Consider the following 72089-nt stretch of genomic DNA (forward strand, 5'->3'; position numbering starts at 1 on the left):
ATGAATGAAGATAATTAAAATTAAACACAGTAAAATATTATTAATAATAATAATAAAAAATAATGATGATAAAAGGTTACAATGAAATGTGCAACAATATATTATTTATTTATTTATTTATTTAAATTTTTGAATGCAATTGCTTATGCATAGAGTCTGAAATCACAGGCGTTGTTGATGATTACTTGGCTGCATGATATGATTCAACTGATAGAAATTAAATGTTAATAAATGGATGTCACATTTTATTATGTGAATGTTTCATAATACCTCCGCTATTGCAGATTAGGCTTTCAGACTAATGACTCACAGTAAACGTTGATCTGTGTAGAAGTGCTTGACATGTCATTGTGCATGAATTTTAGCAGGAGTTATTTAAATAAATAAATAAATAATAAAAATAATAATTCAGCTGCCATTCCTCATTATCAAATAGCATACTGTATATGTCAGTTCTTTTAATATTTACAATAATCAAATTAATTAAAAAAAAAAAAAAACGCTGTGTATTTAAAAAGACACTGCAGTCAAGCATTATAATCCAGATCTAACCAGCATAATGTTATAACCAGTAAAAGGTATAATATTATTATAAATCTGTTGGGTTGCATCTATATGGATTGAGCTGTATCTATATATGGTCTGTCAAAAACCATATTCAAATGAGAAGGCCAGTTAATATTTTACCAAGATTGTCACAGTTTACATATGGAATTATGGAATTGGATTTATTGGTGATGAAAACCTAATATTTGTATATTACTGCATATCATATGTACTTATAAAGCACATATTAATGCCTTTATTCTGCATTAATAACATAACTACTACAACAATTAATTTACTTACTATCAATACACAGCAAATTAGAAGTTTCACCGTATTTACCAAAAAATGAATTGACTTTTCTTTCTGTTTTTGGATAAGCTAAAACTATAAAGGCATGTGTTGTTTTGTCATTAATAACCACAGCTCCATGCCAAAAGTGTTCATTAAATAAAAAGTAGCTATAAGCTGTAAATCTTGTAAGTTACTGTAATCTTGTTTAAGTTACATCTCATATATGCCTCATGCATTTTAGTGTACAAACTGAAAGTACTTTGAAAGCATACAGTGTTTTTACATGAAGGATGTTAAACACTTGAGTAAAATAAAAATCGAGCTGCGAAACACAAACACACACACACACACACACACTTTTGGATGGAAGCATTAGTTGAAGGGTTTTTTGAAGGGGCAAGTTGGTCTTGAAGCCCACAGAACAAGAGCTGAGTGGAAATTAAACATTGAATTTTTCCTCTCTAAAAGCAGGTTCCCACGTTGCCTCGACTGTTAAGCATAAGCGTGATGATTGAGTGTTACAATTGTAGTGTTATTGTTAGTGGTTTCTTCTTGAATTTCTGGATGCGTGATACTTTCACGGTCCGATATCAAAACATTTCATTATAAATGAATTACATCCATGAAAAAGAATGAAGGAAAGAAAGAACATTGGTTCATACAAAAGTTGCAATGAAACCTTGTGTACATTAATTTTTGCAGATGGGGAAGAATAAATGACCTTTTGGAGACATATTCACTCAGTGGAAAACACAAACAAAACCTTTGAGGGGAAATAAGCCAATGCATGGCGACTTTCCAGAGTCAGATGTTAGATATTCCTACTTGATTCCAACTATGAAGGTGTTCCAGCTACCGACTGCTTAAAGATGACATATAAAGCACCAAATGGCAACTGTACTTATTTATTTGCAGGTGTTCAAATGCCATCAATGATGTCTCCTAGCAACTACACTAGATAAACGATGGTATGCAATACTAGCATTTCTTCTACAGGTGTATGATTATTAGAGGTTGCTATATTTTACAAATGGGTCTCTGCTGAAGTGATCTAAAGAGGTTTAATTATCATCTAATGTGCAAGAGAATGTAGATTCTCTTTGATGCTTTTTTAACTGCTTAAAATGGAATGTCTATCATTTACTCTATCATTTACATTTTCTAACCCATGTCATCCTCTTTGGCTTTTTTAAAAAATAAGTAAATTTCAGCTTTTAAACGTTGAGAATTACGTCAATGCAACATTAAAGGAATAAGCTCAGCCAACAATGAATATAATACATTTAAAAGGTCCCAAATTGTCAAATTTAATGGGAATTAAATAAAACTTTAGACTGTAAAAGCAAAAAGACAATAATGTATTGAACCTTTTCTGATAAGAAGTGTATGCTGCAAACCCAGGCATTTTGACCATCATTTCTATGTTCAGTCTGCTTGTTTATTGCATTTTCACAGCTGTCATATTTTTTTGTCTGGCAGTGGCATCAGGAATGCGATCAAATTTCCTAATTTGAGGCTGCAGTATGTTAATTCTGGCACCCAACATCTGGGAACAAGATGATATTTTTAGAGTTGATGTAGCTGAATCTGTGCTGGGTTGAATGGTACCTCCAGTCTTCCCTTTGTTGGCCCTAGATGGGTCTAGCTACCTTGTATTGGCCTGGTCATGTGTCACTTAGCAACCAACAGGCCAATAAGAGACTGAAACACAATGAATATTAAATAAACCAAAAAAACGATCTGTTTTTGGCAGAATTCACTTAGTGGGCTGTAAAAATATATTGAGATGCAAACTTTTTGATATTTATACAGCAAGTCAAATATTCTTGCTGGAGGAAGCATTAGTTCTGATTATGACCTGTATTTATTTTGTAGAGCAATAATTAAAGTAAAAAATATAAATTAATAAATTAAAAAAAACATCTTAATTATGGATTTGTTCATACACAAAGTACAAGTTCTCTACTTCTCAAGATGTAAATTGATGGACTGGAGTGATGTGAATTATTTTTAGTTTATTGTGATGTTTTTATCAGCTCTTTAGACTCTCATTCTGACTGCACTCATTCACTGCCAGAAGATCCATTGTGACTTAAATCTGTTCTGATGAAAAACAAACTTTTAGACACTAGATCTCAGATAGCTTGAGGTGAACAAATTTCCAGCAAATATACATTTGTCTTCATCACAAGCTTTGTTAGATAATTGCATTGCACAACAAACTTTTACAGAACACAAATTGAAAGTATTTACTGCTACTGATGAAATATGGATCTTTATATATAGGTCTCTGGCAGACACATCCATTTCTTTTCCTTAACATACTGTGAGAGATTCTTGACAGATTTTTAACTCATGCAGAGATTTTATAAGTAGCTTTTATCAACTCCTCTCAGTTAACTGGGATAGGCCTATGTGTATTACTTCCAGCACTCTGGATGTGGAAAGCTTTCTGAAGTATTCAGGGCTTTTCTACAGCAATGACTTGATTGAGATGTCAACTAAAGCTTCTAATGAAACATACCGTATTGAATGAATATTTAATAAATGTGGCAGAACTGGATTAGTAGACCACTGAGGAATATCATAGATCACCGTTATCATAAATCACTGTGACACTAGAAAGAATAAATACAAATATGAAAATCCAATTCCTCAAGCGATCAATAAATGAAGCTTTCCTTTTGGCATCACTTTAGTTCTGGGTTTCTAACAGATGCAATATAAATGAACTCATAATGTTTATTGTTGTTTATTTTGCATATATAGAAACACAAGAATCAGTAAATATCTTGCAGCGTGGTGGCACTCAAAATTAGTTTACCCTAAAAGCAAAACTTGCAAGATAAATATTGAGGAATGAATTTGAGCTCAGACATCATTATGGGAAAATAATCCCTTCACATTATAATGAAGTAACGAGGAACTGTGAAATGTTAAATGAATGTTACAAGAGTTGATGGCCTCATTTACTGACAATTGTTTTTGTTTTTTTCATCAGTGACCTCATATTAATAATACACTGGTTTAAGCAGATGGAAAAGGCTTTTTCTCTGGGAAGGCAGCTCACTTTTCTGGATCTGCGAGTGTTATAAGGGCGAATAATTGTCACCAATCGAGCAACAAGGCTACACGTCTCTGGGTGGTGCAATCTCCTGCATAGGTGTTCCCAGGAGCTCCATCTGCGGCTGTGTCTCACTGACTGAAATGCATGACACTGTTCTTGAGATACTTCTGTCCTAGTACCAGCCTCTTTGACAAAAGAGTGGAAACTTTGTCCAGTAGACTGAGGCGATCAAGCACATCTTCCCTCTGGGGAAACATGCTGCCTCCACTCAAGCTACGATGGCAGGACCCTGCCCATTCAGGCACCCGCTAAACCTGGTGGTAGGCGTAGGAAGCAAGCCAATTCCTTTGAGGAAGAATCTTTCTGGCTCAGAGACAGGGGCAACCTTTGGCACCCGCATAGCAAACCCCACTGGAAACGAGCATGTCTGGTCCTTGGAGGCGGGATCTACGGAGGAGGTACCACCTAGGTGACTTACGCATAAGGGGGTAGTAGACACCTTGCTTAGTGAAAGCATTGTCTAAAAAGACGTACTTAGGCTTTGAAGTGAGAACCTGTTCGTCCCGAGTTGATGTTCTTCTCTCATATGAAGACCTCTGGAGATGCCCAATCATGCTGTCCTTCCTGCAGCAAGAGTTTGGACTAAGCTATGTCCCAAGGCTCTCACTACTCCTTTTATAGATTAGGTGTTGTTAGACCTGCAAGCGCTGACCCTGGAGAGGGGCAGACCCAGCCTAGCTTTGCTCGGTCCTGTCTGGGCCTTAAGATGCTATATTGACCGGACTAAGCTCCAGGACCTCCAGCCAGCTCTTTGTCTCTCTCTTAATTTTACAGTATGTAACCGAACAGAGATGTCGCGATGGGTCATCAGTTTGGCTCCTCAGTGAATACCTGAATTTCCACCACCAGCTGCTCATTTATACTCGCGCTGTGATCAGTTGCAGCTGCATGTAATCAGCACAGGCCAATCACGCATTGACTCGTTTTTATACATTGAAGTAGTTTGGTCTCTGGCGTATGATGTCTCTCGTTCCTTCTTCAGGGAATGAGGATGCATATATATCAAGATGTTTAGATGGGATGCAAAATGTAAACCTGTAAACTGCAATAGACTAATCTGAGAAGGGATATCCAAAGGAACAAAAGGACTTCAAAAAGAGAGTAAACAACACCACCCCTGTTGCTTTACTGACACCCTCCTCACCTCTGCTCATCTATGCTTCCTCCTTCTGCCTGGCAAAAGACTTGGCTTAAAGTTCATTAGGAATAAGGCATTATATGTCACGTGTCTTTCCTGTGACCTCATTGTTCTTCACTTTCATGTCTGGTCTCATTTGAAGGTCTTGGTGTGATTGGTAAATTGGTCTCAATTTCACAGTAATCACTTATATTATAGAAAAGATTAAGAACTTGGTAGAACTGTATTCTGTTTGAAGGAGAGTGCACCCTCCTTTTGAGTCTCTGAACATGTTTCAGCCAGGTGCTGACCCTGGAGACACGGGAACCTAAACACCAAAAGTTTTACAACTAAATTTGGGATCTCTTTGCTCTGGTCTAAACATATAAGGAAAATGACAAAAAGACTGGACTAGCCCAGATGTGTTGTGAGTCTGTTCTCAGCCAAACAGGTCTCTAGGACCGAAACCAAAACATAGTTTGCTAAACATATTCATAGTTTTTTCACTTAAATAAACAATTAGAAGAGAAAGCTGTAACACTGGCCATGTTACAGAAATGACAATTTGATTAGTATATAATTTCATTTTAAAGTTTTTTGCAGTGAAAGGTTCTACACCTCAACATAAATAAATGAATTGTTCTTCTAACACTAGCCTTTTCTTTGGGTTCACATGATTTAAAAATATATCACACACTTCATATGCAACAATTTAATGCAAATGCTTACAAATATAATCAATTTTTGATTTTTTTACTTTTTAATTTAAGAAAATAAAAAGGACAAAAAAAATATAATTTTATTATAATATCATTAAAAAAATAGGTTTGTAGTGAGAAACAGTCAGGCTCAAACAGCATTTAATATGAGTGGTCAGTAAAGAGTCACACCTGTGCATTATCTAAATCAGAACGGAGCACTGGATCCATTATGATTCAAATAAAAGAATCATAAAATCCATAAATCATCTCATTGTTTTCTTCCAAATGTCATAGAATGTCCTTAACTAAAGACATTGCACCCAAAAAAATGGACAGACAAGTCTAGCAGACTTTCAGTCTCCTTCCAGGAAAAAGACAATAAATACCCATCTTTTAAATATTTAATCTGCTAAAAGCTGGGATTTAGAGAGAGGAGTAAAAGGCTCAGATCTCCAAATTAAAAGGCTTCTAGAGGTTGTTTATATGCCGCCCATGAGAGACCAACCCATTTCACAGGGAGCAGAGTTCACTGAGGGCCCAACAGGCAGTGCTCCGGCCCACGGTGGCGTCTCCACTTACTGGAGTGGGATTACAACAAGGTCGGAGTCTGCCCTGTGATTGGATTGAGTGTCAGTGAGAGATCCCAGTGCATTACTAATGGATCTGAACAGGGCAGCCAGAGAGGTTCTCCCTTGCTCCTGTGGACAGATGGTGGCAAATTGTCTCACCGAGCTGAAAGAGCAGAACACAGAGAAAGAAATAGAAGGAGAGTGAAGAGGACAGTGGAGAGAAAGTGAGTGTCCAAAGATATAATATAATTAGGGCTGTCTCTTACATTTTAAGTTATTGTGTGTGACAAGCAGATAATGATCATTTCAATATTTCCTCATTTCTCTCTCTCTCTCTTTTCTATAAAATGATATTACTGCTGTCTGAGAAACCAAACTGAAATATTGTAACATTAAAGATTCAAAATGGCATGAAGTATGTTGTGGATAATGTTCGAAGGCACCTGGAGGGACCTTGTACAAGCCTCCCATTGAAGAGAGAGAACTGGTGATCTATGGTGGTGGGTAGTGCATGGCATGGGCTAGCTACAGACAGATACACCAAGAGACCAAGTGTCACTTTTTGTGGGCGAAGTAACTGTTTTTCATTTATTTTTAAAATGTGAAACATTGATTCCCACTTTTTAATACGCTGGAAAACATACTGTATTAGGTTGGTAAAAGTGTTTAAACAATTTAGTTTTTCTATATGGACCCTAAATAACAATTTAATAAAAAAAGAGACACTAATTTTATTGGAATTGATATTTTTATTAAATTTTTTTGGACAGCAAAATTAACAATATGGTTATCACGAAAAAGAAATTAGAAAGGTGAAAGAATTGAATAATGTTGTAAGTGATTTAAATTTGCATATTTTAAATTAATTGAGAATATAGAGTTGTTGAAATTAGAAGTAGGTGTATTAATAAATGTATTTGTGAAGTCACTCGTGTGGTGATTGTGAGTGTTTCTGTTTTTATTATAAATGAAAGAATTTGAAAGTCAAAAACTCACTCACTCTCTTATTAAAAATAATTATTAATATGAATCTCACAAATTCATACAACCAGAATAGCATATTAGACTGAGAAAGTACTTTGATTTGATTCAATTTCTGGAAATAGTTTCTGGTTATCAAATTTTGTGTTGATTGTTGTTTAGCTATTGTGTAAAACAAACTGAATTCTGTTTGGCCGATTCTGACCCTGTTTTTGTAAAAAAAAAAAAAAAAAAAAAAGAACAGACCAGAATGAATCGTTTTAATGTCAGTTTAGCATTGTTTTGTTCCTGCTCTCCAGGCAAAGTCCACGCTAAATTATCTGTTGCCCAATATTACTTTCCAATATAGCAGTGACATCTGTGGGAGCGTCACATTATGGGTTTGACCGTCCTGAGTTCATGTGGAGCATAGCTTGGGCTTTTCCGCAGCCAGTGACATGAGCGTAAAGCTCTAGGGACTTCTATGATAAACAGAGCAGGCTGTCAATCAAACGCAATCATTGATGCAAACAATTACCACTGGGACTCTGCTCTGCACCATTATCAGAAAAAAATAAGGATCAAAATTAGTTCTCCTGCCTCATATCACTCACTAAACTCTGATTCGCTGTTATATTTTTGCTACACTTGTCTTGAACTGGCAGAACAGCTGTTAACGTAAGTGATGCCCTTTTACTCTGATGGAACTTTAGCTAGAGACAGATGAAACTTACTGAATAGACTCTTGTCCAATCTGTTTCTCACTTTTTATAGTCTGATCAATTTTTTTGTATATTTAGTCAAAGTTTCTTTTATTATTTCATTGCCATTATCTGTGCTCAGTTGGATCACTCCACGAGGATTTGTGCTCAACAGCAAACATTGCTTTAATTAAAAGGATAAAGACAGCGTCTTCTTTTTATGAGCAATCCAAACTAAATACACAAATACACAATAAGCACACTAATTATCCACCGTAGTTTGTATTTGAGTACAAAGCGTAAAATATGTAAACCTGAGTAATAATTTTATCAGCTGGAATCTAATGAGAATGATTGTCATGTGATTGTATTTAAAATTCTGACATCAGCAATGGCATTTGCTTCTGACTATCTGTTCAAAATATTTATTTTTCTAAAGCAATTTGTATGAAATAATGCACTGATCAGGCACAAATTAAATGAATAACAATGGCATCTGTCAATGAATGGAATATACAACAAGTGAACAGTCAGAATGTTGAATGTTGTGTGTTAGGAACAGGAAAAGAGTGATTTTGAGAAAGGGCTAAGCGGTGGGAGCAATTAATTATGACTGATTTGCAACATCCTGTCTGCTCTAAGAGCAGACTTTTAGGGTACTAACAGGCAATTGTTTGGGGTTTTGCAGCTAAACTCAGCAGGACATCAGTTCTCCAGGGGCAGTTGGACACCTGTGGACTGTGGATCAGATTTGTTGGTCCCGCGCTTCATAGATCAGGGTGTCAGTCACTCTATCTGGAGGGCCAACGTCACTGCAAGTTTAGCATCACCCGGCCCTCAGTTGCCTGGAATTTTCTTGTGATTTTCTACTACGTTTGACCACACTTATTAGCTGATTTATGTGCTTAGACACCCTTATGTACGCAACCTCACCTTGGAGAAAGGGTCTGTTCCTAATGTCTTGCTGTCAGATAACTCACAGGACACATTCAGGAGTCTTTTGAAGTCCATGCTTCCCAGTGTATTGGGCCAGTTTTGGAGCACAATCGGGGACCTACACAGTGTTTTGCATGTGGTTTTTAATTCCGTAGTGATCATATGGATTAAAGTATGCAAATATTCCCTTCTGAATGTAGTGGCTGACGTATAGAGTGTCTGGGTCTAAAATAATAAATACACCAAACAGCTCTCTCTCAAAAGGCATAAAAATGCTAACTGTACATTTAACACCGAACATGCTAGAAAGTTTCATGTTATCAAAGAGGAAACAAAATCTCTGCTGCTCTTACATTCAAAACATCAAAGTCTCCAACGAAAGCTGATGTTGGCAGAACTCTCACAGCGTAAGTGAGAATACATCACATTAATATTCATATTAAGGGACTCTTGAATAGGGCACTTCTTGCTGAGGCATTTCCTTCAATGAAGTATAAAGGGCTGTTTTCCTAGGATTCAACATTTTGCTTTGCTCCTCACCTTTTACACAATGAGGATAAGATGATGCAATGCTCCTTTTCAGCTCTTATTGAAAAAAATAGCATTGTGTGCTTCAGAAATCTTCTTAGTGAATCTGTTTGAACCTGCATCTTTTTGCGGATTTTACGTCATACACAATTCGTCTGTTCTAAATGCGTTGTCTTCAAAGCCTTCAGCATGTCCTGAAGAAAGGAGAAAGAAAATAAAGCAAATACAAAACAATGGAAAAATGAATTTATGATCCACACAATGATCTTGAATAAGCCCAAACTCTAAAATCAAAACACTTTGGCCTTGTTCCCGCCAGTATACATGTACTAGCGAAAGAGCATCTCTAAGATCCATATTGTGTCCAGTTCCATTTGAGTCACTTCCATCCTCATGTACAGTATTTACAATTGTAAGAAGACAATGATAAGATTGGATGCAAACTATTTGTCCTTAGTACATTTTATCCTGCAGCTTTACATCTGTTTCAACTAAGCCAATATAGATTTATGTTAAATGACTTAAATAGCCATTTCAGTCCTTTGTCACTATAGGCCTAATCTGAATAGAGCAATCAGGTGCTTACGGCTTGATGTGGCCCCACTGGAAGCGATCAAGCTGAATAGCAATTAATACTGGACCTTCCTCTCTTAGAAATTGATCTATCAAGGCATAATGTTGAGGTTATATATAATCCAGTGTTAGGTAAACTTCTCAAAGTATGCATGCTGCTCATCATTTAAAACAGTTCAACTATAGTAAAGCTACCATACATAAAGTAATTATGGACACTACACCTACATCAGAGATTTAACTGTGCTCTTTAGAAGAAGGGCTTGCATCAGTAACCTAAAAAAACTTTTATTTACACAGAGGCTACATATAAGTTGAATTATTATTATTGAAAAAAAAACAATGCATTTATCAGACTTAACTAGATACACATGCATAAAAGCGTGAGAATACGCGGCAGTTCATCATGTATCTTACCAGTCAGTATTTAAGGGTTTAAAAGTTTAAAATACAGATTTTGATCAAATTAGAACTTCGGCGATCTGTATTTGCATCTTCTGCTGGTCTGTTTGTGCATACATTTTACTAAATGTATTTAGTTATGTATTTATTTTTGACATAAAAATCTTCCTGGTGCCTCCTAGACAGCGATTATTCTCAGTTAAAATTCTTTTTAATCTTGACAAACCAGCCAACACTTAATGTTACAGAATTGTAAAAACAAACAAAAAAACATTTTAAATTTACTACGTACTTTTTTGTAAGTTTTAAATTGTAACACTGCATATAATTCATGCATGAAATGCTGGCTGTAAAGAACATGTCAGAAAGTAGTACTGCATCATACATTTGGGTAGAGGGGGATTTATAGTCCTTTGTAGTGATAGTTAGAACAGATGTTTTCCTCCATTAGTTCAGCTGGAAGTCACTATTATTATTTTTCAAAGCAAATACAGCAGAGCCTATTCCAGCTGTACCTGGAGTTCCCAAACAACAGCCTAAATCCCAAAAGAGAGCCGTGCCAAGTGCAAAACCAACACACTTTTGCACGTTTACTTAACTTCGCTTCATCGGCTGGGGATACAACGGCAAAATATCTGTACTCTGAGGGGCGGGAGGACCCCGAGTGGATTTGTTAAAGGAGGCGTCATTTTATGACATCGGCCAGTGTGTTTCCGGCCATAACTTATTTATGTTTACAAAGAAAAGTCATGTGAAGCCCTAAAAACAGCCTATATATTAGTACTGCTTCTTAGATATCGTTCGCATTAAATGTTATCGGTGGCTTTTGAAGAAAATTGAAGCTCCCAAAATGGTTGAGTGAATCGATAGAGTGTGCCGTTCAAACCAGACATACACCTTGTTCCTTTTATAACCAGTTTTGACTGCATAATGACTCACAGGACTACAGATCTCCTCAATTTTGCAGCAGAAGCTGACAGCGTCTGCAGCTGCAGCCTTGAGAAGAATTTATATTAATGCATATCAGTTAGCTGATCTTTTTTAAAAAGGTGAGGAGGACTATCACCTATGCCAGTGTATGCAAGACTGGCTCCCAGAAACACATAAGACTACTGTGGCATGAAGCTGTGAAACTATTTAAATCTTGACAACAGTGATGGGTGATTATTTAACCTACTTTGGATTAGATACATACTGGAAAGAAAATAAAAATATACATAGGTATATGTAAATAAATATGTACATTGTGTGTGTGTGTGTGTATGTGTGTGTAATGTAAATATATATGTATGTATATTTTATATATATATATATATATATATATATATATATATATATATATATATATATATATATATATATATATATAAATTATTCTATACCATTTTATATATGGGTCAGTGCTGCCAATTTCTCTGTTTTCCCTTGGGGTGGGCTAGATTAACAATAATATGTAGCCCATAAAGTGCAAATTTTTTGCAGGAGACCCCACCAATTTAGTGGATTTGTGTAAACCCTGGCAACCCTGCCTAGGTCACTAACCCTTGTGTTTGATTACAGTAAGTACATGAGTCCTTCTCATCACATCCAGAATGCATATTTAAATGGCAGTACAAATGCAATGCAGTCACATACCGTTCTGACTACCTGAATGTGGTTTGACTGATCAGATCACAAAACGTTTTGGAGATAGGAACACAAACATCCAGCCAGAAGAATGTCATTCAGAGGGACGACAGAAGAGAGAGAGCAATAAAATGACAGATTGAGGATAAGGCTAGCAGAATAGTTAGAAGCAGTGTAGGGAGGAGCCTGAACATCAGTGCCGAGCTGAGCAACTTCTCCTCGCTGGAATCCTTGAAAACCTGAGCTCTAATCAAGGCTTAGACTGGCGAGAGGAATGGATGGAGAGACATCCCAGGTGTAGAGCTGCTGGAAATGTCATTTAGAAAGGGATGAGGAAGAGACACTGGCAGAGGTTACAGGAGCACCAGCACTACTTCATTTTAGGGCTTCAAAGAGAGAAAATGAGAAATAAAGCAGGGCCCAGAAGAATGAGTAAGAGATACATAGAAATGCAATCATGTAAAACAAAGATTAGAATAATCATGTGGCTTATTCATTTAATAGCATGTGATGCAAACAGTATTCTGGTCTCATAAAAATATGTGCCTCTGAGCACAGGGTTTTTACGTACCTTACATGACATATTTGCTGCAGTTTCAAAGTGGAAATGTCACTATTGAGTTCATCACGTATGAACTCAATGCGACGCATTTCTATTATGCTAATACACGTATGTGTGCAGTGATTCAGAATTGAAATATCCGAGACTGTTGCTAAGAAGTTAATGCCCTATCATGTGGGAAATATGTCTACACAAATCAAACCTAAACCTAAAGAAAAAGAGCATTAGTTGATGCAGCAGTACCGTTTCAACTTCCTTTTTTACCAGATTTTTGTTAAACCATAGATTACGGAGTATCCAACGGGGCTCTTTGTCACGTCTCACTCCTGTGAGCTACCGAACAAACCTACATCTATTAAAACTCATAGATATGAAGCTGGATATGTGTGATGCTAACGTTCAAAAGCATCTTTTTCAAATCTCCCAGCATAATGGCAGCGTTCTGAAGTCTTAGCTTGATATTCTTAGGTAATTGCCTTGAAATGTATGCTTTATTAATTGAAAATTAATTAAACAATTTTATGAAAAGGAATAAAAGATTTGAGCTTTACTGCCTTTACTATGCATTACTCTTGACGGCATTGATATATATTTATTAAGTATATATATTTCATGTCTCAGTAAAAGTACACCCAGTTATGTTATGCCATGAGACAGATAGATTCTAATCTGCATATTGCTCTATATATACAAAATAAGTTTAGCTAAATAGAAAAAATGACATTGATCTGTCTGAGATTGAATCTGTCAAAATATAAATAACTAACTGAGATTTATTATGCAGTTTGGTTCTATAAGCAAAAAGTAGTATACAAGTTTGACAGTTTGTAGAAGTCAAATGACCTTTGGGAGATATTTTTAAAACTTCTTGGCTACAGTAAAATAATCTCGTTTAAACACTGAAATATTTTAAATTAGACTATCATGTATAAATTTACCATAAGGAAATGTGTGTATGTATATACATGTATACTAATACTAAAAAACTTAATTTGTATAATATGTCAACTAACTTTCCGTGTTAGTGATTAGTAGATTGGTAGGGTTAGAATAAATTGACATGTTCTTAAGAAAATTATAGTCTATATGATAAGAGTTTGCAGATAATAATCAGACAGTCTTATACTACTCTAATGAAAGTTAGTTGATATGTGAGCGCAAGTTCCATATATTGGCTTATCAACAGAGGCACCATCAAAATAAAATTATTTACCATAATTTAAAATAATAGATTTAAATATTTGAGTTGGCATCACTGCTATATCCTTGAGTGTTCACAGAGGCTAAAGCAGCAGTCTGGTTACATAAACAAGCAGGTAGTGATGAGAATGATGAAGTATATAATATTTGTACCTAAAACAATAAGAGGGTTTGCATGGATGTGGCTGTTTTTGTCCAGTGAAATCTCAGCGCAGATAGCAATGCTGAAGCCCATGCAGCCACTATCTACACTTCATTAGAGCTTCATTTACTATTTCTGTTTGACCATCATCCATGGCCTAAAATCATTTTATAAACTGAAACATGATGATGTTTGCTGGGCAATACAATTGACATGAAATTTGGCAATTCTCAAACACTGACCTAGAAGAGAAGCTCACCTAAATAAAGATGTCAGTACAAATGGCTGTATTAATTCACCGACTAAATAATCAAATAAACTAACACAAACGATGATTAAAAAATTCCTCTCAGAATTTGACAAAGTGTCATTTCATTTACGGACAGAAATTGAAGTGCGCTAACATGATTTTAGAACTCATTTTGAAGTCCACAAATTTGTTGATATAAGCCAGCTCCTTGCCGGTTTTCTTGTGTCTTCCTGGAGGACTGACTTTATGGGAAGCAAATCGTCATATAATGCATTGACTGGACAAGATAAATGTTTGTACTTTAGTGTAGATTTGTAAACAAAACCACGCTAGCGATGGGTGAGGGCAGGTAATTTATTCATTTCGGTCGTAAGGCTAAAGTAGAAAAGTGGTGCAAGCAGATGCAATGAATAGGGTGCACCAATAAGACAAATTTTATACGTGTCTGCAGGGCATTACCTCAATTTATGATTTGAGTAAAAATGATTGCAGTGACCACACAATTAAGATATTGCGTGCATGATACAGAGCACCCACTTTTGAAATTAATAGATGCAGCTGCTGACATACATAATTAAACTAAACCAAACTAATTAAACTATGTGAATTTACATTGCTTCCATAGAATTATTTTATTTCATACTATGAAACCAATGAGATCAAAAAACTTATATGATTACCAGCGTAAAATAAAGGGAAATATCTTCTTTTTGTATTTCCAACCAGAGGAAGAAAATCACATATGTCTGAGTAAATTATGGCAAAGGTGTTGAATGTACAATGCAAAATACATATCCAATTATTATTATTTTGTAGGTTATTTAATTATATTATAGATGGATAAAATATTCTGATGAAGTCTTTCATACTTTTCCACACTTTGACAGCGTTATTTATTTGACAGTCAATGAAGTCAAAAAGCCTCACAGTTTTTATCCAAAATATCTTAGTTCAATGCTGCTCCCAATATGAATAAAGCTTTATAGGTTTGGAACTACATGAGGTTAAGTGATCAATTACAAAATTTTAATTTTGGATTAGATAACCTTTAACTACTGTACAGTATATGTGCTTATCACAATTATATCACAGTGTGAGAAAAAACGAAGCGGGAAATGAGAACTCTTCTCAGAAAGCATTACAAAAAAGATAATTTTAGATGTTTAATTACTATTTGGAACATTGGGAATGCACTAAACTGAAAACCTAAAATTCGACCCAAATCGTAGCTCAAAGCTCATTTTATGATATGGAGTCACATTTTAATAAATACCCAGAGAAGAGCATTGGAAGAACATGTCACATTTCATTCCTGTTTCCTTTCCTCTCCTCTCCTCTCTCCACCAGACCGCTCGCCTCTTTCACATGGTCTTCAGGAGCATCCCGTCACCACGTGCTAGTGAACCCAGCTCTCATCTGCCCCGGCTGTATGCTTTCTGATTGCCTCTCTATCTTGTGGCCAGTCAGGCCGGTCTTGAAGTCCACGCGACCTCTGCTTCTTTTCTCCCCTGGCCTCTGGCTATACAATAAACTCGTCAATGTGCCATTCTATCAGAATCTTTTCCCTTCCCAACAATCCCTACTTGGCCCCACATCAGCTGAGACCTTTGATCTTAAACCTTGTTTCGACTCAGCTCCGGCTCACGGGCCTCACCTCTGCTCGAACTCTGATAGAATGGTTTCTACGCATTTAATAATGCAATTCCCAAGCGCCTGTTGTGCTGAATTTTGCACAATGCTGTTTTAGCTTAATGAATTAATTAGCAGCATCATTAGCTCTACCAAAACTCAATGGTCTGGATGCGTGTCTGACTTAGAAAATCCACAAGCAAAGATGTAATCTGGCGCCCCTATGCTATAATTACTGTTAGTGTTGTTCCTCCCCGGCAATTGAGGAAATAAATTGAGAGACAACAACGCTATCGGTGATACACAGTGTAGATATAGCATAAACATTCTTAGCGTGCCTTCCCATGGAAATGAAACATTGTGTATACATATACCCACAAAAAGTGTACATTTGCATTCTGCAAATAAAACAGCTTTCAAATTGACAAATTGTGCTATGAATCATGTTCCCCTCTTGTTTTACTCAGAAGTAAAAACACAGAAGTAATATATGTGCACTACTGTTCAGCAATTTTCAGTTGCAGCAATAAATGCAGCTGTTTTGAACTTTCTATTAATCAAAATCTGTTGATAATGTTGATAATAATAATACATATTTCTTGAGCAGCAAATCAGCTTATTAAAAATGATTTCTGAAGGATCATGTGATACAAAGACTATTAAATTCAGCATTGCGTCATGGAATGATATATTATATTTTAAAATGTATTCTAATAGAGGAATACTTTTATTTTAAAATTAGTAATATTTCTAAGATATCTCTCATATAATATTAATAATAATAAATAAAAGTTGAGTCAGCATAAGAAACTTTTTTTTCAAAAACATACATATATTGAATATTTGCACTCAAAATCCACACTCGCTAGTTAGTTGAACACTAAAAATCAATGCAGAAACCAACATTTTCCCCAAGAATAAATCATTTTGTTTTCAAATGACATCACATATCCCCTGCGAAAGAGCTAGATGTAGCCAGGTTTTCCTGTAGGCACACCAGTACTGAGGAACAGCAGGCCCAGCGATCAAATGACACGAATGTCGACCGCGTGGGTAGCAAGCATGAAGAAACATTCATTACCATCCAAGGACCCCAGAGAAAGAGCAGTCCTAACTAATCGCAAACCTGGGCCAGGCATGAAGAGCAGTGACCACTTCACACTTCAGTATATCTAAATACCTTTTTTTCACATGAGCAGCGTGGCCAGGCGATTCCGCATAACGCCCGCTGTAGAGCCATGAAGGACATCTTTTGGATACTCACGACCCAAATGTAGACATTTTTAAAAATGCTGTCTGTAGTTATTTAGCACAGTGGAACATGGACCGTGTTCAACATGGAATAGAGTACTGACTTCGAGTTGTATCAGCTGAATTCAACATTCTAGTATCATTAACATCAGCTTGCATGCTCGTGTACAGCCAGGCATGCAGGCTGATCTTCAGAGTATACTAGATATTCTCTACAATAAAAGTTTATTAGCTAACCTGAAACAGACACTGAGGGCGTGCGAAGGAAACAAACAGAAGAGCAACTAGAAATGATCTATTTGAGTAAATTGAAACAGTATATATGCAAATGACTCCATTTTCTGAAGACATAAAAGATGATTGAGTTATCCATGACGAATGGGGATGCTCCAACGTGTGCTATCACGGGCCACTGTCAAAATGTTAATCAGGCTTATTACCAACTTTATTCCCATTCCTCTGTTTTCAAATTCACTTAATTACACTCTGATTAGGCGGATAAATGGAAAAAGAGATTGTTAGATTTAGGAGGAGATCAGATTTGTGGAACTGCAAGATGGTCTCAGAACACTGGGAAATGTATTTAACGATGAATCATTAAAATGAATGAATGATATTTTGCCATTATTATCGTTATTATTTTTGAGGGGATAAGTGGAGAATCATAAGCATAGTTGCCAGATTATTTTGATGTTTGCAGTTCTTAATCTTAAAAATAATGTTGTAATGATGAGTGAATGGATGGGTGGGTGTATAGTTGACAATGAAGGCCTCAGGAAACATATAAAAATGTCTGGATTCACCTGATTGGAGTGCATTAATTAAATGCCTCCGAGATTACCCTACTATCCATATTTTATGTTATTTAAAAATATTGAGTAAATAACCCTATTCTTTGAATTTTTTGTTGATTTCTGAAAAAAAGCTGTACCTTCCAGATTAGACAATACCTCTTAATTAAATTTCCCTAACCACCAGTATGTAACATATTTTTAGTCACATTTAAAGCAGACAAGATGTTCCATACCAGCGATGCCAATAAAATCCTCATACTACTGTATATTAAGTCTTATTTTAATGTATCAAATACTGTACCATAAGCGCTGCATATAGCTTATTCTTGTTTTAAGTTCTTGTTTCATCTCATTAAATTTCATTGGATTTCTTTGAAATCAAGACTTATGTAATTTTACATCCTTCTGGTGTCGGACATAACTGAAAACATGCCTCAGCAAAACTCCTCAAAGCGTCCTCCAACATCAAGAATTTCCGATTAGCGTTCCTGAAAGCGTGTCAAATGAAGCATAAGTTCTCAAACTCTCCATCTGTCTAGTTGGAAATGCAGTCTTGGCATGTGCTTTTAGCAATTCGAAACCAGTTTTGACCGCATAATCTTACTCAGATGTCTTACCATTACTGGTTCCAGACCATACTTTACAATGACATACTTGTTTTGTTACAATGTTTTTTTACCCCAGCACATAAAGAAACTAACCATAGAAACGGCCAAAGCTGTTTATATTTAAATTAAGTGTATAACTCATACATATGCATTATGATTTTATTATTTACTTGTGCATCTTGATTTGTCCTGCATGTAAAGGTGAAAACATCATCTAGTTGTAATTTACATTTTAAAATGCATCTGTTTGTTTATTTTGGTGCTAAGTCATTGGCACCTTCAGTGTTTAGCATATCTACACACTTTGCTTCCCCAGATGTAGGCTGCTTTGACGGAGGTCACAAAGCAAATTAAAGTCATTTTCTCTCTCTCTCTCTCCATCTTCTATTTGCTTAGCTTTGGTGTTTGATATAGCATCAGACAGACAATAAAAACTCCAAATAAAATAATCTAAAAACAACTTGCCTTTCTGCAGTATTTCAGAAATAGTCCCCGAGAATTCAGCATACGAACAGCTAACTGTGTGATGCGGTGCACAGCACTTTTCAAAATGCTAAAAGCTTGGGCATCTCTGACCAGCGCCGGGATCTCTGTAGTATTAATTAAGCAAACACACATAAATGCACTCTCACGCTCACACATTTGGTTGCTAATGATTTTGCTAGGGTGGCATTTTCAAAACTGATAAACAGGAAGGTATTTGCTTATGCATAGAGGATGCTAATGTGAGTAAAGAGCGAACAAAAAATCTCCTGTATGGCAGGGGGAACCTAAAACATTTAACATTTACTTATAGGATATTTAGTAAATCAATGGTAAAAGACATTTACATTTTAAATAAATAGACTTTTACAGGTTAAATTATTTCCAGATTAGGTATTAGCAGAGTGATTTGTATTTTATTGCTTGAACAAATTTGTCCCAAATTTTTTTTTTATAAAATACTAATAATTATAAATAACAAAACCAATTGATCTTTTATAGGTAAGTGATTAAATTGATTCACCAGATCAAATGCATGTAAACTCTGAAACACTCAAAAACAGTATTCTAGCAAACAGAACAACCGTAACTCAAAGTATATGGGTCTTTGAGTCATTTGTTCAACCCGATAAGTTAAAAAAAAAAAGCTGACTGAATCATTCATTGGAGTCATTCTCTCAACACCAAGTTCTTGAATCATGAATCATTTTCTTCAAAAAATGTAATCATCCAGGAACAAACACCTGCGAGGATTTTCCATTTGGAACAATTGGGAACTGTTTCACTTAATGCCTAAATGTAAGTTTCGTTTTGTTTACTGAACCACGGGGCATCTATAGCTTATTTATTTTAAGAAACACTGAGTGCACATTAGACATAAAATACACACTTTAAAAATTAGTTCAAATTGTTCCAATCAAACCATTGCCGTGACTGGTAGCCCGCTATTCTCTTTCTGCTGAAACTTTACTGATTGAGTGACTGACCGAGAACCATTTTATTCATTTAATTCCTGTCATAGCAAAGCAACTTGCCAAGAAAGTGCATATAATCTATGTTCTTGTGATTGCCTCAGCAGGTGGATAATGAATATGTTTGCATCTTTTTTTTTTTTTTCTACAACAGAAACTCATTTCTCACCACTAGTATTTTTTTCGCTACAACCTGAGGCTATAGCAAACGGCCTTTCTTATCAGGAAGGTAATGTGTACTATTTTATTTTTTTATGAGTATTGTAATGTTTTGGGTGACATCTGAAACTAGTTGCAGTTGTTTCAAATCTGTCTGACAAGAAATGAGTGAAGATGGAATCTTTCAGGCTGGCTTGTATATTGTGGTTGTTTGTGAAGCCTGTGGTCCCATAACAATAAAAGATTGCAATGATATAGCAGAAAGAGGTGTAGTAATTTATATTTGATCACGGCACAGGAGTGGCCTCTCTGAAGGCAAGATTTATTGTTTACCTAGGTCAATAGCCTATTCACATCAAGAACAGTGAGTCTGGGCAAGCTGTTACTCCGAAATAGTCCTGGTCATCATAATTAAAAGAAGGCTTTACAAATCCTGGGAATAGCATTTGAAAGTTCTATTGAACATTACATTTGGGCTATTCACAGTGGCTGCCACTGGGTTAATACTTAATAAAGTAGGACGGAGCGGTACTGCCTGTGCGATTTTGGCAACTTTTTAAACCATCAGGAAGCATTACGTCTTAGATTTTTTGGCCCTCGCGTTGGAAACAATGGCCTTTTGATGCCTCCGGCAGACAGTCTGCTTGGATTCACTTATTAAATTGTACAGATGAAAAATCGGATAATGAGGCTTTTTTAGTTCCGGCTTTTATAATTTCGCCCGTCTGGCAACTAGACGCTGGCGTTCAAGCCTGGGTCGTTTCAGTCGAGCTATGTGTTGCCATTCTCAGTCAGCCGCTGGTGGCAGTGACCGTCTATGACAAAGACAACAAAACCTCTAATGTCATTGAGCCTTTGGCGTACTGTTACCGAAAATTGCTTTGAAATGAGTTGTTAATGGGTCCGGATGCAAGCGTAATACACATTGCCAGTTGGGAGGCGGAATTGAGGATGAAATGTCTCATTTTAAAGTGCAGGATTCAGCTATCGCTGTCTCACACTTCAACTGGTTGCTGATGTACAAATGACAGCAGGAATAAGCAAGAACATGCTTTTCCCATAGGTGCGAAGCAAATTGCAAACTGGAAATCTGAGTTGCGCGTGATCTCAGAGTATCTCTAGAAGTCATGCTGAAGCTTTTTCGTGCATACTGACCTGTTTACCCCTGGTATTAACATCTATGTTGATCACAGAGGTCAGTGCTGAAAATGTTTTGGATTTAATTCTTTTGGAAAGTCAGGAATGTAGTATGTGGCCACATCGCATTTTGTAGTCTCGGTGGCATACGAATGGCGTTATTGACCCTAATCTTTTTTTTTCTGCATAGAGGGCAGTACATATCACGCAGTATATATTATAAACAATCTGAACTGCATGATTAATCAAACTAAAAGACTATTGTGATTTTACAGTTTTAGAAGTGCTGTCAAATAATTTATTGTGATTTTAAAAATAAAAATACATTATATGTGTGTGTACTGTAAATATGTGCATGTAAACATACACATGCATGTACATTACAAAATTTTTAAATATAATATGCAAATGCATGTAAATATTTGTAAAATATATACTGTATGGGATTATATATATATATATATATATATATATATATATATATATATACTACATACATATATATATATATATATATATATATATATATATATATATATATATATATATATATATATATATAATGTACACACATATATTTTACGGCAAGTAATGTTTGTATTTTAACAACTTAGCGATAATAGTTACTCTTCTTATTTATTTATGTTTTTATACAAAATAATTTGGCCTATTATTTAATAAGCATTATACTATTATATGTTACTAGAGATTATTAACATTTGTGGATGAAACTTTTAAATCAAAATTGTTCTTAAACCTAAGAGCAAAATGTGTTCTTAGTCTGACTTTTTTGATCCGCTGCAAATGTTGGCTACTATATTATAGCCATATCCAGTATTTACACATCACAAGGTTGGCCACTGACTCTACGGCCCTACAAACAAACCACGCAAACCTGGATGAAAAATAGGAATAGCTTAAGCTGCTTCACTGTAAGCTTCGCCAAACAGTCCCGGAGTCCTTAGCAACTTTATTTCGTGCCGGCTTAACCGCCATTTGCGTGATGGGGACTTTTATTTTATTGCTGTGCGGGACCTTTTACGATCGTCTCTTGGATTAGGTTTTGGAATGAAACTGAAGAAAAATGTTGAAGTTTTGCCATGAGTAGACTAGACAGTATTAAACAGGGTTAAAAGAATCCGTGCGTTCTGAAGAACAGCCACCTCAGATTCAGGCTACACCTTACTGCAAACGCATGCAAAATCAATGTAGTATACTTTCAAAACGCATTTCTACTATAAATCTTATCTAGTTTAGTGATTTTACGGTCAGCTTTTCCTGAAGGAAAAAAAAACCTATACTAATCACTGGCCTGCGGCTGCTGGATATGCGCTGCTCTAGTAAACAGACTGATGATTAAACCAGAACTGTGATCGTATGCGTTTAATCACTGTCAGTACTAATCCTGCTCCAGATTTATTCGTTTACGATTGGATGCATATGATTTTATTATTGAAATTACATGTCCACAGACAAATAAGCAGTCAAAATATTGTTTCCCCCTCTGGTGCAAATATCAACTTGCTAAGACAATACGAAAAGTAACATATATGAAATACTCTGATGCCCAACAGCTCTCCATCATTTCAAGAGCTCAGATTTCACCTAGTTTACATTTTATTATCCAACTTACAATATTATCCGTTACCTTTACTTGTTGTCGCCTCCGTCAGCACTATTTCAGATTTAGAATCTCTTCAGTAAATTCTGCTTTGGTGCAGAAACATAAACATACATAATCTATCATCACACTATATAAACTGTTAAAGGTAACTATACAACCAGTAATTTCGAGTAGAAAATATATGTTTCTCTCTGATTTGCTGGGTAGATTTGTGTGGAGACTCAGCTGATGGTGGGCGCTGCCAAATTTCTGACTGATGCAGCTGAAAGCAGAGCTGGCAAACAGGCAGACATCTGATGTCTGCTTTATAATTTACTTCACACATGGTAACGAAGACGTTTAAGTGGCCATGACGATGCAATGGGAGCCATTTTGTGAGGTGGGGTGGGGTGGGATTTGTTAAATAATGGTTGTAAACCAGTATAAATGTCATGGTGCAGTAGAAATGATCTGTAGTGTAACATACATCAGGGTTATTCATTTTTAAGGCCAGGGACACACCGCATATTTAGAAAAGATTGCCTGAATATTATAAATTTCAAATAGCCTTTACAGAAAATGATGGCAAACAACTAGTAGGCAAGCTCAGAAATTCGAGTAAGATTTTACAGATGTTGCATTTGTTTGGTTATATTCACATTCTATTACACAAGTAATTATTTTCTATCAGACACATTTTTAAATTTGATGGCAAAGCTTAATCATTCTCATGTGCGGATTTGCTGCTCAAGAAACCTTTTCTTATCAGTGTTGAAAACAGCTGCTTCATGCATATTTTGTAAAGTAGAATATAGCATAGCATTTTTTCATTGCTAGATTTTGTAACATTACAAATATAACTTTAAGTAAAAATATTACTTATTTCAAAGTACATAGGCAAATCATTAATTAATGCATTAATTTGCTGAGTTTGTTTATTCCCTAAAGAAATGAATGCAAGTATGCAAGTAGGGAAAAGTTTCTTCGCACAAGGTTAAAGAAAGCAAAAGTGTAGTCTACCACTTCTAGAGACTCCACCTTCAGGTATTTTATATTATTCTTGTGCTTTGTATTGTAAATCAAATGTACAAGCGTATATCTTTAATTTAATTTATATCTTTAATTTATTCCCAAAGATGCAAAATTTTGGACAAGCATCTAGCCCGTTTTGGCGAAGAAACATCTGGAAACAAAGTTCATCAAACTAAATGTTGAGAAAGCTCCATTCCTCACAGAGGCGAGGATTGGAATTCCTTCCCACACTAGCTCTGGTGGAAGGGGCTGGGAAGACTAAGAGATTGTATTTGTAGGCTTCAGCGATCTGGGCAACACAGATGAGTTCCCTACTGAAATGCTGGAGTGGAGACTGGGCTGCTCGGATATCATCAACTACAGGTGAGTTTGGAGAGAAATAGTATTAGTTAAATAACTATTTGGTCAACTGAGAAAGAGACTAGAAAGCACCAATAACCAAAATAATATAAAGCAGCCATACATAAGCTATTAGGATTGGGCCGCATCCTGCTGTGATAAGTTTGGATAAGTTCCAGAAATCATTGTGTATGCTGATTTAGTGATCAAACTGGCACTAAATATCTCTTTAAAACTAGGAAGAATTTTCATATATAATGGAATACCTCTTTTTCTGTCAGGTTTCAGAGAGGATACTGCTGTTAGAGAACATAGTCATGTAATTACAGGCATTTGTAAATGACCAAAACAACATCATTTTTTCTTATTGTGTAAAGTTATCCTACTCAATTGTGTACTAGTTTTTTTAATGCACATTTTTTGCATTCTATGCATATCTTGCCCTTACCATCCAGCGTTTTAATATGCAATGTTCAAAATGCACATAAAAATGGGTAGATTGAAACACCTACTGTTAAAACTATGATTATTAATGAATAGAAATTTCAAAAGAATATTGTTTTTAAAGATTTCTTTACTGTAACATCTATTTCAATATTTGTATACTTGCTGAATAAAACTATTAATTTCTTTGTTTTTACTATTTTTAACTACTTTGCATTTCTCTACACTACTTCTAGTAGGAATCTTTTGGAACCGCCAACTATTGGATGAAGTCAGGGTCAAAGGATTCACCAAAGGTGGAGAAAAAGAAAAAAAGACCATCAGAGAGGCAAAGGTTATGACTCTGAGACCTCTGAATCTGATGAGATTAAGAGGACAAACATCCAAGCTCAAGTCTTTCTCAGGGCTTCCTACATAACAGTCCCCTCGTCTTGCACTTACCACTTCATTAGTCACTTTTTTTCTCTTTTTGCAGTGTCTATTTAATTTCTTCTATCACCTTTTTGTTGTATATTTGCCCATTCTAAGATGACTGAATACCACCTGATAAGTATTTATACACTTCCATTTCATATCTCTTAATTTTAATTTACAAGTAAATGACTTTTCTATGAGCATAATTCTGGTGAAGAGTTCTTTCTTTATGATTTATTATCTAAAGAAGATTGTGTTTTTGTAAGATAAGAGGAATTCAGAAGCATTTAAACAATGGTGCAAACCACGAACTCATTCTTTGCCTCTGATGGACTGATGCTCAGCTCAGTGAGCATCCGAACAAGTGCCAAGGAAACCAAGCCTTCTGTATTCCACCAAAATTACCTCTTTCTCCCATTGATGTGAAGGATGTGCTTTTCTGGCACTATAGCAGTACATGACTTATTAAAAAATATATATGCCTTTTTGTTCATGTCAATAGATATTTATCTCCTGAACATATTAGTGGCAAAAATTACATCACCTGGGTGACTGATGTTTTGTAGAAGACAAAGATCACAGTAATTTACATTTTACATTCATGCAGTTGACTATGTAGAGTAATAATTTAATTCTAAATACACATTTCCATGTGATCAGTTTTTTCTTTTCATAGAAAATGCCACTGTTTGAGCTACAGTACAGGTGGATGATATTCAAATGTTTATTAAACAACAAATACAGCACAAATAGTAGGCCACAAAAAACACTATGACTCAATGGCTTTTTTTCTGCTCAAGGGGTTTCAGGAGACGTTTCACCACAGCTCCCTTTGCTATTCAGATCGTGTTAGCCATGTCCTCCTCAGCAGGCAATCCATAGGGAAGCTTAGAGGTTCAATCACTGCAGATAAATTTAATTTAATTCAATTGGTCACTTAATCATGTCAAAATGTATAAGTCTTAACTTACCTAACTAGATGCTTAACGATTTTCAGTAGATTGTTCACTGATAGGATGTTCTTGTGAATCTGAGGTTCATGTGCCTGATGATGAAAGTGATATATTAAATAATATTTCTAAAGATATTAAAATTGAAAAAGGAATATCCTCCCACCTTCATAAGCCTAAGCTCTTACAACCTTCTTTTCCCAATAGGGTCGTCTCATTGTGCTTTAACCCTTGTCATATATGCGGTTATGCTTAGGTGTTCTGGATCACCCACCATACTTGTCATGTTCTTTTGCCCGTTCCTCAAATGCCTGAAGGACGAAAATATTATGCGATATTACGTTCAATAAACTGGTTGGCTAAAACAAGTACATTTGAACCGTCACATACCTGTGGAGAGAGATGCGGCTCTTAGTGAATTTAGTACACGATATATGGCTTGTGTCAGATTCTACAGTTAGGATTTAAAAAGATTGTGTTAAAACACTTTTCTGACATGGTTATTAAATAAACTATCACAATAAAATTGAAATAATCTTGCATTTCTCACACCGGAGGCCGACGTTAAAAAGAGCTCGATAAAGCCCCCTGCCATGATTACACACTGTCTGGAGTTGACTTGGATGCTGCTTAGGAGGTTATTGGCTAACTTAAGCTAGCTGGCTAGCTAAATTAATGATGCCCAATGCAGCACTAAATAAGTGGACTATATAGAACCACAGGATTAAGGCATTTAATGTATTTACTCATATACCCGTATTGTGCGAAACGTTGGCAAAGGATAAACATTTTATAACAATAACTACACTACATGCATGGATGTCAAATATGTCGACTGAAACAGGAAAAAACGGCTCTTTGTTAAAAAAAAAAAAAAAGTAATTCAAAATAAAGGTCCGGAGCCTTAGAGCGGTTCTTTTCAAACAACCGTTTAAAAAATTATTTACGTTCCTGCTACATCGATATTATAACTTTAATAAATCTACAAGAACAAACTGTTTTATTAAACTTGTATTAAATACTATTTAATAATATTTATTAAGTACTATTTAATAATTGATGTGTTACTGCATGATTCTGCTTTTAAAATGTTCATTCAAAAGTGATTTTGAACTCAAATTGTTACATTAAAAAAATAAATACATTTCTAATTAATCTCTTAGTGTTTCCCCCTTGTCTAAAACAAACAAACAAAAATGTTCAAAAAGAGAAGATTCTCAGTTGGTTCAGTCATGTTTGTTCAACAGGTCACTAAAGATCCGAATCGAATGAACAATTCATTTGTGACTCTCTTCCGTAGCGAGTAGAGGCGCGCGTAGCGTTGCGACACTTGAAGTTCCTTTCAAATTCCTTGCTGTCTTCGTTGAGTTGCGACTTCGTTTGCACAGAGGATGGGAAAGCGTGTAGCTGTGAGGTGTTGGCAGGATGCGGTGTGTTTGATGGAAGTAAATCCACGAGGCTTCTGCCGTTCTGGATTCATTTGAGCCGTCAATAAAGCTACTGTAAGTTTACATGTTAACCTTTAACAATCTCCACTGCTTAGGTCATCAGCAGAGGTCATAACAGAGCATAACGTAATGCAAATGCATCTAACAGTTGATTACAGAGCACATGACTAGTTGATTCTATTTGTATCAGATCCACTTATTTAACACGGACATCGCACAACCATATGAATAGATTGCAACACACTGTAACTTCCTCTGATAAAATATTTCCTACCTGCCTTGTGAAGTAACGTAATTTAACACTTTCTCACAGGTGAAGATATTTGCTCCCAACTTGCTGATCAGATGCGTTGTAGATCACCTGAAGGCTCTCAGCAGAGGAAGAAATGTAACGTGGAGCGCCAGACTTGCGGGGTGACATCCAGGACCTCTCTGAGCTCGACGTAAAGGTTGGATGCCATCATCTTCCCTGGTTAGCGTGCTGCTTCGAAAGAATGTTAATTTGCTCTTCTGTTCAGTATTTTGATTAGTAACGTTTTAACAATGCTTTGTAGGTGGCTTTGGAGCAGTGGAGATCTGTGTGGCTGGGCTGTCCCAGAGTAAAGACTGCTCGGTCAATGAGCAGGTTAAAACCGTGCTGGGTACTCACGCTGAGAAAAGCCCATCGACATGCTGCATCTCACCTGTGCACAGCTGCTAAGGTTTCCCCGGCTGTAAGTGACTGTTGGCCATGACAAGGATGAAAGGTAAATCATATGACTTTTAGGAAACATAAAGTTGCGTACAGATCAAACTCATTTGCAAACTTGTGCTTAGATTTGGCTGGCATTTCATACTCGAAATGTGCGGTGTCAGAAAGAAATTATTACTTTCCTTGAGACTAGCGTTAAGCTGATTGAAAGTAATGACACAGAGCTACAAATATAAAGTTTTTTTGTTTCTTTTTATTTTATAGTTTTCATTTCTATGAAAAGTTTTAATTATTTAATAATTTTTTTGTATTATAAATAATTTAGTTTCAGTTTTAATGTTATTTTTAGTAAATCAGGTTAAATTAAATGAAATAAAATAACACAAAAAATAATAATTAGATTTATAATTTTTTTTATGGTTTTAGTTTTAGTTAACTAATCCTGTTTTGAACTTTATATCAAACAATCCTTTAATGTTCTTAGCGTTTACAAAATGTAGTAGCATAGCCATTTCCTAAATGCATAATAATGAATAATTTGTACATAAACTATTATTATTGTAGGCTGTAGATATCTGATGCTGCAGATCATTGGAATGATCTCTTTTCGCCCAGAATCTGAGCGCAAAACTGATTTTAACCAGAGAAGAAATGAGAACTCTGTTTATACAAAGTCTTGTGTTATTTTTATGTTTCTGTATTATTCACAAAGAATGACATTAATAGGCATACTGTCTGAATCACTGGCTTCAGAGTATCCAGATGTTCCAGACACTCACGGAGAAATATTTCTCAGCTTAGCTGCAAAGCACATCTACAAGCATGTAGATAGGCTCATGTCGATAGAGAAAAATAAGATTATCACCTACCTGTGCTTTCATGTGCAAAAGCACCACTTCATAAGGAAATATTTGATGGGGTGGAGAGATGATACAGGAGGTGCTGGAAACTTGCTGAATTCCTGTCTTTTCTAATGTTTTGTATATAACACTTCCAGCGTCTGAATAAACAATTAGCTTTTGTCTCTTGGAGCTGTTACAAACAAAATGATGGAGTCATTCTTATTTCAGAAATTTTAACATGGCTTTTTATTCAGAAGTACTTTTTATTCAGTAAGTGCATTACATTGATCTGAACTCAGCATATTAGAATGATTTCTGAAGAGATCATGTAACTCTGATGGCTTGATATTATTTACCTTAAATAATTTTTATATTTGTTTACATTTAAAGAAAATATATAAGTTGCAATAATGTGTGTCAGCGTCAATGTTATGGTAATATAAATGACTTGGATAAACAATAAATGTAAGTAAATATTTTCAACATGGATCAGAAAAAAACAGAAACAGCAGAATGCATAGTGGTGTTAAAAAATGTTTTGAAGAAAGTGATATAGAAACTTTCATTCCAGAAATGCGAAAACTCTCCCTCCACTTTCCAGTTTGACAAAGTGAGAAAAGGAACTTGCATAATTTCCCGGAAAAAGCTACATGTGATGAAGAACATTATTACTTAATGCTGTGTATTTGAACAAAAAATCAACATTGCAGAAATACTCCAAATTAGTCGGAATACCTCAAAATGCTTGCTCAAATATATAGATATGGTCAAAAATTAATAACTGATAATCACCAAATTGTGATTTAATAACAGTAAGTTTGTATTATAAAATGCAGAATGCAGAGGAATTTAAGCCACCACAACACCACAGAGGTTTCAGTGTGACAACATGATGCTTCCTATTAAGCAAACGATGCTACATTACACGATGTGGTCAGGCGGAAGCTGAGTAGCGGCGCTCATATCTGTGCATCGTGTGCTTATTAAAGTGCATGTATGACCAAAGCGGTGAGACCAGTCTTGACTGGCGTCGAGATGGTCTACAGTGCCATCATGCCCTCCACAACCTCAGGGTGGAGGCACAGTCAAAGCATTGGCCTGAACTATCAGCAGATGCTCGCTGTTCGTGGTTTCCTCAGTGACCGTAAAAAGTGTTGCAGCGTGCAGTGAATTTTCCCCTGGAGTTGTCTCCACTGCAATTTCACAGTACATTTTTCAAAGCTTGAGTGATTATCTTACTGCGCGGATTTTCCAGCTGCGCCAGAAGCATCTCCTTTAGGGCACTCCTGTTCATCTGGCTTTTGCTGAAGGAGTCGGCCAGTGACCTCTCCATCTAGCAGCTAGCGGTGCAGCAGTTGAACTGGAATGAATGTCTGGCCTGGTGCTCGCTGACAGGAAGAGGGCAGTCTACATATCTGGATGAGGCACTCTGAGGAGTGATCTTCTTGGTTGATTAAGATCCGCATTGGTATTTGTCCAAAACTTTAGCCCTTGCTTCTATTGCTGCTTCGGCCACCCAGTGCATCCCGAGATGGGCGAGGAAGGCGCTTCTGTGCAATGTTCTATCTTCAACACCCAGCTGTAATGAGAAGTAGGGGTGACCTCAGCCAGTGGGCGAGACATAATCGGGATAGAATGCCCGAGCCAGATTCAGGTCCAGAATTTGCATATTACCCTCCAGGCCGAGGAAAGCAAGTTGGGAAGCCTCCAGACCCCAGGGCAGCATTGCCCATGTAGAGAGTTTAGTTTGATGCGCCCAGCGTTTGCCATGGGTGCTCCGGCGAATGAGCACGCTATGGCTAGAGCCGCTATGCTCTGGGCAGCTGGGAGACCCAAAGTTTTGCCGTAGCAGCAGCGCGCCGCAAAATCCCAACAGCTGCAGGCGGGTGGAGATCTGAGAGTGTCACGTGAATTAAAAATAAATAGATTTTTAGTTATTAAGCAGTAATGGTGAGGAAAGACATATTTGCCTTCAAAATCAATTTCCAGTAGAGCTGTTAACAAACAATTTGCTCTGCTTGCACTTTTATGCGTACAGCTATAAAATATTTAGTGAAATATTTTATGCACATTCCAACAGTTAGAAATGTACTGCTGTTCAAATATTTGGAGTTAATACAATTTTAAATAGATGCATGAAAATGTATCAAAAAGAAAATAAACACTATAAAACAAACATCACATTTTATACCATCACTTTTTAACATTGATGCATATGACACTGATGGCTGGGGTAATGCTGAAATCGAGCAGAGATGAATTCACAGATGTAATTAATTACTTTGATCTTCAAACATACATCAGAAATCTTGGTAACAGTTTTAGAATAGAGTAACATTTGTTAAGCGTAACTAAAACATTTCAATAAACTCAATAAATTCTTAATTTGCTGTATTAATAGTTAACAAGATCATTTGTTAATGAAATATTAGTCAGGATTAAGATGTAGAATAAATAGCTAATATTCTAGTAATATGAGTAATAATCAATTAATAGATGTAAAATAAATTATTTACCAAGTTTCACTTTCATCCCCAGTTACTAAGATTGAAAATGCATACTTGTCGCTTTGAAATCAAATCACGATTATCTTTCAAATTAAGATACATCTTTTGTGGTTTTATTTTTAAATAGTGCATCATATAGTACGCAATTGTATACAAATACTGTTACCTTTTAGAGATATTTGTGCCTCTTTAGAAACCTCAGAAGTCTCCCCTGAACCTCAATGCCTACACTGAAAAGCCAACAACAGCTCAGGCCAGAGGAGTTTACTAGCAGACAGTTTAATGATGCGAGGACCGCAGGTAACTCAGAGGGTGATGGCTGGATGCCAGGTGTCATCAAAGTCATAGAGTGCACCTATTATATCAGACACATCCCATTATCAGTGCGTGCTTTAAAAGTTAGTGTTTTATCACGGTTATATTATTCTGGAGTATCTGAGCGTGACTGGCCAAGCAGCCTGCCCAACTCCATTAACCGAGGCAGCATAGTGAGGTGGAAGATAATCCTGGTCTGGCCCAGACCTTGCTGTTTTCTAGTGCTTGCTGCCTCTAATTTAAAAATGATCAAAGTGCATAAAACATGAGAAGGCAAAAAGGACAAAGGAAAAATATTCCTCTCGTAAACACTATCCTTGCCAGCTGCACTGAGCACTGTATTTGAAGACTGGGGTGTTTGTTCCCAGCAATCCCACTCTGATGTGTCAGTATCATTCGCCTCCTCCTTATCACTTCATCTATCCAGATGAGATGTGCTCAGACAGGACACTGCTGCTCAAAACTCTCAGTAACTCCTAGAAAATAACAATTGCCATTTTAATTTATACTATATCTTGCACAGTACATCAATGGCGTAAATATTTGAATAATTCGAATTTTTAAATGTAGCAAAAGAAGAAATACGTGTAAAATAGCTGCAAAAAAAGAAGCAAATCTGCAAAGAAATAAATGACTGGAAGTCTCTTTTCATCATTATGTGAGGTCTGAATCCTACTGTGAGTTCCAGTGTGGTGATATTTCCCCTTATATACTTCCTTATATATTCCTCACGAGCGAAATGGGTCGCCAACCATCAAATTCGAAGTTAGTAATGATGCTTGATGCATTTGTTTCACAATTTGAAACAGCCTCATATATTTAATTGCGGTTCACATTTGCACAATTAGTTCATTTTGAACCGTACTAATATTTAGATTTTTGCGATTTGTTCGACAAAATACAATTTGTAAATAAAACATTTATGCAGAAAGTGAAACCGCCAAATCAATAATAACAATTTGCATTATACATATTGAATTATTATTCAGACATTATCGCATTTACACATTAACATTTAGATCATGCCCACACATTTTTGAAAAGAGTGGTAGCACTGCTGTATTTTACCCCGATATGTGTGCTTTCCTGGTACATACAGGAGTACATATATTGTACCTACAGGCAAATGAGTGAAGTAACACTAGAGTACTTACCTGAGTATTAATAGAAATTAGTTTGTACATACAGACAACTCATTTTACAGATAGTGCCCATACATGGTAGCTAATTAGATACTTTACTGTACATACTAATGTATATATATATATATATATATATATATATATATATATATATATATATATATATATATATATATATATATATATATATATATATATATATATATATATATATATATATGTATAATATATATATATATATATATATATATGTATATATGTATATATATATATATATATATATATATATATATATATATATATATATATATATCTTAAATATACAGCACTTAAAGACAAGTAGATACATTTGTTTTATTATAATCATTTTATATTAACAGAGTGCTTTCATGAAATGAGAAAATGAAAATAAGTCCATCATCGAATCATGAAATCTAGATGAGTCGTCATATTTCATGAACTTGTATGGCCACTTAAAGTGTATCTCAGCATTTGTTTAATCTAGAATTTCTTTTGCACAATTTTTGGAACCGTCTTCTGTCTGTTTACTAGTTCCTCATAATATCCACATGGTATGACCTTTGTAAAAGTGACAGAAAGATAAACTGTAATATTGTTTTAGTAATATTGCGCGGCCTGGTGTGCCTCAGGGCTGGAAAACACTGGGTTTGATATTCTTTAGAGTCACGGAATAATTAATCAGAGAGTAAGATTTACTCTCATTTTTATGATATAACTATACAGTGGTAAGTCTTGAAGTTCCTGTTTGCCTCCTGTGAACATGTTCGCAATTCCACCCTTCTTGTGCTACAGATGCCTTTAGCTCCAGCCCAAGTCAGTTTAGTCTGACAGCTTCTTCTAGCCCTGTTCTGTTGTTAGTCCCTGTCCTGACTCTCAGTCCAGGCGTTTTGCTTATTATCAAGCTAGGTATATTTACTGATGAGGAGAATGTTGCATTCCTTGGATTGTTTTACTTTCCATAAATGCTTAAGCATTATTCAATAAATCATGTGTTGTTGCTGTATTAAAGTGTCAAAGTTTGTTTTGAACTTTTGCATTTTAAATTAGTAAATATTACTATGTATATACTATGTAATAGTGTATATATATATATATATATATATATATATATATATATATATATTAATATTATAATAATATGATTATTATGATTAAATACAAAAAATTCAAATAAAGTCAAATTAAATTGTAATATATATATATATATATATATATATATATATATATATATATATATATATATATATTATTTGCAGCTTTACTATTTTGTTAAATTAAAACACAATGCATTTGCATGATGCGATTTTAAGGACTTGATGATAGCCTAACATACAGTATATTATATTGCTGACATATTGAAACAATGTTTCAGTGCATGAATTTGACTTATTACAGGTTAGATTTATCGTTTGATAAACCATGGAAACACAGTGGCCAGTTCACAACTGCAGAACTTGATATATGTAGGTATCGCCATATATCATTTTATGCATGTGAGTGAATAGAAAACATCCTGCGACATTTTAAATCTGAAAGTGCACTGTGTAAAGTGTATCTCTCAAAGAAAGTAGAAAATTAATCATTGCTGAAAAAGTCCCAAGCCCGTTTGTTGACTTAAAATGGAAACATTAGCATGTTGCCGCCCACTTAGGCTGAATAAAAATGCCAAATTTATTCTTTGTGGAGTAGGTACAAGGTTTTAAAGTTCTAAACTGATTTAAGTAAGTCGACCAATCACTGGAGGTTTGGGGAAAAATGTAAAAATCTCGTTGAGCAGATGATTTGAGGTAAAATGTAAAAATAAATGCATATTATAAGAAAATTAAAGTGTTTTTTTACTTTGTAAGCATGACAACTTTATTCGAACTCCCAAGGCAAAATATTAACCTTTTATAACCCATAATAGGGGCACATTATGTGATTATTCAGATGATTGAATGTCTTTCTGAAAAAAGAAGTATGAACAAACACTAACCTAAGCTTTTTTTGTCTGTTTGTCAATCTCAACTCTGCTTGTAGAAGACTAGCTAACATTTGTCAATGTTATACCACAAGATGCGCTATTCTCCTTTGTCATATGGAGCGCGTGGCAGAAAATGTCAATACTGTAATTTATAAGCAATGTTGCCCTCGGCGCGTGGGAAAATGTCTTTACTTTTTAACCCCATTATCTACATTTTAAGTGCAAGTGCATTCTCAAATATCACGAGTTTCAAAGAAACGCCAAATTCAGATAAGAGTCAGAGCACAGCGTTTAAAGGCACTGACAGCAGGAGGCACCGGCACAGTTAGTCCCATTTTGCCAATAAAGCATTAGCATCAACCGTCTTCTCTCCTCCACAACCTATTTAAACAAACATCTGCCCTTATCTCGAGTCTTTGAAGCCCGTTGCTCAAAAGTCGCGAATAACCAGCGCATCAGCTGAACAGACGCGATGGCTTTGGCCCAGACCCAGTGTGGACTATCAGACGGCGCGGGTTCCGCCTCTCCGTTTTTCTGATATTTATTGAACTAAATGTGGGAGGACGGGTGCGTATGACGCGACGCACGACTTTAATAGCCGTGCCGGATTCTCTCCTGTGGAACATGTTTGAAGTAAGAAGACGCCGACAGGCTGGCACCTTGCGGGACGGCAAAGGGCGCTATTTCTGGACAAGGACAGTTTTTTCTTTTCCCGCTACATTTTAGACTACCTGCAGGATCTAAATCTGGTTTTGCCTGACTTATTTTCCGGAGAAGAGCAGATTACAGCGGGAAGCTGAGTTTGCACCAGCTGCAGGACCTGTCTAGGCTCCTGAGTCCCAAAAGGCAGGTAAGAGACAACCCATCACCGACGAGATCTGCCCGAGTGGCTCGGAGAGCCGAGCGCGCCTCCGCTGGTAGGACCGACGCCTCGCGCGTGTCCGTCGCCAGCACCGCTCCTCTCCTTCCCTCGAATCCAAAAGTCAGGCTACATCGCAGTCGGTTACCGGGATCATGCACGATCGGAAGAGACGCCTAAACGGACGCCAAATTCAGGCAGGTCGCGAGAATCACAGTGTGCGGAAGACCTCTCTGGCTAAGGAGGTTTTCGGAGACACTTTGAACGAGAGCAGAGACCCGGACCGCCCTCCGGAGAGGTACACATCGCGCTATTATCTGAAGTACAATTTTTCTCGAGCAGGCTTTTGACAAACTGTCGGAGTTTGAAAGCTGTATGGTCGCGTGCAGCTCCACGGGCACGTGCCTTACTCCAGCAACGGCCCAAACGAGGGACAAAATCTGGACAGGCGCCACACGAATACGTTTTCTGTCGAGAATGAGCCAAAGGTGTCGCGTTTAATTGTGTATATATAGGCGTTCGCTACGAGGCAAAAGTTTCATCCGTTTAGGAGGTGGGTTTTCTAGTTGTGTTTATCAAGGTTTTGTCTGTTTACACAGAGACTCAAACCTACTACATGTAGAATTAACAAGCATGAACTAACTAGCTATCCATTGCACTTCCATAGCTTCATTTGTTCACGCAGAAAAAGTCAGATTCATATTTGAGGGCCTGTTTGTAAAACGTCCTTGATGTATTTTTGTACTTTGCATGTATTATAAATGGACACATGAAATATTTTAAATGATTTAATGTACAAGTTTGAAGAAAAGTTAGTTACTGACTCATTAGTTAACATTCTAGAAGATTTGGAAATTGCGTCTTCATTGTGCTTTCCTTTAAGTTCATATTAAACTTTTTCACTGTAGATAACCCACTAAAACTGAAGTTTCATTGCTGCCTTAATTTCTTTAAATGGAAAAATTAAAGAGGCGGTGCAAAGTTACCTGCAGTGATTCATTGCACTTTTGACCACTTTCAATTTCATTTACGATTAAAGAAAATTGAGTAAAAACTCTTAAAACTCAAAATAAAGTAAAAAAAAAAATAATAATACAACTTTGTAATATATTACAAGATATTACAATTTGTGAGGCTTACCTTTTTACAGCAAACAACTGTATTGTATTGATTTTTACTTTGTACATTTTTTGTTTTATGCAGAAAAATTAATATTTTTTGTTTGTCTTAGGTTTACACGTTTAGATGTCTATATTACAGACATCTCTTTTGTTCCAGCATTGTAAGCATCTCATTTGTAAAGCATCTTTGCTGTTTAAAAGCTGATCATTCAATAAATTGTAATCTATGTAATTTTCAGTGTCAGCCTAAATTGTATTTTCAGTCAGTTTTAATTTTAAAGAAGTATATGTATACAATCTTATGGCTGGAGGCTAAATTGGAACATAATGTGACAGCTGCTGGAACAGCCCAATTTTCTCCTCTGTTTTTGTGCAAGTGCACCCTCATGCTATTTTAAAATACCTTTTTGTAGCATAGAAACTTTCATTAGTTCTGGGAAAAATGCATGTTTGAATTTAAGTATGATAAATGATCACAAAACATAGCATAACCTCTACCTAAACTCAATAAACAATAGGAACGTAAGATTACAAGGAAATAACTGGCATTAACAAATCGGCCTCAAGATTGCTTTTTTGGACAGATGCAGTATTATTTAACTGTGCTCTCAAAGTTTTGGTCAGCAGATCATTTCAGTGCTGATCATGAATCATTGCCGAGTATCAATGAATACAATAATTGTACCAATGTACAATAGTTCCCTTTCCGTTTTTGTGATACAAATGTTGTTGAAAAATGCAGATGGCGCCAGCTGTGCACAAATATACTAATTGGCATTATCATTTTAGTGTAAATAATGAAAAGTCAGCTGCAATGTTAGGAGTTACAAGCAGATTCTTTCTGTTCACACGCAGTAAGGTCATCAATTGCATCTGAATTCAACAATATATTGATTAAAGTTTCTGTTAGATTTACACATATAAATGAGGGTAAGTATTTAGAAACAGTTTAAAATTACACCACTGTAGAAACAAGCTATTTTCTGTTTAATTAGCCACGTTACATAAATAACTAAGTACATGAAATGGTTAAACTGTTGCACTACAAAACCAGTGTATTTATAGTTTAGAGAAATATATTTGTGTCATAAATGCCCAGTTTGCAGTATTAGCAGAATAAAACAGATACAGTTGTGTATTGTCTGCAGTGGAGATGGTTGAAGTCATGTGCCTCCATGATTGGGCCAAGTGAGGTCATGTATGTGTAAAGAGACGGGGACGAGAACAGAGCCATAGGGCACACCATTGGTTGATGTGATATGGACACTTGTGAGGTAAGACTTGAACTAGGAAGGTGCAGTAGTTGCAGGTCTGGGGAGAATATGGTGGTTCACTGCGTCAAATATAAATGATAAATCGATGTATTAAAACCTACAATTCTGAAAGCGGCACAGAAGGCGTTGATAGTAGGAGTATCTAGGGAGGAAGCAGATGTTGTACTCACTTGCCATGCATCAACTCATAATTTTCCTTGCATTGCAGCAGACAGATGACCATTTCTGAATATCTTTGAAAGTGCAGAACCTCTATCCCCAAGCTGTTCCTGCTGCCAGTGTACTCTTTGTTCTCACAAACCTTTCTTTTCTGAAAATCAGATCAAAACATTGCATAACAAAACATACAGAAGACTGACTTCAGACCAAAAAGTGATTATTCAAATTAAATTCTTAGCTAAAATAACCAGTACTCTCAGCTGGGAAATTTATTATCAGTCATGCACTCCATTCCACAGCCGATTTGTTTCTCAAGGAGAGTGTTAAGTGAAGTGCAAATTTCATATATTGAAAATGAATTAGTTTTAACGCTCTGCACAATATGTAAGATTGCTTTGTAATGGAATTATACAGCATTTATGCAAGATGTCCTTTAATTGTATAACTCTTTCAAAATCCAGTCTTAGTTGCGCTCATAATCTATTTATACAATTTATATGTACATTAAAGGGGCTAATGAGATTCACGTCCTTGCCTCAAGGCCTGAATTTGTTGAGAGTATATTCAACATTCCTGAGCTGGTGTGCCTGCCTATGAGACATTTACATTTTATCTGTAGAGAAGTGCAGTGAATCCTGCCTACAGTTGAATTTTATATATCAAAAAAACCTATATCATTTTTTTTTTCCTTGAGACAGCAAATCTGCACCGCTCTGCATTTAAGATATCACACGCTTGCAGTACTCACATGATATATACTGTATTTTTTCTTCTTGAGGAATGGATTTGGTATATACAATTATAGTAAGATCATTTTTAACCATATTTTAAATCCAGATCAATTTATTGTGTGATTTTATTATAGGCTCGACATTATGATATTTTTACATATTTGGCTTGTTTTTGAAATGCGGCACAGCCAGTTCCATTTCTAAGATCAGACATTTTAGATAGTTTGCAGTTCATCACCTTGAACAAAGCCTACTCATGTGGCATGAAAACTGCTTTATCATGTTATTTCTTTCAGTGTTGAGCTGTACAATTAGTTTTTATAGTTAAATTTATCACAGAGCCAGTTTGAAACATCTTTAAATTGGCCCGAAGAAAGCAGTCCGTCTTTTAACACGCTCAGCCGACACTTGAACATAAAAAAATCTTTAGTAATCATATGAAAATAATGTCAGACTCAATGTATCTTATGAAATTAGTAATCCGATGGTTAATATATGTCTGCATTATTTAGCTATGAATGATTGCAGATTAAGAGAAGGATTCACATTTTAAATTGCATGTAATGTAATCGTGCAGAGGAATGGTATTTCACCATTTTCTTTTCAGTGATACATGACAACAATTTGTCTGTTACTATACAGAAAAGATCCAACACAAAGACTTCAATTATAGGATTTATTGTAATTAAACAGAATAACCAACATCTTTTCACAGAGCAGAAATTATACAGGCCTAAAATGTTCTTAAAAATGGAAGCTTATTGTTTCGTCAACTAACAATTTTAAATGTTTACGAGAGCGCAAGAGAAAAGAATTAATATAACTGGGCCTCTAAATAAAGAGATTTGTGGTCAGGATATGGGAAAACAAATGTTTCTAACAAAGCAAATATCACACTGATTACATTTTTAACAATGGTAGAAAACATATATAGAGGTATTTTATTACTCATAGATCATTCTACAAATATTCTATCCCAAATGATATAAATAAATTAGCTCATGTCACAAAAAACTGTATGTATTAATACATTAATCTTTGGCAATTACTGCGCTGCTTTAACATAAACCAGAGACTGTATTTGTAGGCTAGTAATTTTAAAATAATTGCTCACTAGCTTTCTTAAATACTTTCTACAAACCCAGTAACCCCCACAAATTTTTGTCCCATTTGTACTACTAAACACAAATCAAAGCGTCCTTTACGCGACGTATTCGACAGTTAAACATCGAAGACCGCGTTATGTCTCAAATTATTGTCGTTTATAATTCAATAAAATAGAAATGAAATAACGCAGCACAGATATGTCATACTAAGACTGCGTTTAAATGTAGGTAGATTCGCGTTAAATCTGCAATGTCAAAGCTTTTGCAATTATGCAGTGATAAATCTAATGCAACTGCATTGTTTTCTCATTGAAGTGGAAGCTCAAAAGAAGTTAAATCAAAGAAAAACATAATGAAGCAAATTCAAAGTGGATTCATTCATCTAAAAAGCGATATAGAGACAGTGACACTTCAAAATAATTTGACTGCGAAAGGCTCTCCTTGCAAACTAGTTCCAGTAGCTAACTAAATGAAGCTACTTTATAGAAGGACACTTCAATTCAATGCCACTTTTATTAGTGACGTGTTTTGTTTTTTCCCTTCTAAAAACCACTGGGCTGGCATGACCCTGAGTCTCATCTTTAATCAACTCCTTACAATAAAAACACTTCCCACACAGGTGTTATACAAAACACTTGGAGGCTGTTTGACCCTAATACATTAGGCAAATGGAGTCTAATATGGCCACAAGCCCTGTTAATCCAATGAATATTTTTTCTGAAGAAACAGGTGACATATGAAGGTCTCTCGTGAACAATGTGACTCCAGTGAGCCTGTATACACAAACATGTGGTTATATTCATATTCTCTTGTGTCTTGTGAGTGTGAGGTTGCAGTGTGTTCGTCTGCTGAGGAAAGAGCGTCTGACAAGCGTTGTCTATCCGCGATGCAGAGTCAAGTATTAAACAAGACACTGCTTCAAATCCACGCTTAGATGGTCCGTCTTCACAGACAAGAAGGTTAAGCATGTCTTAAGAAATCTTGTATTTAAATCTTATTAGAAATCATTTTATTTGGAAATGACTATAGACATTAAAAGCTATATGTTCTTTTGCACTTCTATCACCATTACAAGCTGCTCTCTCAAATCGATACATAATTTTTTTAATTCTATACTACTGTTCAAATTATATTTTAAATATATCTAAAATATATATAAAATTATTATTAATATAAGGATTATTTATAATACAAATAAATGGTGATTTTGTTTATATTTTACTCAGCTAAGAATCCTGTGTCAGAAAAAAAATGATCTCAGTTTCCAAGTTAAATCTTAACTGTTTTCAATATTGTTAATAAAAGAAAACTTCTTGAGCAGTAGATTAGCATATTAAAATGATTTCTAAAGGATCATGTGACACTGAGGCTAGAGTAATGACTGCTGGAAATGCAGCTTTGCCATCAATAAATGACATATAAATATATTAATATTAATTAATTCATTCATTCATTCATTCATTATTAAATTATACAATATAAAATAATTGTATTTATTTACTTTATTTATTTTATTAGTTTAATGATCAAATAAATGCATTAGTGAGCAGAAAGAGATGTCTTCTCAATATCATAAAAATGTCTAAACTTTTGAACAACGGTAGACAGCATGTTTCATATGGGTTTAATAATATGCAATATAACATGTGTAGTCACACAGCTAACTGATGATCTTGGTGAAACACACACATCTGTTCATTATTATACTATCACCCAGATGTCTGCTTCTACCTTCTCATGTGTTATTAAGAGGCACCGTAGCTTCATATCTGAAAGATTGCTTCCATAAAAAATAAAAAAATAGTTCAGCTGTTTTTATGCTAGCACAATCTGTCTTTGAAGCGTGAAATATTTCTGGCATTATTACAGACTATGATTTCCTGGTTAACTTGCTCCAGAAATACAAATCACTTCCGTCACTATTTAATTTGATAAAATGGTAAAACAGCAAAGCACTGCAATCTTTGGTACTAGATCCTTCATAAAAACAGCATTACTATATTTCAATAAATAGATAAATAAAGTGTAGTTTGTCTGTGATATCCTGCCGTACCCAGTAAGTATTCAAAACCTCTTCACAGGTCTCAGTTATTGCTGAGATAAATAAAAAATCTCCTCAGTAAATCATATTGAAAGTTTAACTACATAGCTTCAGAGGCTCAGGAGCATATTTGGATTATACAGGCGCAATCATCTACAGTCAGGTCTGAGATTATAAAGGATTGCCTGCCAACCAACTTTTACAATTAATATCCATGAGGATTGAGCTAGGATTGAATTTTAAGGAAAGACACTACAAGCAAAACCATTGTTTTCACGTAGCATCGATTTTGAGATTTTAGGATATTTGCTGTCAAAAATTGTATTTCTTATATTACAGATTAATTGGAAAGAAAACACCCAAAATACATTTATATTTGTTCAGAGTCATTTGCACACATGCAACTCCATGATCCTTCATAGTTTGCATGGGGCAGAATCTGAGGAGAGCAAACAAAGCTTGGAAGGAAGGAGGGAGCTGGACAGAAAGCAGACGGTAGCTGAGCAGTCATGTTTCAGATCAATATAAAATCCAGCTTGATCGGCTAACCCAAAACCATTATTTACGACAAGAGGAGAGCTGCATACTTGCAACCTGCATATACTTAAAGGGGCACATTGATTAGTTAGTATATCGATTGCTACTTAAGGCAGTATAATCCTCAGCATCTATGTGGGTGCCGAAGTAAGTCACCCAGGAATCCTAGCTGAGTCATTTATTATTTTTGAAGAAATAATCTTTAACCAGTTGTTTGAATAATGTATGGCATTACATCAACCTGCAAGGACGTACATGAAAGCTATGCGTTTATTGTATCATAGTAAATGTTCCAACGCACAGTTGGAAAAAGGGAAGATAATGACAGTAGTGTATAGAGTTGTAGCTGCGATGGCACGCCACATTAAATAAGGCAGCTGTTTAGGAACCTGCATCATCTTTTGAATTAATGCCATCCTAACAGTATCCATTCACCTGTGCCTGTCTTCATTTATTTTTACTAAACCTGTTTAAAGTGCTCACTGTTACTCATGCTTCTAGAGATATTAGCCGTTGGTTAAGAAATACATGGATCATTGATCAATACAGATCTTAAAAAGGCCAATAAGCCTTCAAATTGAAAGAAGCAGCCCAAGCGGCTTCAAACAACCTGTAATCACTTTACCCCTGTGATCATTTATCTTTATTAAGTAGTCGATGTACTGTTTCCAGGAGCAAAATGATTTGTTTCGCAGCTAAGCTGAATTGTGTCTATATCAATTAGGATTGCCTTTTAATCATAGCAACTCTCTGTAGTTCTCCGAAGGCAATGGAAAAGTAAAAGTGCTGGTTAATGTCAGCTAGTCTAAACCGAATAGGAAGCATGAGCAGAATGTTCCTATGAATCCTCCTGCCTTTTTATATTTGATAAAACATGCATACTTCTTTCTTTCATCTTGGCCAAAATGCATCATTAATAATGTGTGAATGTAGTTTTTCTTAATCGCGGTTATAACTGGTGCAAATCTGTCAGTGCTGAACAAGAGGACTGTGAGCTGGAGCATAAAAACCAGTCAAGAATGCATTTCCGGAAATGTGTTCCATTCCAAATATCCTTGAAAACTACATGGTATCCTTGGTATCCTTTGAACCACCCTTCCCCCTTCACACTTTGTACATCACTTTACATGCTGCAAACCTTAACATTCTACAGTCCAGTGCATTTCAAATGGTGGTTTTTTTTTAGGAAATAGCTGAGTTTTGGAAGGTCTTAGGAACCAAAGACCAGCCATTTCCTGACTAACAGCAGAAAAAGCTCAACATTTGTGGAAACTCTCTTTTTAGCACCTACAAATATCTTTATATCTACAAAATTGAGTAAATAAACAATTTCATCTTTTGAGCATGTGCTTGTTTGTGCATGTGAATTAAACGTGTGTGTGTGTGTGTGTGTGTGTGTGTGCGTGGTGGTTTAGCAGGGCTACGAGAGTGTCAAGTATTGCTGTGATCCATCACCTCAGTGTCTCAATTTCAGCGGCTCATAGAGATAAAGCTAACGTTTATTTATATACAGTCAAAACATCATTTTCTTCAGCATGTTCACTGAGTTTGCTTTTCCTGTAGTTGTAAAGCGAATGCTCATTTGTCTGACTGTAGAGTCAATTGAATTTGGACAAAGAATAATGCAGTTTCTATTGTGTTGAGAGTATAATCCTTTTTTTCTTCGTAGTATTACTCTTGGTAATTCCTGTTGAGAGAAAGGAACACAGTGTTCAGTGATCCTGTGTTATATGGTCAAATAAAATTCGCTCAAGCTAGAAAATGTTGTGTTATAATTCTGTCATAATTTAGAAAATTTTCTGAATGATTTGAAATATTATGATAACATTAATTCATTTTGGAATTTCTTGAAATGCTATTCATCTTCATGTGAATAATTTTGGCAGTTAATGCTTGATAATAGTATTAGTTGACTGAGAGACGTATTAATCTGATCAAAAGGCTCACAATTTCATATTCCACTGATTTGTTCACATGGGACTACTGAATATATTTCAGCAACAGAAGTCTTTTCACGTAAGAGTTTAATTATGTATTTGACATCTATTTTATATCGCCAGTAAAATCCAGTCAAAGGATAATCATTCAGGACTACGTCTTGGCAAATTATAGCAATCTATGAATCTTATTACATTTATGCATGAAATATTGATTGTACTCTAAAACAGGTGACTCAACTTTTCTTTGAAATGCAAATCTAGATTCACATTAATGTCGGTGCTGAGAATTTTGGGTTCATGGTGACACCAACAAGTCCGCTTCAGAATAGGACTGTACTATGCAGCATATTCGCATATAGAAGCTCAGAGATGTCATACACAGACAATTTTCAACAGTGAATGTATATATTTATACAAAGACAGTCCTGTAATCCTGTATCAATATTTGTAACTTTTTTTTTATAAGTAACATTTGCATCGCTATACACAGAAAACAAGCCCTCCAAATTGATAAATGTGACCTGAGCTGGCAAAATGAATCACAATGAGTGAAGTTCTAAAGTCTACTCCAAGACACCAACAGATTACATTTTGCATAGACACTAATATACTATAAATATGTATGAGGATTGTTTGCAAGGTGGGACACCATTAAGTGCTCAGAAATGACCTTAGTGGCAGTGCAAGTAGTGAGCAAATGTACCCTTTTCAGAAAACATACAAATGATGTCATCACATAATTTTTGACATTTTAAATTACTATTTAGACATTGGGATTACTAGACAAGGCCTTAATGAACAATTTTTGTAAAAATAAATACAACCAAAATCTAACATTTTTGTATTGTTTTGTCTTTAGCTCGAATTATTATACATGCTATTGTGCAGCAGCAGTATGCCACGAGCACATTTGCGTTAGGCGTCGACACTATAACCACAATGTTACTGGCATGACCCAGCGGCAGTATGTCTTAAATACTTGCAGCATTTTACTCGTATATGTGTTAGCCGTGGTGAGTTCAGCAGCAATAATCTACAACAGCTGCGATAACCAGCAGCAACAACAATTCAGCAGCAGCAGTGTGGCAGACCACCAAGACAAATACATTTGTTGTCTTGATAGAACTGCATTTTTTAAACAATTGAGTAAACGATTCAGTGACTCATGAAGTCTGCCGCAATGGTATCAGCAGCAATGGTTGGTTAAGTAATAACATTAAAATTCTAAATGATAGCTATGAAGTTTCCTCTTTCAGCAGTAATAAGTTTATTTTAATATATTTGTCAAATGAAAACAATATATTCCACATGTCACATGTTAACTTTTGTTTGTGATCTTCTCAGCAGAAATTACTTGAAAAATGCTAACAGATGTGTGCAGAGTGTTAATTGTCCCCATGAACTCAAATGAGAGCTGCAATTTAGTATCTTCCAAGAAAATTAAATAATTTCTTCTTTTAGTTTCACAAAAGGAGAGTCGGGTTTAATCACTTAACAGACTCACAAGACACCTCCTACAGAATAGACAATAAAGAAGCCCATATCCATCCTCCACATCATCTGCTTATCTCACTTCAGCAGCAGGGAGTCTGTAAATCATGCTGGGGTCTGTAAATGGCAGTATAGTGCAGTATTCCGGACCCAGCACAGGCAGGATTTATTGATCTGGTTAGGCCACCGGACTTAGCAGGGGGTAGTATTGTCAATAGGTGCAACCTGTACAGCTGTGGAGATCAGTTTGGTAGCCGTTTGAGTGAAAGTTACACTGATTCTATCACTCTCATTGGAAATGCATCATGGGAGATTGATATTGATAACCAACAGCAACATCTGTCACTCACACAGTGATAACTTCAAAGGAGGTCTATAATTCTGAAGCTATCCATTAGTACTCCCATTTTATCCCAAAGGCAGTTGCTCGGCTGGTGATGGACCCCTTCGAGTTGCATAATATGAAATCTGCCATCAAATTTTGAGACCGTATATCACGACAAAGATATACTCTCATAAAATCTATATGGAACTGCATTCAAGTAAAGTAAATGCAAGTTCATTTTATGACAACAAACAATATCCATATGAAATTCATCAAGCACCATGTAATCAAAAGACTCTTCCACTGCAGCTATCACAGTTCATCCCTCCCAAGTATCTACCTGCCTCTAGCTTTCATCATCAGAAAAGGATGCAACCTAAATAAATGCTATTATTGGTGTAGGCTTTTCAGTCACTAAGAGATATACCGGTCACACATACAGATCCTCTAAAGATGAATGGGTGTATGTAGATTAACTTACTAAGTAATATTAAGTCTTTTAAGCCATTGATTTTATTAAAGGGCATCAGCACTGAAGAGCTTCAGGGAGACTGATCAGACCTACCTCAGGAAGCGCAGACAGTGCATGCTGTATTTAATACCCAACACAAAATTTTTAATTCATAATGCTGTGCGACTCAAGTCTAAAATGAGAGAAGCAGAATTATACAGTATAGATTATACATTCATGTTTTAAACACCATTCTAATGCTTGGGGTTGGTAGATTTTAGAATGTTTTTTTAACAAACTCTTACAAGCTGCATTTACAAAATTTAATCAATTAAAATACATCAAAAACAATATTGTAAATATTACTATTTAAACTAAGATTATTTTTATTCCTGAGATGGCAAAGCTGAATATTCAGGAGCCATTCTGCAATCCACTGCAGCACTAAGTGTTCTACTCAAATTCTATACAATACAAAAGTCAGATGTATTTGTAATTGCATCTTTCGAAATATATATAAAAATTAATTATATAATTAATAAACAAACTATTAAATAAACTGCTTAAACTTTGAATGAGGCAAAAAAACTAAAATAAACTTAAAAAAAACAAAAAAAAAACAATCTCCAGTCCCTTTACAGTATTAATTAAAAAACCTAACAAATCTAAATATAGTAGAGCAGGCACAATTTAATATCACACAAAAGTTGAACAAATATTTGGCAGTCTGACTCTCAGAAAACGAATGTGTTTAGTAATACGTTTAGCAACTTTGCAAGTGTTTGCAAAGATATGGAATTTTGTATCTCTAAAGTTAACATCTTAAGGAAACATTATTAGCCATGGTTTAATTAAGCACAGTTTTTAAGACATAGTTCTTGTAAATCAAGTATGCAGCCTTCGGTTGAATAAAGTAGCTTGACATATTCACAGCAGTGAATGGGGATGAACCACCTGAGGAGGAGGATTTGTGCAGCTCTGTTGCCCATCTTGCCCAGCTTGCAGCTGCAGTGTTCCAGATACAAAGGAAGTTATATAAAAATTAATACAATTTAATCCATTGTAAATCAGTATTCCTTTTAATCAGAGAGTAAGAACATGAGTGTATTCTCAAAAGCTGAAAAATACATTTAAAACACTGCAAGAAGAGAATAATAGTCAACACCTCACTCAGAAACCACACTTTAAGTTACAAATCAGGCTTTAATTGTTTCTGTAATTTACAATAGACCAAAGAAACCTCTGTTTTAATCCAGTTGCAAATAATACCTTGGCTCACCTCCATTCTAAGCGAGGCATTTGTTTCACACTATGACAACAGCTGCGTCACGACCCCAGAGAACACTTGATCACCGTACTGCCATCTTTAGAAGATCTGAGGTCACTGCTTAAAGCTTGGATTAAATTAAAGCTTGCAATGTATGTGTCGTTTCTTAAGCAAAATCAAAGTGATTCCTTGCACCATTCTGAGTAGGTGTATGAGAGAAGTTGCCAAATCATCACATAAACACAAAGCAGCAATTAGGACGTTGTTCCAAACACTAAACTAATACCCAGACGTTATGTATTGCTTGTATGTACCTAACCTTAACTGAATAATCTCCCACACATAAGACTTGATCTTGATCTAACACTGCTACATGATCTTCTAAACCAGAAAACCAAAATACTCAACTTTATGTTTGGCTTTTAATGAAGAGTTAGAGCCCTAATGCTATAAAGCTATAAAGATGCAGGTTTGGCCTTGCGCTCTCAAACCATCTGTAAGTGTTGCCTTTGTCACTCAGCCCATGTTGTAGTTCTCCAGCTTGTTAATTTATGGGATAAGGCTCTCCTTCAGCTTACATTTGCCCTTGCTCTCCCCTGCTCCATATTAGATGTCATTCAGGCACAATGCCAAAACATCTGACTCAGTCCAGGCATCAGCATTGCCCTTCTCACAGGCTATTAACATCTGTCTAGCTAAAGTCCCAGAATACTGCTCCTCCTGCTAAACTGCACTTTGATTAGCCTAATTATAAGTGATTAAGAAATAATGAGAGCATATTCTTTGTTTGATTTGCCTGGATTAAAATGTTGGCTGTCACAGTAAGCGTAAGTCTAGTGATTGTATGTTTTTTTTCTTCTTTTTTGAAGTACAGGAATTAAGCAAGATAAAAGGAAATGCAAATATTCAAATATTTAACCCAAAAAACATTATAGCACATGTTCTTCTTAGTACTAATCCTTAGTAACCTTATCACAGGTAAACCTTAGACTAACGTCATGACCCTCTCTGCACCTGGTAACTCTCCTTGACACATGCAACCATATGAGAAAGAAACATGATGGAGAAAGCTATTTACCAAGTACAGTGTACACAGAAAATGCACACAGGAATTATGTCATGATCCATAGCTGAGAAATCCATTCACCTACAAAGGGTGATTCAGAAATCTACAGGGAAAGAATCACTTATGGGCCTAGTGCATTTGGAACCTTGCTGAAAAAGCATATGCTGTTTAGGTATGTTTTGAAGCATAGTAGCTATTTGAGTTAGTTTGGCTGAGTCGCTGAGCAGGAGCAACTATATCTTACTCAGGACCGGCAAACCAGCTACCATGCTTTAAAACATAAATAGCCAGCATATGCAGGTTTTCAAATGGAATTTAAGGTGATTTCATTGTGCTTTTAATTTAGATTTTTTTTTTTTTGTAGCCACACAGAAGTCAAAATGATCTTTCATACCAAAGTAAAATAACATTTGAGTTCTTGGTAAAATATACAGATGTTCCCTATTTATACTTGATTTCAAAAAATCTTTCAATATATGTCTGTGAGCTTTTAAGTTATTAATCAACAATGCTAGTCAACTCAGTTTCAACTTCGTTAAAGAATACATATTTAATGGCAAATTGTCAATTTATAACTCGATGTTAATCATTCTGAAGAGACACTTGATTCCAAGAGTGAAGAGACACGCAATGCTCCCATCTATTAAAAAGAAATATTCACTACTGCCTCAGTCCCACAATTACGCTCACCATCATTCATCTATACCTTCTTTATTCCGTCCAAACTGACTTTTGTGTAGTATTACTTAATCACAACATCATTACTATGGTACTACTATATTTTATAAGAGGTTGCTTAGTCATTTCAGTGTTTTATGCATTTCAAACAGCAGTCTGGTCCAGTGCATGTAGAAACAATAATTTAAAAGCAGGCTCACCACCCTTTGAAAGCGCTCATTAATTCCAAGTAACGATGGATGAAAACTGCATGGGGTGACACTGGAACATGTGGATCATGCTTTTTCCTAAGCTCAGCTGTGGCGTGGAGTCGGAAATCACCAGTCACAGATATGGCTACTGCACCAAAAGAACGGATACTTAAAGCATAAATCTATGCAAGGATAAGAAAACATAATCGGATTAATCAAGGCAATTGCCCTTGCACCGGTCTGTGTATTAATATCTAAATTAAACGCTAGTAGCTCCTAATTTTCCAATTACTAAACTTCACACCATACTTATTAATCTCACAGAGATCATCAAAATCATTTAGCGTGAAAACAGAAGATTAACTTGTGACTTGTATTCACCTCCATACAGCTCAGCACAATGGCAGCTAAATTCACAGCAGGCAGAAAGTATCCTCTTGGCATAATGGCAAACATATCTGCATCCTCAGCTGTAGCCGCCTTAGCACATTCATGAGCAGTGGCTTGTTCATGTCACCGAAAATAGAGGCCCAGCATTTCATTGGAGGCCGAGCATTAGGAAACCAGTACAGTAAGATAGAGAAGACAAGTATAGATTGGATCTTTGAAGTATGCCATCAGAAATTAGAAATCAGTGCCTGCAGTGATGCGCACTCTACTTAGGTCTTGACATAAAATGAATCACTCTCTACCCCCACCCAAATCTCCATTTGACTGAGAGAGAGTGGGTGCTCTACCCTCTTTAAAAAAATCCTTTTGATTCTCACACCTGAAAGAATCCTTCGGCTCATCCCTTCAGTCAGGTATCCTCACTTCTCATGCATGTGTTTGGCTCTAAAAAGTGCGGAGAGAAATGATGCAGTATCTGAAAACTGTGATTGAGGGCTGTGCTGCATGTCACTGCCAGGTTACTAAGTGCTGGTTTAATGGCCGCTGGTCAATAACCATATTACCCACCTCCACACGAAACAGCAGGGCCTCCTGTACAGAAGGCTAGTAAAACAAGCCACAGAAAACTATGGAAAAGGGGGATAAAACTGAAACAGCTGTTTACCAAAAAAAAAAAAAAAAAAGGATCGCTACAACATCAAACAGATCTCTTAGGTAACTGGAAGTGTTTCAGGAAACTCAGGGTGTTATAAAATGAAATGTGAGCTACGTAAAAAGCAAGTGCACGTTTGTCTCCATGACACTAGGACAAGCGGCAGCATTCTTTTTCTTTAATCGATCAAAGTGGCCTCCTAGAGCTACGGTCAGGACGCATATCAGGATCTAACTCGATTTCCTTTCACTTCATCAAAGTCTAGAACAATCCTTTTCTAAAGCGCCGGAGAAGCTTCTGCTTATCATGACACAAGAACAGCTTGTTGAAAAGCAGCACTAATCGAAAACCAGTAAAGTAGCAAGCCAAAAACACATTAAACTTGAAAGAGACCAATGAGTGAGATAGCATACAAGTCTGACAGCATGTTCTAGAAGGTGTTAAGATCTCCAAAAACCTTTTTAAATCCTCAATATACACACTAGTTTTCAGGGTTAGAGTACCATACAACCAAATACCAGACCAGTACTTTTAATGAGTATAATGTAAGCATATCTGTAGTGCAAATATACCGTCTTGTATTTCTTTTACTTGAACTGTAATTTGGCTAAAACTCTAGCTGCAGACAAACAACTTAAGTGACTAGAATCAAACTGGTATTGTTATTCTTGATGCATACTGCCAATACTACAGGAAAAAAATAAAGTAATTTTCTTACATTAAAGAGCCTTTTAATAAAATATCAAAATAGTGTTTGAATTCTTGAATGGAATATCTTTCAAGTAGTATGACTGAAATTTCCCATGTCACTTTGTAGTGTTATCTATCCAACATGTCAGATTAGAGAAGTGCAGTGCCTTGCAGGTGATGTTCCAGTGAGAAACTAAAACCATGGCAGCTAGACATAGCTGACATCAATAATGGAGACTAAAATTAGCATCAGTCAGAGAGCAGGTGGAGGAGGATATCCTTTATCCTATCCACCCACCAAACTAAAGACACTCAGACAATGAGATCGGACATCATAGCACCTCTTTAGCTGAATTTTTAAAGATCTCTTTATGCGTATTTCCCACAGGTCAATTAACTGCTCACCTAGGCCAGCAATTGCCCCCTTGAGCTGACTAAGCTTCAATTACAAGCAAACACAAATGAAAAAAAAGTAGATAATAAATATGTAGCCAAGTAAGCTAACACAAAACCAATAAGATGTGTAAGATCTTGTGGATGATACAGAAGGCTACCTTCTTATAACTTTAAAATGAAGCGAAACTGCTGGGAGGAAACTCTATCTAAGATGTTCCATATCTAGACAAATTTCCCTCACCTTTACCTCCAGGTGATCAAACTGTCAAAATAAGTGCCACTGTGATTCTCTGCAGAAGTACAGAAAAGACAATAAAATACACATTGGGAGACAGAGAAATGTAGGTCTTAGGGCTATCTAAAGCCTTAAAACTGTACAATGTTATATTCATACTTGTCATATAGCAACAAGCAAGCTGTCTAGCATTATCTGTAGTTTTTGAAGCAGCAAAATGTAGCAGCTGTATTTTTGGAGCAGTGAGTTAGCATATTATAAGCACAGTTTTATTTTAAATACCATTGTACAACAAGACCGCAGCTTTTTTTCTCAAACCTTGGTTATTATTTTTCATGAGCAGTACTACACTCCATGTGAGCCTCAGGTGATGCTCTCATTAGAACAAACTGCAGGAATAGCAGGACTCCTTTTCTGTGCTCTCATATTCCCCAGAAAAATAATATTATTGTAATGCTCCTGAGTCCTGATACATCAGATTCCTTTGAGCTAGCAGTGAATTCCCAGCAGAGTGTTTGCAGTGTGCAGATGTAATGTCATTAGGAAACTGCCTTGTCCCATACTCACTGAGAAAAGTATCATAGGAAATGTATTGTGGTTCTACCAATATAGTAAAAATACATGAACCATTGGAAAGGTATTGGATGAAATCCCTGCACGACTGTAGTGAGGCTATAAACACAATGAAAGTCAAACCAATGTCATGAAGACGGTAAGGCTGGATTCAGGCTATTTTTAAAGGAGAAATAAAATCTAATTAATGAGAAATCAGCCAAGTAAATCCACACTCAGGAAAGATATTGTGGTTTTATTTATTCTAATTATTACCGTCTGCTGCTTTTATTTAGATTTTTCCCCCTGCAGAGAACTTGCTCAGATGCATAAAATAGATACCAATGAAACAACATGATATATACATAACTCTTAAAGTGCTGCTTACTAACCATGCCACTCTTAAATAAATTTATTAGCAATGGATTTATCATCAATCATCTTTTCCCATCAGAACACAAAAGGCACACAAATGAAGTGTAATAACAGGATATTTTTAGTCAGCAAACCCTTATATAGAAAAGACTGCAGGAGAAACCTAAATAAGCCATGACAATAAAATAATATTTCTATAGATTACTATAAACACTTTCTTGAACATACAGATATCAGTTAACCAAGCAGAAGTCATCAGAAAGATTCAATCAGTGATGATAGAAAAGACGATGTGTAATTATCTCTTCAAATGCATAGTTCATATTCAGGTACATGCACATCCACTTTTATTCAAACAATTACTAATACTTTCCCACCAAGCAACCTTAGGAATCTCACCCTCTCAAAAGTGAAAAAGAAGTACAATAGAAGCTCATTGAATAATCAAGGTTAGCTAAATCACCCAATGTTCATCATATCTCTTGTCCGCTCTTAGTGTTTACAGTTCCTTGTCTGTGATTGGTTCCTCTCGATCTGCTGCAGTACTGCGAGATCACATGGCTGTGGGCTGCCCAGCTGAAAAAGGGAGAAAAATCGTCATAAGAACATGAAATCCTCTGTGAGCTATGTAACTGAGCACGCCTGTTGCAGAGATGTGTGGCCTGCACACTAAATCGCATATGGCAGGAGTTACAATAGAGCTGTTGGTGTCGTATTCTGACTTCTGCTCCTGCTTCTGAGCCTCCAGAAATCAGACCTGCAGTTAAAGCATATAAACACAAGTGAAAGAGCACATTGTTAGAAAGCCAGATCTCCATGTAATGCCGTATAGCGCACTCCTCTATATAAGAGTGAGGAGAGAGAGAATCTAAGCAGAGGTCAATGGCAGCAGCATAAGAGGATATGAAATTGATAATAACACCAGCCGAAAGGACCAGAATAACCCAACAGCAAGATTAGAAGAGAGGACAATGCATGAATGAGAGGATGAGCAGAAATACAAATGATTGGCATTTGGAGAATAGCGAGGATGTGCGAGAGCAGTTAAGCTCCTGAATGAGATATTTGCCCTCAGGCTTTTTATTTATAGATATCCTCGAGGCCAGCATAGCGTCAAAAAAAAAAAAAATCTTCTCTGTTTCTACTTAGCCTGCAATTAGGCACAATAGTGTTTTCTTTTCCCTGTTGCTGTAGGTTGCGAAGAGTAATAACAAAATCATTTACAGTTTCAAAGAAGATATAAATAATTGCTTGGCGATACTTTGGTATTGGCGTAGAACTATATAGACACCGTGGATGGAAAGATGTTAATCATTTTGGGGATTTTCAGATATTTGTTTGCCCTTCTGTAACACATAATGCAGTTTTCTGACACACACACACACACACACACACACACACTACATGAGGATGTCATTCATGCACTCTTAAAAATAAAGATGCTTCATGGTGCGAAGGAAAAGAACATTTCTGTTTCACAAAAGGTTCTTTGTGGCAAAAGAAGTGGTTCTTTAAAGAGTCAATGACTGATCTTTGTGGAAGAAAAATAGTTCTACTATGGCGGTGTTTCTCAAGCCTGGTCCTGGGCACATCGCAATAGCAAAGCACTTTTTAAGCACCTTTATTTTTAAGAGCGTACTGTGCAAAGATCTGAAGGCATAAATGTTTCTAACAGATATGGGGGAAATATATTCCATTTGAATTATTCAGCAAAATGAGTTGAACCTATAGGTTGAGTCTACATGAAACATTTGGAGGGCCTGAGGCGGTAGACTTGGTAGGATGTTGGGATTTGCCAGTGGGCAGAGAAGTGGATGCACATGTAGCCGTAAAAGCAGTTTATTTAAGGAAATCATTTTTGCTCCTTTGATCCATGTTCTCCGGTCTATCAAATATAGCTAAAGGGATAACTAGGTCACACCTGGCGGTCTTACCCAGAACCACCTGGACAAAAGCAGCCATCCAAATTTGTTGATGCTGCATGTGTTTTGATTTTCAGAGAGACTTTTTTCAGGTTCTTGTGATATGCTACAAAGGGAAATTAAGTCATTTCTATCATACTCTGACCAAGGTTGCTTATTCTTTAAATGCTCGGAGGATCCAAAGACAAGCCTGTCCTACATTTCGAAAACAGGCCGCTTGGTGTATGCTTCAGGTTAGAAGTATATAGAGACATTTGCGAGTATCCTGACAAGGATAATAAATCATCAATCATGTTAATTCTTAATTAGCCGTCACGAGGCTTCCACTCCTTAGGGCAACACAGCTGAGGACACCAATATACACTCACGAAATAATGAAGCCCATTTTTGCATAAATGATTATAGAATTGGTCTGTTTCCTATTAACTTGTTTGTCACTTTAACAAATGTTTGGTGTATTTTGCAGTTGTGGTACTGATGAGGGTTTAATGAAATTCCTTTGACTATACTCATTAAAATCATCCTGTCAAGCATGAATCAGCATAAATATATTTTTTTTTTTGGCCAAACAATCAAGAGACTATGGAGTTGCCTGTAAAGATGCTGCAGAGATACAATAATACAATCTTTATTCTGAGATTACATATCTAAAAATGCACTCACGTTCATGTTTCACATGAGTTGGAGTTTCTTTGTTTGTGCCCACAATAAGTTAGTTTGGAGTCTGCTTTTTCTGCCTTTTCTGGTATTACACTCTTTTCCATCTTTTCCAAAACAAAAAACAAACAAACATAAAATAAATAAATAAAATTATATATATATATATATATATATATATATATATATATATATATATATATATATATATATATATATATATATATATATATATATATATATATATATAATACAAATTCCACCAGTGCATTTTGATGTATTTGTATGTTTTAGCAATCTGTTTTGTTAATGACAGTGGTGTAAATAACAATTATTTTTATGATTTTAAAGATTGCATTTCAAAGTTTGCATTTAATGTGCATTTACTTAAGTATTTAAATTTTGATGAACAAATGGGTAAAATATTCTTAAAAGTTAAATAAATATCTCAAATAAATATTCAAACAGAAGAGCAAAGACAGTAATGACAGAGGCAGAGACACATTTGGAGGTAATAATCATAAACAAAAGAAAGCTATAAAATATTTATTATAATATTTATGGGATGTATATATAATGCTAAACAAAAACAGTAGACTAATAATTTACTGTTTGCTTGCAAAAAGTTGCAATTCAAATATATGATTAAAATATATTTTTGAACAACTGATCACCTACAATCAGCTGTTTATCCTCAAATGCGAAAACAAAAATTGATTTAAAGCGAAAAAGTGTAATTTGTCATCATTAGGAGTCATGTTGTTCCAAACGTGTACATTTTTTTTTCTAATGTTAAACATAAGAATATATTTGGAAGAATGCTGGTAATCAAACCGTTTCCTAACTATCTCCATTAACTTCCATTGTATATCCATGGGAGTCAATAGTGACTTCATGAAAAAACATAATAAAAAACTTGGTGGGTAAATGATGACAAAATTGTCATTTTGGGGCAAACTATTCCTTTAAGAAAGGTATTTGTATTGCCGATGCTCTTGATAGTATTTGGCGATACTAACCGTGACACGCTCCATTACAAACAATATCATTTATTTTACTTTTAAGTTTATTCTACATGAATTTGGGAAATACTCCGAAATATGTTTGTGTGGGGCTCATTTACGACTTTAATGTGAACAAAACGGCCCAAAAGGACAGAATCAACTGAATTACCCAAACCCTGTGTGTCCGTGGTCAGTCACCTCATGGGGAGTTGTTCTATCCAGTCTTTTGTGTAAAGTGGAATCTGCTGTCTCTATGTAGTCCCGGTGTTGTTTTTCTATGTCAGACTCTAATAAGCAGAACAAATCTTGCGTCAAAGACAAAACACTGTGCGATAATCAGAAACATAAACTCTTTCTTGCTGTCTCTAATTACAATCAAGAGCATTTTATTACATGTAAAATGCGTCATTGACACATTCATAGGTCTTATGGCCAAAGGACCTTTTCCATCACTTCACCACTATCATTAGTGCAGTATGATAATTTGACTAATTTGGCATGGCTGTCCATCATATCATCTGGATGTGACCGTAAGGAGAGCGCACAGAGCCTAGCTGGCACCCAGTTGCTGATCTTTCCCGACATCTCCTCAGAACCCCGCTGTGTTCCAGACCCTCTGCAAGGCGGGTCTCTGGCCTGTCATTTCTAGGAATTTCTTATGAATTTCTTTCTGCTGACAATAGCACAACATAACAAGACCAAATCAGCACACTCACGTCATGTTAGCTAGTTTCAGTCGTGGAGAAACTGACATTTAAATGTTAGGGCCATTGACTGAAGTCTGCCACGAATTGAAGATCATGTCTGGCTGTCACAATTTTCTGTAAACACGTGGTACCTTGATGTATTGAATTGCCCTATTTTGTTCATTGCTATCCAAGGACTGCTTCTTGGCTCACCAAATATCAGCAAGTACACAGTATGTAACATTTGCATTTTGGAAATGTAAAACCTGCACATTTATCTGTCTGTTCGTTTATTTGTACTGTTCCAAGATGGTTTAAAAATTAAATCTGAACCACATGCTGCTGCAGATCAAGCTGCTTTGAGGATGTAATGCTTATAAAATACATTTGGTAACACAGCAAATCTAGACAGGTGGAGCTGGGGGAAGTGGAGGGTTCAAAGCAACCTGAGAGGGCTGAAGTCCAAAAATATTGTAGAAAATGTTACACATTTTTAGCTTGCACTATAAAGACACAGAAGCAAAACACATATCAGGGGTATTTAATGTCGCCAAAAGCATGTCTTAAGCATGTCTGTGCTGTTAGTGCCCGCACCTGATTATCATCAACCCTGCTCTAATTTGCACTGCTTTTGGTGGTATTTATGATCTGGCTTAATCCGTGTTCCTTCATTTTCACATTGTCAGTAAATCACCTGCACAGCTTCACGTTCCCGTCTGTGCTGTTTTGGGATTGCAGTCTCATGCTAATCTGTTTCGTAAATCTTGTCACAGATGTCTGAAATTCAAGAATGATCTCTTAAACCACTTTTATTTAATCCCCTTACTTCACAGGGATGTAGTTTATTCTGAAAGAGCCCATACAATTAATTCACGGCTCTGAAAGAAAGCACGCGTCAGCAAGCAACAAAACACAAAGAAAACAAAAGAGCACGATGTGTAACAGGTGCTTTAGGAAAGCCACTAAGACATTGTTTTCTCTAATTAAAAATACGCTTTTCTGAGGCAATTTAAGGATTCTTTTATATACCTCGATAAATCCCTTTATAAGAATGATTAAAATAGCCTGATGTGTGGTTTCTTTTATAGCTGGTTCACTCTTTTTCACGCTTGCCTTCACGATCTGCTACGGGAAGAGTGTGAGGGCAGAAATATGTTGGCTAATTCAATTGCTTGGGGGATGCAGCTGGGTGCCGCCCAGAATGCTACGCTCAGTTGGACCGAAGACACACACGGTCCCTCCCGGTGCTTCAAAACAGCAGATAAGCCAAAAGTTCTCGAAGCTCCCGTGCACTCTGCCCTCTGCAACTTCTGGGAACACGATTTCCCAAAAGAAATATTCAGAACACTCTGCTTTGTGATGTGCAAGGGGGGAAAACGATTTGTTGGCGATACTGTGTGCTTTTTCAGAAGCCCTTTCTAGTAGATTTTGAGAAAGACGAAGCCATAACTTTCTCTGACAGTACACCGTTTATACGCTATGTGAACTTCCTGAAAAGGAATTAATAAGCGCACATTAATAAATTCACAACGTAAGACAGAGGTGTGAAGTGTGAGGTGATGGCATGGGGGATGGGAATCGTATGGCTGCTTGCTGAGTCTAAGAGATATTATATAACCTAGTGATACCATACAGATGATCCCCCGCTTGCACAGGCACCAGTGCTGCTCCTGCCCCCACGCTAACGCAGTCGGAGCCATCCAACCGCAGGGAGTAGGATGAGCTTTAATTGAGCTTGGCGTCATCTTGAACCTCTTATTTTTCTGCGAAACACTGCCAAGCTGCATCCAGCTCGGAGAAGATATTTCTGGTTTCTCACTCACATTTTGACAGGGTGACTTTGGCAAGTCTCGTTGTGTTCATCTGATAGGAATCTACGCTGACAATTATAACGGGGTCACTTTGCTAAATTGACACATTCCAGGACACAGTTGTGGCTGATGATGAATATTTGGCACAGCTGTAATGGACATGTGCATCATATGGCGTACTTTGGCCTGAAGTGAAAGTAGCTCTCCCATATGTGCAATATCTCCTGAGGGCTGAGGCAAATTGGTTTGGTAATACAGTAAATATTACCGTGATTTTATTCATTTACAGGTTGCAGTGCGTCCAATATTTGCAGGAGCTCGAATTCGAAAGCACGCTTTTGGGAGACTAACTGTTGCTTTAACCCAGATAGCCCACATAATTATTTGGTTCATTATTAATGTTTTCAACCCAAAAGACCTGTCACTTGCCACAGGTGTGTCTAAGTACAAATTACAGGAGCATCACATGCTTGAAATTTTACAATTTTGACAAGGTGCCAATAATTCATCAATATTTTTCAAGTTGGACTTTTCTTCTCTTCTCTTCCATTTGTGTGTGTGTTTTATTCATGTAATAATCATGTAATATTCAGGTCATGTAATATTCAAGTAGAAAGATATGCTTTTATTATGCTAAAAGGGAGACAAATGTGCCATTTATGAAATAGTTTGGGCTTACAAAGCCCTTTTTTCAGTCTGCAGTAAAGGAAGTTCAGTCATGCTTTTTGATCAAAGGGTTAGTAAGGTCATTTATTTTTCCTGTTCATTTACACAATTCCCATTTATTTTCAAGGACGTATGAAAAAATTGTTTTAGCTTATTAGCAAATAAGAATGAATTAAAATGTCTGTTAAATAACTATTTTTTAGTGAAAATTGATTAGTTCATTCAGTTGCTTGGTACCACTGGCAAAGTCAGAGATCTTTTGTATTTGGTGAAACTGTATGGACTTCTAATTATTGTCTCCTTTCAAGGTTATTTCAAAATATACTAAGACAAGCTGCAAGACCATAATTGAAAGTAGTTACATTACAGTCAAGCTGATATTATGAAAGAAAAAAAAAAGTTAATACACTGCTGTCAGGATAGGAGCCAGGCTGAGCCCAAACACGTATTTATTGAACAGATTGCGAACGGAAGAAAAGAAGAGGTTTACATGAGATGATGACAGTTCCTCTCCCAGGGATATTCGGTGATCTAGGAAAATGCGAAGCACATACTACTAATCGTGACAGGTATGTATGATGGTATAATTAAACTCAGGATATTAACATTATATCATCACAAAAAACTATGTATTCTTTTTAGGCAAAAGCATTTGCATATTAATGATGCTGCTTGATTTGCTACACAGAATAATGCATATGCAATGATGGACTAGACTTGTACGTTATCTCTCACAGAACAGGTACGAATAGCTATAGATTTGTCCTCAGGGTACACGGGCTGCATGGTCTCTCGGTAGAAATGGTTGAAGCCTTTGAAGAACTCATGGGTTATTCCACTCATAGCCAGAAGCTCTGAGGTGTGTTTTATGGAGATGTGTTGTTTTATATGTAAGGATGTATACCATCAGATCAAAGAATCAGCGTTTGGATAATGGATAATTTATTTCAGGCGCCCCTTTAGAAAATCTTTTTCTTTTTTTGTTCTAAAAGCAGACAGTTAATTTTAACTTTCAAAAGATGCTATTTCAAAGCTATTTCAAACTCGTCACCGTCTGTTATTATATTTTAATCTGTGATTTTCTTTTGTTCAGAAATGAAAGATGTGCACTACTGGCATCTCAAACATATATATATATATATATATACTCACTGATGTAGCCTTCAGTTAGCACGTATAGTTTAAATAAATCATTTTCCGTTTTCTTAATATGAAAGATTGTCCTGACTCCTATGACATGATGCAAATACATTTACTAAATCAGTAAGTTATGAGTCACTTCAATCAAACAAAGGTCCAAATGCATTCAGAACAATGTGATGGTTTTGCCCTTTTTATTACATTGCAGCTATCTCTTGACCTGCACTTTGGGTAAAATAATGTGGAAAGTGCTATGTTTCAAACTGTGTACATTAAAAACAGTGTGATAGGAAATAAAGTTTCTTTTCTCAGTTTGAGATTTTATAAGTTAAATGGAGTTGCACGAACACCGTAGCATCCACTTTATTTTCTCTTACATCTACAGATAAACAAACAGCACCGCTTCACTGTAAAAACAGCAACCAGAACCTGACAGAATTTATTAATAACTCTTCATATTTTTATTCTGAGGGTTCAGCACTCTGTTTAGTGTCCATTGTAAGCTCGTTTTGAATAATTGTGATAAATAAGCAATCACCCTGTTGTGCAGCTAAACTGAACGTCCTAGTAGCGGTTTATTTAAAAATGGAAATATATGGCGCCGACCATTAATCAAACCTGACATCCGCTCAAACTATTTAAACACGTATTAATAATGTGTGCACCCAGTCAGCATAGGACTACATGTAATTGCATAATACTATGTAGTAATCTTTGCATAACAGTCCATTATAATAAATAATAAAAAATATCTGCATGTGCTCTTTGTGATTTTCTAATGACGCCTAATGGTTCCATTACAGTAACCATTACTGGCTCATGAATTTTAATGTATAAAATGTGAACAACTAATCCCACACATAAGCCTTCTTCATCACCAAAAGCTCTCAACATGACGATAATTTCAATCCCGACGATTTCAATCCTTTTAAACCTTAAACAATACCAGTAATCTAAATTTCTGTCTAGCTGAATGTATCTAGGCTTTCCTCAAACGAGAGTCAGGATAGCTCTGAATCTAGACAAAGGGAAAATTGTGCTGCATTTTTGGCCTGGTTGGAAAAATAGAAAAAACCCTCTGTTTTTGACAGAGTCGGACATGGTGGTTAGAGATCTGTATTTTGTATTTTTTTTTCAGTTTTTTTTGATTCCTTTACTTGTTGGTCTGGCCAAAAGAGTGAGAATATAAACCCCATCGCAATAGATTTTTACTCATCGAAATAATAAGCCCTTGTCAAAATAGCGTTCTTATGGTGCCAACAAGAAAGCTGCTACTTTACACAAACATTTCAAGAGAAGCGTGGGTACATAAACAGTTACCACTGTATACTGAGCTAAGAAAAATAGGGACAACAAAAGGCAAAGAAACGGGGAGAAAACAATACGTGCACCAATCGATAGCAGTTATTTCAGATGGTCATATTGTGCATATAACATCTTTAACAACGTGTGCAGTAATTCACATATTCGACAGACCCATCAATTGAAATTTTAATCAATTGAAACACATTATTTTGTGTCTGCAATGCAATTCAGTAATGTAAAGGACAATTACATGTCACACAAAAGTATGCTTATGGCTTGTTTTTTTGTATTATGCATTACTTTCATATGTGTAAAGAAAGGCCTTTTTCTGCATACATGCGATAGTGTGAAACTAAAGCGGTTTTTCTAAGGTGCTCTGAGTAAGAACATCTGCAAAACGGCTTGAATGTCAATATAAATGTGCCTCGAAAAATACAGAGAAATTTGCTTTCACTTTAATGGATAAGTCTTCTCGATTTGTCAATGTATCATTTACCTGGATTGGAGAGAAATCCGTAGGAAAAATGTTGCTGTCATATTTTTATGTACCTTTCTTAGAGTGTGTCCTAAACCCATTACCCGCGATAACATTTATCAATGTTTTTTTAAAAATCATAATGACGTTCTTACATTTCTAACACTGTCGATATGAAACACAATGAATAAATATCAGACAACTGCTTACTCCATCAAAGTACTCCTTTAGAGAGAGAAAACCTTTAGAATAAATTGGAATGCCTTTCAAACTCATCGCCTGACATTATAGATGCTCTTGTGTCTGGATGGGAGTAAATCCCCAAAGTAAAAATCCATCCCAGAACAGTTGAAACACCTGTATCAGTATTCATTTCCCTTTTTAAAAGGCCCCTTTTATACATTTTGGAGAATTTGGAGTCTTCCATGCAGTGTGTAACTGAAGTGAATAAAAGCATCCTGCAAAGTTTGAAATCTGAAAGTGCTCAGTGTATACATTTATTGTCAATTAAAATTAATAATAATAATAATAATAATAATAAAAATGACTGTATCTGTTATTTTAATCTCAAAAATATATTCCATTTCTTCTACAGTTGCAACTAGAGTTTGCATGTAAACAATAAAAGAAAGAAAAATATTTTATGTTTAGATATATATTGTTTGTTTGTCTGTTTATTAAGGACATGGAAAGTGTTGATTTACACCGTCACTGACATTATCAGAGCATGAGAGATGTGAAGGAGTTTACTACACGTTCACCTGCCGCAAGCTCCCTGAGGGACATGCCAGTGTGTTTCTATCAACTGTTACCTTTCCATGAATCCATCTAAAGGCCGGAGATGACGGCATGCTGGCATGTCTAGTGACAGCGGGGGATCCAGAACATGGCTTTTGCATTACAGAGAGGAGCTGTTATTCTTCACACCAGAATTTGGGAGAAGTCTGATGTCGATGTTTCCCGGGGTACTGCATACACAACATTAAAATGTCAGGGGAACTTGTTTAAACTAGGTAACTTTTTCCATGAATCTACTTAAATTGATTTAGTTTTGTCTAAACTATCCCACGACCTCTAATATCAGAATCACTGACTTTGTCTTAAATTTGTGTTATATTATTTTTGTGGTGAAATGTTGTGTGGTAAGCGCTATGACTGCACCTTATCCCTGAAATTTCCATCTAGTTAGAATTTGCTGCTTGCGTGCTAGCAATTTCTTCGTGGAAGCTTTGAATTCAAATGTTTTAACTGCGTCTGATTATTTGCTTTTATTGCAAACAGCCATGTAACAAGCGGGATAATGTACATATTAGCTGCCGACTGTCGGGCTCGTATGATAATCTCTTTCATATCTTATAGGATACTGCGCTTCTTCGCCAATGTCATAGAAAAGCAGGCTCCAGAGACACCTCTCAGTCTGTGTGTCACACATTCCTCTGATCTCAGCGTGTGAGAAGAGGCAGGAGTGCTTTCAAATTGACCAGACCGCAGGATCTCTCACTTTGCTCTATAGGGTGCGCAGAGAATATCATTTTAGCGCGATTCGGTTAAGTCAGCTGCAGGAGATCGAAAGCTGTAGAAACATGATGTAAAAGTCAAAAATATAGACAATCTTAATGTCCATAACATATCTCAAGTTTAATTGTATGCGTCCGTTAGTGGGATTTTTAACCATTTCTTCAGAAACCACCAAATCAACTAATTGCCTACAGCTTACCTTTTTTTTAAAATTTGCTTTCAAATAATTAAATAATAAATGATTAATTTCAGAATATTAAAGATTCCAACATTACAATTTGCAAAGTTGTTTGCACCAATATGTTTTTGTGTAATATCTGCAAAAATATACATTTTTCAACTTTTTCAAACGGGTGATAACTTTGCATAACTTTCAATGAACCGCCTGTGATTGGCTACATCACACCACAATCACACCCTCCTTTACAGCATGTTGTGTGGTTTGATAATGATAATAGTGAAGGCACGTCCATTATGAAATGTGAAGAAAAAATGAAAGCTGTACTCTACCTTGCGTTTCTAACTAGGAAGGCCGTGCAGAGATTTTGGAGGTTAAGTTTTTGACAGAACAAGACCTTTGAGTTTGCTGACCTTACTCGACATGTTATGATGAACTACTACTTAATTTTGACAAATACTTGAATACATATTTGTGCATAAGTAATAACAGACTGAAGGGTGCCTAATGCACGACAGTCTTTACCTTGATTACATGCACCATCCATCAGTATTTTTTACCGGCATGACACTCAAGGAAGTTTGTGCATCATGCACATGCAATAATTTGCATTTTTTTTTAAATAATTCACCTAAAGTAATGCGTTTCCTGCTTCTGTAGAGTTCAGTGATTATTATGCTTTTTTTATAAGACGTGATCCTTCAAAGTTGTTTTGATGTAGACAGTCTTTAGTTGATTTTGATAATGATCTTGAGACTAAGCAGCAAAACACTGCTAAAGTAAAAAGCACACTGAGTGTAATTAGTGATATATGTTGTAAATAGCAAAAGAAATGTTTAAATAGTATGTTAGTTAGATGTGTTAAACAAATATAGCGCAAACAATGATACATCTGTACCTTAGCATGTTGTACTAATGTGCAATGATAACAACAACCTATTATGTGTATATGATGACATTATCAATATCATAAATGCATTCTGACATATTAGAACTTGACTTGTCCCTATTCTGAAAGCCAGGTCCCATAATCTAGTAAGGCCAGACCCAATAAAAGACACCATGTAAATTATAAGCCTATTAAATATACATTAAGAACTTTATTTGGAGTTTCTGAATATTTTATCATTTTTTGTTTAAAAATAGATGCCTGAGATTAAATGTAACGGAGCAGGACAAGAACTGGATTTAAAAAAATCTGATTCAAACTCAGTTGCGTCTCTAAGGCTAATTCTCTCTAAATCATAACTCTTCGCATCCTTGGATGGATTTCTTTTTCCTATTATTGTTTGGCTCAACCCGACTGCACTTGCGTGAACAGACAATGCAAGTGATTTTGGTTAAATTCAGTTTATCTTGAGTCAAGCTAACTGAAGTCAAAGCCTCAATTGGGACTATTAAGCAACAGAATCTACTCAGGTTCATTAATGCCTGCACAAGTTCAAGTCTTTGGGCTGAAAAAGCATTCTGTAGATGTGAGTTGACAGTAATTGATTCCAGCACTATGAAGAGAGCGCTGCCTTTGGGCTGCAATCACCATTTCCCTGTTGAAGGTTAGCAAAGCCTTCGTTATGTTAAAGTCCACACTTCCATCACTCTAATAAAGACGACACTGAATTATTGAACATTATCGCTTTTTTAAATCACAAAACAGAAGATATCTCAAGAGCCAAGACAACAGACAAGGTTTCTTCCAGCTCATCTGACTAATGTGTGCTGCTCAGAAGAATTAAAGAGAAGAATTAATTTCTCAGCCACAAAACCATGACATAATGGTGCGTTTTTTCATGCAAAACACATTGGAATCATTTTGTAGCAACATCTTGACGACTCAACTGGAAATCAATGACTAAAATGTGGCGCAAAGGTAAAGAGAAAGATACATAGAGAACTTAAGATAACACCAGATGATACGAATACATACAAAGACTAACGTTAAACATGGCCAAAAGGGTACGGAGTACGTCTGGATGTAATAATAATGCCTGAGCAATATTTTTTGTTTGAAATTTTGTCAAATAGGGTTTCCACAGGTGTGTTTGATCTTCAAATGCACTGGTATTTGTAGCAGTGTTATATAACAAATCTCTCAGCGTTAAAGAGAGAAACCAACGGTATTAGTTCAGAGAGCTGGATATAAATGAAGGATTCTGAAGCAATAACATCAAGATGGCAACTAAACCAGGGCTCTGATCCACTGTAGTCTTGTACTTCAACCCTGAGGTTTACGCACACTGACATCTGCACGCTCACACTTTCAAGCATAAAAAACACGGTTTCCTGTGTGCATGTTCTTCTGATTCACACATGATAAAGGACCTTACGACTGGGATAATTACTGTAATAACAAATGCTATTTTACATATAAAGCAGTATCAGGCAGTGTGATACAAATGTATTTTGTCTGCTGTTTATCAATAGTCTTATAAGCTCTTTTTTTGTTCTGGTCTAATAAGGATAATAATTGTGGAATGTCAATGCAACATGGAAAATGTAAACAAAACATTCTCTTGTTTAAAACATCTGTAATACATTTCCACTGTTTAATTTTGTCTTCTGGTGAAAAACAAGATGAAAAAAAGGCCTGATTCTGACTGTTTTTTATTGTCTGTTGTCTGACGGAATGAAACTATGGGCCTTGATTTTTAACCTGTAACAACTCAACCAGACCTACCAAATCTGAACAACAATAACTTTCAGAGCCTGGCATACAGAAGTAATAGCATCTGTTATTGGTTATTCTTCTTGATCACAAAACATTTAAAGTTTTGACCAGTGTGTGAGTTTATACACTATATTGCTAAAAGTATTTGCTCACCTGCCTTGACTTGCATAGGAACTTAAGTGACAACCCATTTCTAATCAATATGACGTCGGCCCACTCTTTGCAGCTACAACAGCTTCAACTCTTCTGGGAAGGCTGTCCACAAGGTTTAGGAGTTTCCAGAAGCACATTTGTGAAGTCACACACTGATGTTGGACGAGAAGTCCTGGCTCTCAGTCTCCGCTCTAATTCATCCCAAAGGTGTTCTATGGGGTTGAGGTCAGGACTCTGTGCAGGCCAGTCAAGTTCATCCACACCAGACTCTGTCTTCTTTGTGCACTGGTGCATTGAAAGAGGAAGGGGCTAGCTCCAAAATGTTCCCACAAAGTTGGGAGCATGGAATTGTCCAAAATGTCTTGGTATGCTGAACATTCACTGGAACTAAGGGGTCAAGCCCAGCTCCTTAAAAACAACCCCACACCATAATCCCCTCTACCAAACTTTACACTTGGCACAATACAGTCAGACAAGTAAGGTTCTCCTCAGATTGCGAGATAGAGAAGCGTGATTCGCCACTCCAGAGAACGCATCTCCACAGAGTCCAGTGGCGGTGGTCTTTACACCACTGCGTCCGATGCTTTGCATTGCACTTGATGATGTGTGGCTGGGAAGCAGCTGCTCAGCTATAGAAACCAATTCCATAAAGCTCTCTGCACACTGTTCAGTGCATCTGAAGGCCACATGAAGTTTGGAGGTCTGTAGCGATTCACTCTGCAGAAAGTTGGCGACCTCTTCGCACTATGCCCATCAGCATCTACTGAACCAGCTCTGTCAGTTTATGTGGCTGAGTTGCTGTTGTTCCCAAACACTTCCACGTTCTTATAAAACAGCTGACAGTTGACTGGGGAATATTTAGGATGGAGAAAATTTCACAGGTGGCAGCCTATGACAGTTCCACGGTGGAATTCACTGAGCTCCTGAGAGAGACCCATTCTTTCACAAATGTTTGTAAAAACATACCTAGGTGCTTGATTTGATACACCTGTGGCCGTGGAAGTGATTGGAACGCGATTCCGATTATTTGGATGAATACTTTGTGAATACTCTTAGCAATATAGTGTACATTAATTTTGAGGAATTAAAGAAATGTAGATAAGTCTACAGGATGTTTGGAGCACCATATGACTGATACGTCATATTTTGGTTTGTTTACACTACAGTTTGTCTAAAATAAGATTTTTTTTTTTTTCAACAAGGCTGCACTTTTGCTTGCATTTAAAAGTGTGATGTAGTATTTTCACTCCAAAAAAATAATAAAAATCATGTCATCATCAGCCACTGCATTTGGTCTTAGACTGCAGACTTCCACGGATGCAGTCCCAAAATTGGGACAGAACTTGTGTCTGATGTTTGTGATTAACTGAATTCTGGAGGACAGTAGTTTTTGACTATTGTCTTCTAGTCATTAGTAGTTCTTAAATTAGATTTCTGTCCCCCTCTACCATTCATGAAAGCTGAGTCATGAAATCTCTCTCTGCTAATCAGGATCCCATTCATTGTGCAGTTAAATGAGTCATGTTTATCAATATTCATATCCTTTTTGTACATAACTACGCCAGCCTGTGCAAGTGTGTCAGAGTCACAATATCTGTTACGTCAATTTAAGTTTTATTTAAGATGTAGCCACTTCAAGCTACCATTATATTTACAATACAGTCAGGATGTAATACATCATAGAATACAAACAGGAAAAAAGCAATCTTACTGTGTATTTATCCCTCTATCTATTTTGATTTGCTTCCGCTAAAGCGATTGCATAATCATACTAACATAAAAAAACATCTACAGAAGATACTATTTCTGTGATATGTACATGGCTTAAAGCAATAAAGTGATTTACAAGTCAGGCAATAGTCTAGGGGTTTTAGTTCTAGGGGTTTTAATAGTAATCATAATTGACATTGGCCCCGTGTCTGTAGGAACCGGGATCCTGTTGACTCATAGGTGCGTTCTCATCATGATGATGCTGCCGACCCTGGTCATTTGATCTGGCTTGGTCCATCCAATAGGAGAGATCAGTCTCAAGTCTCTGGAAATACATAATGGTGAAATGAGACAGCGGATCGTGTCAGGGGCTCAGATTTAGCCTCAGAGGGGGAAAAACGGACAGATTTCGATTAAAGAAACTAAAAATGAATAGATAAAATAATAACTAAAATTACAGCGTTAAAGGGATAGTTCACACAAAAATGAAAATTACTTCATTATTTATCTATATACTCTCATTATTTACTCATATATCAAAATGAAGAATTTTAAGTATTGGTAATTACTGCATAAGTACTTTTTTCCCGTCCATTTTCAAAGGGTATGGTAAGGATAGGTACCACGGGACTTAATTTCATGTCTTATGTAAGCAATAAGGAATGAGAGGCTGTGCCCTATTGTGAATCAATCATAGCTTAGCGGCGTCGTTAGGCACGATGCAAAGGAAACAGGAAGTATCATGTTGCTATGACAAGGCATGTGCTCTCATAATAGTTAAGGAAAATTTGTTCTAAATTTAGAAAAAATAAAATAAAAATAAAAATATTTTGCTTAGTTTGAGTAGCTTCAGCATATGTACAATAGACTCTTTTATAGAAAAAAGGGAAGAGCATATAGGTGTTTTTATACAATTAGATTCGTCTGTTCAGATCAGTGTGTAAAAATGGCAAATGCCTCTGTTTTTAGATTCCATTCGAGGGCCACCAAGCTATAGTTTTATGTAAGTTGCACTGGGCACGTGACCAGAAACATCCACAAATGCAGCTAATCAAATTAATTCAAATTCAGTTGTTAATTTTGGTATGAACAGGCCTTTTCAGAGAAGAAAGACAAACGCACACACATGCAAGAGCAGCTGCGTCCAAGCAGGACACAGGTGTAAGTCGAGCCAGTGTTGTATTGTGCATCAATAACAATAGCACACCGTACTAATCACACCGTAGCTTTTTACTCACTGCTTCGTCGTAGCCCATGTACATGAACTGCTGGATCCACTGCTGGACATCAGGGCGGCTCCGGTCCCATACATTTCTCTTAGACCTGCGCAAAACTGAAAGAAACTCTTTAGCCTTGACCGGCGACACTGCGATCTGTGCTTTAGACCTGGCTTCCGGCTCTTTTGCTATGGAAAAAGATAGGAAGAAAAAAATCAAGGCCATACTCGTGTAATTCAAAACTATTTTACTCTTCAACAGACCAGAAGGGCTGGTCCCCGAACAGTGTAAAAGAGAAGCGTGTTTTAAGCACAGAGGATGATAACAGCCCGAAGGGACAGAACCACTGTCCAATTATCTCTCTCTGACGATGACACGCAGAGACTGTGACCTGATCTACAGCCCAAAGCTTCCACACCTCCGTGTTATAAATATCAGTGATGTCTTTTGTTTATAATCATCTACGTTATCTTCCCTTGGAACATATCAGCCGTCACTCTGTCAGTTTTGGAGGTCAGAAGCTGATGAGAGATTCTGGACAAGCGAAGAAGTGACGGATGAAAAGATGGAGGGCATCAGACTATAATTAAAAATTTATAGTAAATGACCAAACTATTGGCTTGATTGGCATGATGGGTGATTAAGTGGAAAGAGGGAGTTATAGATCATATATTACTAAAAATGATATATATCGAGGCCGACATCATCTCACCCTCTCGTTTCATGAGGATCCTCTGTAGCCTACTCTCAGACCCAGAACCACCTAAAACAAGCAAACAGATCAAGTTATTATCTGTAATATCTATTTTATACAGTTGACTGAAACTTACTTCCCATTTTATTTATTATTGTGCTTGAAAACTGTCTATTTGTTAGAATTATGGGGATGTACAAAACGCTTTGTGGGATGTACAAAATGCTCTCACACACACACACACACAAATCCGACATAAATTAAGTTTTACATTTTGTAAATGTTGCCCACAATAATTAAACTATATCGTCCAAACTTCTGGGAACTTGGTATACATACTGTCAACAACCAATTAAAACTGACCAGCCAGTATATTTTTTGTGACTTGAGAACGGTCACAAAAACAAAACTTAAATCACACGCAGAGGCTGACTTATAATAATAAGTCAGGTGAGTGGGTCCTTAGGGCCCTGGGGAATCAGGGGGCCCTTTCTGAGATTGACAAAAAATATTTGGCCAGTGCTCCAGTTTGTATTTGTTTTCTGAAGAGAGTAAAATGTTCACCCATAACTCAAAATGCATGTTTTTGTAATGCTCACAAATATTATAAAACATGTAGATATGATGTAAAAGAGATTCCTTGTACAAATTGCTGAACACTCATTCAAATGCAGAATGCAACTCCATGACTGGAGATTTTTGCTTAGTCTAACAACAGTTTATACTTTTGATTTGTTTATGCTTTTTCAATTCAATTTAATATATATTTGCAGCTTGACGTCGT

General features: G+C 36.1%; 1 protein-coding gene and 4 pseudogenes across 1 annotated transcript in view; 3 read left to right on the forward strand and 2 right to left on the reverse strand.

The window, feature by feature from the left end:
• Positions 1 to 4185: 4185 nt before the first annotated feature.
• Positions 4186 to 27355, forward strand: LOC122346772 (annotated as a pseudogene).
• A 118-nt stretch (positions 27356 to 27473) lies between these two features.
• Positions 27474 to 29118, forward strand: LOC122346773 (annotated as a pseudogene).
• An 845-nt stretch (positions 29119 to 29963) lies between these two features.
• Positions 29964 to 31561, reverse strand: LOC122346774 (annotated as a pseudogene).
• A 3888-nt stretch (positions 31562 to 35449) lies between these two features.
• Positions 35450 to 36317, forward strand: LOC122347407 (annotated as a pseudogene).
• A 32960-nt stretch (positions 36318 to 69277) lies between these two features.
• The window catches only part of LOC122346636 (augurin-B-like), a 3412-nt gene continuing 600 nt past the window's right edge, over positions 69278 to 72089 (reverse strand). The window contains exons 2-4 of the mRNA XM_043241370.1: positions 71324 to 71374; positions 70633 to 70799; positions 69278 to 69719 (exon numbers count right to left, since the gene is read on the reverse strand). Coding sequence (XP_043097305.1) covers positions 69570 to 69719; positions 70633 to 70799; positions 71324 to 71374 — 368 coding nt within the window. The 3' untranslated portion in view covers positions 69278 to 69569. The remainder of the gene's footprint in view (positions 69720 to 70632; positions 70800 to 71323; positions 71375 to 72089) is intronic.

This window comes from Puntigrus tetrazona, chromosome 6 (assembly GCF_018831695.1).
Source record: "Puntigrus tetrazona isolate hp1 chromosome 6, ASM1883169v1, whole genome shotgun sequence".
Lineage (NCBI taxonomy): Eukaryota > Metazoa > Chordata > Actinopteri > Cypriniformes > Cyprinidae > Puntigrus > Puntigrus tetrazona.